At 37.0% G+C, this 72,089-nt stretch overlaps 1 protein-coding gene across 6 annotated transcripts; it reads right to left on the minus strand.

Annotated features, from left to right (window-relative positions):
* Positions 1–20,679: 20,679 nt before the first annotated feature.
* LOC149571706 (uncharacterized) lies at positions 20,680–55,228 on the minus strand. 6 transcript variants are annotated; one of them, XR_016359851.1, is made up of 10 exons: positions 54,481–55,060; positions 39,113–39,832; positions 38,624–38,868; positions 38,349–38,394; positions 36,240–36,281; positions 36,031–36,111; positions 22,712–22,831; positions 22,173–22,271; positions 21,413–21,903; positions 20,680–21,251 (listed from the first exon to the last, which is right to left on the minus strand). XR_016359851.1 is itself a non-coding variant. In XM_089813125.1 (9 exons), the coding sequence occupies exons 1-9, from the start codon at positions 54,880–54,882 to the stop codon at positions 21,853–21,855; spliced, it is 1,806 nt and encodes a 601-aa protein (XP_089669251.1). In that variant the 5' UTR covers positions 54,883–55,060; the 3' UTR covers positions 20,680–21,852. The 6 variants fall into 6 exon arrangements, 3 of the variants coding, with proteins under 3 accessions (XP_089669251.1, XP_089669252.1, XP_089669253.1); XR_016359852.1 differs by lacking the exon at positions 38,349–38,394 and having other exon boundaries at positions 38,692–38,868; XM_089813125.1 differs by having other exon boundaries at positions 20,680–21,903.
* Positions 55,229–72,089: the final 16,861 nt, after the last annotated feature.

Below are 72,089 nucleotides of genomic sequence, written 5' to 3' on the forward strand. Positions count from 1 at the left end.
GAGATGTTGTAAAAAGAAGGATTGGTAGCCAAAATCGTGAGCCACATGCGAAACATTTTTTGGACACAACTCAGACACAATTTTTTGCAAAATTTATTGGTATGTATCCTCAAATTCGAATAAGTCAAAGATTTTTTGAGATGGGTAAACCTTTTTATGTGAAGATAAATCACACACACACAACTTGTTGTTGTAGGATACATATTGAATTTTCTAACCATTTTGATGTTTTTAGGCATATATGCGTAATTTTGCATTCTCAGTTTGTTTTGCAGGATTGTGACATAAATGAGCCACCAAGATCTTCAAGGAAATTCATATCCAACATTTTATGTGAAATAAGGGATGACCAACAATTTTACAAGACATCATGCTTGGATGGTACATGCTTATTTTGTGATTCTTTGCAACTTTTATCAACTTGTCAACATATGGATAGTATACATGCAATTAGAAATGAAATAGTAGATTACGAAAAATTTAAGACAGTGACATATGCTCTAAAAGATGGGAAACATGGTAAAAGATGTGATTTAGTCATTGAAAAGATTCCAGTGTATGAGTTCATGAAGATTTTTCGTGAAAATGTTATTTACAAGTATGCAAGGCATACCCATAGAGCTCAATGGTTGGATTTGCAATTCAAGTTGTGCAAGGATACATTTTCACTGGATACCATTGTTTCAGTTGTAGATTTCGCAAAGAACTACACACTACAACCACAAAATGAGGTGCAAGCAAAGTATTATACTTCTCAACAAGTTTCCATATTTGTTCACATAACATTCATGCATTCACCTACAAGTACAGAGGATGATAGGAAGATTTTGAGGGAGTACCATTTTTACATCATCGATGATCGATCACATTCTACAGAGTTCGTACATGGTTGTTTTCAACTATTTTATGGAGATTTGGCTAATAGGGGCATCACATATCGTCAGCACATTATTTGGTCAGATAATTGTGCATCTCAATTCAAGAATGCATGGATGTTCTATTGGTTGAGCAGGATGCACAAGTTGTGTAGAATTCAATATATGTGGAATTTCACAGAGGTTGGTCATGGAAAGGGAGAGCACGATGGTGCAGGCGCATGCATCAAAAGAGTTTTAGCTCGTGAAGAACTAAAGTACAAAGATGGAGCAATATTGACAGATGCAAAATCCATCGTCCAATGGTGTAATGCTACAATGGGTCTAGGTAAGGAAGGTGAGTCTACGGTTCATAGATTTTTTTGGTTGATAGATAATACTAACATTGCACCATATCAGGATTGTTGCACACTAACAGGATCCAGTGAGTTGCACTCTTTTAGAAGCTCTGATGCAAGTTCATGGAGTATCCACACACGAAAAATGGCATGTTATTGTCCATCATGTGCAGAGGAAAATTGGGATGACTGTGAGTCAACTAAATGGGTGGACAAATGGGATCACACTCCATTTTTGTTTTACAATGCCATCTCGGGTGATGCTGAAACTTGCAGTGTGGGCCAGTACAAAGTTGCCAACTGCCAAATCTCTCTCACCTTTCGTCGTGGGATCGAACTGTCTGCTCTGTTATCTCCAAGTGGCCGGGTAAACCCTATCCCCAACCTCGTCCTATCCCCTTCAGTGCTCGAACGTTCTCAGGCATGCCAATTCGGAATGTCCCCAAGGGTCACTAAATGCCATAGGGTTGTGATCTTTGACGGGGTATATCTCAGAGCTCGTGCGAGGTATGGATGCGATTCTAGTTCCTACAAGACCGTGTTGCGAAGACCTACAATAACCTCTCTCACTTTTTGGAGATCACATTCTATTTTCATTTTACAACGCCATCTCGGGTGATGCTGAAACTTGTAGTGTTGGCCAGTACAAAGTTGCCAACTGCCAAATCTCTCTCATCTTTTGTCGTGGGATCAAACTGTCTGCTCCATTAGCTCCGGGTGGCCGGGTAAACCCTATCCCCAACCTTGTCTTGTCCCCTTCAATGCTTGAACGTTCTCAGGCACGCCGAACCCAAATGTCCCTAAGGGTCACTAAATGCCACAGGGCTGCGATCTTTGATGGGGCATATCTCGAAGCTCATGCGAGATATGGATGAGATTCTAATTCCTATAGGACTGCGTTGCAGAGACCTACAATAACCTCTCTCTCTTTTTGGAGATCACATTCTGTTTTCATTCTACAATGCCATCTCGGGTGATGCTGAAACTTGTAGTGTTGGCTGGTACAAAGTTGCCAACTGCCAAATCTCTCTCATCTTTTGTCGTGGGATCAAACTATTTGCTCCATTAGCTCTGGGTGGATGGCTAAACCCTATCCCCAACTTCTTCTTGTCCCCTTCAGTGCTCGAATGTTCTCAGGCACGCTGAACCAGAATGTCCCTAAGGGTCACTAAATGCCATAGGGCTGCGATCTTTTATGGGGCATATCTCGAAGCTTGTGCGAGGTATGGATGCGATTCTAGTTCCTACAAGACCATGTTGCAGAGACCTACAATAACCTCTCTCTCTTTTTGGAGATCACATTTCGTTTTCATTTTACAATGCCATCTAGGGTGATGCTGAAACTTGTAGTGTTGGCTAGTACAAAGTTGCCAACTGCCAAATCTCTCTCATCTTTCGTCGTGGGATCAAACTGTTTGCTCCATTAGCTCTGGGTGGCCGGGTAAACCCTATCCCCAACCTTTTCTTGTCCCCTTCAGTGCTCGAACGTTCTCAGGCATGCCAAACCATAATATCCCTAAGGGTCACTAAATGCCACAGGGCTGCGATCTTTGACGGGGCATATCTTGGAGCTCGTGTGAGATATGGATGAGATTCCAATTCCTACAGGACTGTGTTGCAGAGACCTACAATAAACTCTCTCACTTTTTGGAGATCACATTCCATTTTCATTCTACAATGCCATCTCGGGTGATGCTGAAACTTGTAGTGTTGGCTAGTACAAAGTTGCCAACTGCCAAATCTCTCTCATCTTTCATCGTGGGATCAAACTATATGATCCATTAGCTCCAAGTGGCCGGGTAAACCTTATCCCCAACCTCTTCCTGTCCCCTTTAGTGCTCGAACATTCTCAAGCACGCTGAACCAGAATGTCCCTAAGGGTCACTAAATGCCACAGGGTTGTGATCTTCGGTAGGGCATATCTATGGGCTGTCAATACTTTGACTATACTTTAAGTCAACGATTATCAATATGTGAAAAAATGGAACTCGTTGTATTTTGAAGTACTGAAAAGATGGCCTTGCCCTTCCCCAGGAGTTTCAGAAATGGGAGATATTAGGTAAGAGAGTGAAAATGTTACTATCGCTTCAACGCACATGACGCAATTGGAAATGCAAATTTTGATGGTAATCATTTTGTGATAAGGGAGAGACTAGGGATGATCATTGTTACTATCTCTTTAGTAGTGGAATTTTGTTTTCTCTTGAATTTGGTGGTGGGGGATCAGTGGTAAGTCTCCTTGGATATTCCTTCTTATGATGTTAGTGACAAGTGTTGCTCTTTGAAAACACTTGTACAATCTTTTTTAAATTGTAAGTATTAAACATGATTAGCCTTTAGTTCCTAGAAGATCTTTATTTCCCCATCAATGCATTTAGAAAGTTAAGTTTTAAGAAGATCATAAATAGAAAAAATTAGAGAAGCGATTTAAACATTTATATTGATTGGGAACATGTGAGTCTTGAGTTTCCTCTACCTTTTAAAGAACGTTCCTTAGCTAGCAGACCTAATTCCACATTCCATAAGACTGTCATTGCGCTAAAGATTTAGGAAACCAACTGCTCTAAGATAAAGCTTCCCGGTCAATAATAATCTAGCCTATTGAGGTACATAATACTTCTCAATTAAACTTGTGTTAATTCAGTATTAAATTTGTAATCAACTACAATTTCAGTATCTGTGTACAGGGGGTGACTGAGAAAACTATTTGAGGTCCAATTTGAAAATATATTTGTAAGGATCTCGACCAAGGTTCACAACTTCGTTGATTAATACATTCATTCAGGCCAGAACCTCACTACAAAAAAATAATATATATAAAAGGTAGTGAATAATGTCATGTCTAGACCCAAATCAACCAATGAAAGTCAAATTAGCATAATGTGGAACAACAATATATGCATTGAGTGGGTTGTCATAAAAAAGCTTCATAATAAAATTCATGTCTAGAATTAAAAGACCTTAAAGAACATTTATGCTTGTAACACAAATGGCCATTCAAAACTGAATATGATTACAATATGTGAAATAGCATTACAAGAACTTGTAATGCTCTTGTGAACATCGTGTTAATTCTTGTAAGAATCCCTAAGATGCTTGTTATACTCAAAATTTTGTTGAAATTGAATTAATTTTTATCCTGTCGGTTAATTGGCTTAGGGTGATATATGCTTCTTGGATGGAATAATGAGTTCGTGATTAACTCTGTATTAAGATTCATAGCATCTTCTAGTTATTTGCAAAGGAAATTTATAAATTACTTGCTAATGTCATATGGCTTGCTTGAGAAATATGTTTGTGTTCTTATTGATGGGTACTAATGACTATCCACATTTAGTTCTTCAATATCCTATTTGACAAGCTTTCCATAGACATTTCTTTGCCATACTAAGTATTTTTGAAAACATATTTGAGTAGAAGGACTACAGTAGATACTACATGATGTTTTAACAAATAAAGTAATGGGTTAAAGACTATTATTTCCAAGGTATTATGTCATAGTATTTTAATTTTAATGATCTTAGACTAATGATATTCTTGAAGGTAACTTTGACATGCAGCAAGAAAGACAACCTACAACCAAGGCTATATTGTGCCTACAACCAAAGCCATAAATGCTCACAGCCAAAGCCACTAGTGCACATAGCCAAAGCCATGGATGCTTATAGCCAAAGTTACAAGTGTTCGCAGCCAAAGCCATGAGTACATGAAGTCGATGATCACAATTGTTTACAACTATTCACCAGAAACAACTTCTTTGCAATTTTTGAGAAATACTAATAAAGCAAAAAAGAACATCTACTAGTTGGTAGACATAATGACAACTCTCTAGCAATTGAATTTAATTTCATACATGCACATATCTAATTTAATGTCATACACGAACATATCTAATTTAATGTCATACATGAACAAACATATAATATAAAATGATAACCAATAATGTCATATACATTAACAAACACATAATATATTATGACAACCAATAATGTCGTATATGAACAAACATATCATATATTAACCAATAATGTCATACATCAAATATAGAATGTCATATGTACATCAAATGTGTATCGAATATGTCTCTCAGATGCCTATATATATACATGGGGAAGGAAACAAGTCTCTATATATATGTATCAAATATCTCAACTACATCTTTTCCTTCCCACAAGGGGAAGGAAACAAGTCTCTCAACCTCCTCTGGCGTCGTGTGGAGGGAGACAGTGGAGATGACGGGGCCCTCCTAACACGCTCACTTGACCTCTTGTTGAGGCTCTTCTCCACGTCCAACTGATACAAAGAAAGTAGATATGAATCAATATTTATTATACGTTGAAATCAAATATATGTACTCACAAAATCAATTATTTTCTTACCGCCAACAAATAGTCACTCTGTAAGTCCACCTCAAATGCTCGTGGACGATCAGGCGTGACAAGACCCTACAACAATTCAATAAATATAATCACTTATAAATAACATTAGAAATTTTGAGATTAACTATTATAAACAACAACTAAAATGAAGAAAATTCTTTCAAACCTTCGTCAGTGGCTGTGAGCTAGCCACAGCTACGGCCCCTCCACTATCAACAGACTGTCGCAGATGAGGAGGTGTGTCCGACATCATGAGCTGCATGTCATACAATACAAGTTATATCTAACATGAAACATGGAATAAATATAATCAAATGAATTAAATTAACATGAAACAACTGTACCTGTGTGAAGCTCGTATGATGTCTCTGCTCTGCGTCTATGGTAAAGGTTGAGGGTCCTGTGGAGAACTGATGCACATGCATATTTTTTTTGGTCAATCCTTAATATGATTACGTAATAAATATATGTATTAATTAAAATGATTAAATTGATACATACCTCAAGTCTCGTCGAAGGGACAAAAAATGGGCCTGGAGGATCGCTGCTAGGCCCAAGAACACTTTGACCTTAAATTTTGAACAATGTCAATAAATCCTAATTAATTAATCATTCACTATATGTATGAAATGTGATCAAATTAGTAATTTACCTGTGTGTCAATGCCAAATGTCTCGTTCAGGAACTGATCGGTGACAAGCCCATCATCTGCACCATCTCTGACATGAGTGCCAAATGTGCATAGGGATCTGCATGAAGTGCACATGTGACCACGACGTATAGAAGGCTCCCCCTCAACTAATGGGCTCATGGAATGGATGAGGGTTTGCGTCAAAGCATTAATGGTCCCTAGAGTGCTGGCCTCTACATGTTCCTTCACAACTGAAGGAATAATCACATGCTCGCGTTGTGGATGGACCACGGCTACCCTAACTACATTAGGGTCACAACGTGCTCCTGGCCTCTCAAATGATGACCCCCCACCTCTACCCTAGGATTCTAACATATCAAAATAATTGGAGATCTCCCCAAGGACAAACTCATAATATAATTTCTTCAAAAAATTAATGGGGACCTCGTGATTGTTGCAAGGAGGGGCATCAAAAACCATCCACCATCTATCCCAAAAATTATTTCTAATAGCATCATGTATGCACCAATGGATGGGGAATCGTTTAGTACCCTCTCTAACAGTATTTTTCTCACCGAGTTTTCTAAATAATGCACATATACTACCTTTTGGTATTTCCTTTTTTCTAACATCTTCATATGACAATTTATTTGCATAAAATCTTTTTTGTTCATCCCTCTTAGCCCGCCAAATATCTAACTGACCACTAATTGAGGCTATCTGAGTGTTAATGGATTCGAGGGATGATGCCAATTAAGCCCTCATTGGATTGGTTTGTCTGGATTCTTTCAACTGAGCAATGATTCCTTCTAATTCAGTTTTGCCTCTCTCTATTTTGTTTCTTATATTTTCTTGTGTGCCTGGTGGAGGTCTTGCAATTGGTTCGGGTTGTGGAATTTGTTCTTCTTCTTGAGGAGGGTTTTGGTTTTGGGGTTCTTGAGAGTTTTGATGTTCTTGTGGATTTTCTGGTTGATTATGAACATTTCCTGATAAAAAATCAATTGAAATTCAAATAAATAAACAAATCTAAATGAAATTTGTAAAAACCCTACAAAAGAATATAAAAAACTTACAAAACAATATGAAAAATATATCAAACAATGCAAAGTTAGGTTTATATCACTTACGGCGTCGTCATGGGTGCGCTTGTGGTCTTGGATTTCGTTGACGAGGAGGCATTTTGGCAAATGGTGGTGCAAATGTTGAGTCTTCAACTCGCATACGCACTGCTCACTGTAGGAGTAGAAGAAAATGCTGATGAAAATGATGGGCTACGGGTTTGCAGCCCATCATATATAATTTTTATTTTTTTAAAGTGCGTACGCGCTTTTTAAAATAGGAAAAAAAAAATTCCTTGTCACCTTTTTGGCACCACAACTCGATGCATATGCCCAATATTATTATGTTAATTAACAGATATCCAATAAGGCTCAGCCTTACTTTCCAATTTTGGTACCTGGATAGGTGAAAAAAAGTTAGAGCATATTTTGAAGCACTTTCAAACGTCTTCAAATTCTATTTTTTTCACATCGCCACTTTTTGGCACACCATGATCCTGCACATACCCATGTGCGTTATTGATAATGTTGTCTGTGCATTCTTTGTTGGTTCGGAGGATAAATGGAAGGTCATTGGAAAGAGTCATTGTAATTTTGGCCATTTAATATCTGCAACACTAAACATGAAGAAAAGAGTAGGGGTTTCTAGCTGGTTGATCATATTTGGAAGTTGACTGTGATGTTTACTCTAATATGCACGAGTTCCCCTCAAGGAAGACCCAAAGTGCATAAATGCTTCATCCAATTGAGTGTAAATTGTTGTATGTGCAAGCGAAGGTTTTCAATGGTGGTTGGGATGTAGTCATCTACATCTTTTTTTAAAAATACAAAAGAGTCCCATACTTTGATGTCTTATCATTAGATTCAATACAAAATAGTGGAACCTTGGGTGGCTCCCAAACTACTATCATGGCATCTCATTAAGTGAGATACATATTAATGCATCTTAACTTGTTGATAGAAAAGTTGCATTGGTAATGAATACTTCTTGGGAAAAATGTTGGAAAAGCCATATCCAGAAGTCCCTCGGTATTGTATTCATCTATTGGAGAAGGATCAAGCTCTGGCCAACGAATAAGGTTGGCATTTGCATATGAAATTTGCATTTTTTATTTGATGATACCTATCTCACATCATCTATTTGGTAATTTATCCATAAATGATCATGAGTATGTTATGTCATTTTCATTTTTAGCCTTGCCACACATACGTTAAAATTCAGTTGAGAGATCATGTTCATTGTCAACATCAATAGTATGAAGCATGCCTGAAACATCTATACTTGTATCTGAGAGTTGTAGTAGAGATTCAACGACTATTAGAATATCCTAATAGTATGGGTCATATTTGATCTTTTATTGTAATGCAGCCCAAACACGACTCCTACTTACATAGCAATCATACTAATTTCCATGGGTGTTGAGTCTTCGAACTATTAACAAATCCAAATTTTTAATTCTGTAAGTGAGGTATTTCACTATTGATTTAATGCCTTTTAGAAAGCTAATTGTGTGACCACAATATTTGTATTGTCCACCATGAGCATGAGTTACTTGCACTATTGGATTTACTCATTCTATGAGCATCTCTTCAACTTGGGTTAGATTTTTTAATTCGTCTTGTTGTTTTCCTAGGTCCATATTATTAGACGTTGTGAATCGATGTCTCTCTTTTTCATGAGCACATCTAGTGCAAACTAGGACACAATTTGTTGAAGAGGCGTGCAGGCCAAAGTAACATCCATTTGCATGTACGCATGTTTGACAATGCATTATCCTAGTGCATAATTGCTTAAAGAAACTATTGCAAAGTCTATATCCCTTTGGGGTATGAGATGACTTGAATGAATAGCTAGCATCTCAGTATTCATTCCTATATCTATGTCACAATTTTTCTTCTTCTTCTTTTGTTGCAAATGATAATGAATATTGATTTCTCCTATGTGGTGAGCATAATACTCGAGATCTCTTTTATGTTGTTGATTTCTTTTATTTCCAATTTCTACATCACTTTTTTTTACAGTTTGACTCACCAAGAAAATGCTTTGGCATTCGTAATGAGATATAAAGACATATATGTAGTGTGCATAGATGAACATAATAATAAACATACTATGATGTGTAGTATTTATATCTATATGATACAAAGTAATAACATACATTTTCAAGAAGGGTGACCAAAATCAAGATGATTTTCAAGATAATGATGGTATTGACAAAATAGATCACATTGTGGAACACAAACGAGGTGGTTAATATCAAGATGTATTTCAAGATGATATAAATAATGACATTGACAAAACTAATCAAATTGTGCTAAAAAAATGAAATAAAGACAATCAAAGGCTTCAATGATAATGAAAAAGATATTGGAAGATTTTTTACACCATCAATAATGGTATTGATGCAGGAGCACCCAGAGGTATAAGGGCAATCCTGTGTCACCCAAAAAAATGTACTTAGACTTAGTTTCTGTTTCATGTCTTTACATTTTTGGATACCCATTTGGGTCAAATAAAGGTTCCAACTCTCACAGTTCCACTATCAGTGTGTTTGAAAATCTCAAAAAAAATAGGAGCATGCAATTTGGCCATCATTTTGGTGACCTAGAAGGTGTGAATTGGCCAGATGAATATAATTGTGATTTAGAGCATTCCAGAAAAAGAATCAGGTCAAAAGGCCCCACGGTTTGAAAGTTATTGCAGTTTTTCGAGTTTTGGAGACCTCCTAAGAATGCTTTGAAGTCAGGTTAGGGGCATTAAATGACCTCGAAAAGGGTTGAAAATGGGGGAAAAGCAAAGCTTGTCCATAGGGTTATAGAGCGCTTCGAGAGCTTTCCAAAAATGTAAACGGTTCATCAATCGGAGCTACGGTTCAAAAGTTATGCCTCCCGAAAGTTCGGTTACCGTTTCTGAATTCTTCTAGATTTGCACCGACTTCTAACGCAACTTTTGGAACCTTCTATTTCGTCGGTGGATGCCTACTAGCACTTTCTAGAATGTACTCCTAGTCCTTAACCCTCCGAGGTCTATTTAAGGAGATTTCTGGCATTGTAAAAGGAGTTCGGAGTGGAGTTTGAGAGGAGGTACTAAAAGGAGAAATTATCTCCAGATTTATGCTATTGTAAGCCCTTAGGGCATGTTTTGAAGTTTATTTTCTCTGCACTGTTTGTACTAGCTTATTTTTTCAGTTAATAAAATTTTTCCTTTCTGTTGTGTCCATTTTGTTCTTGGGTTGTGTCCCCATCAAGTGGTATCAGAGCTGGTTTTCCTGAGTGTGTAGACAGAGCGCCGACTGTGAGGCAGTTTGCACCAGGACTGTGTGGTTGTGGGTTTGAGTTAAGAAGATGCCTCCATGAAGAGAGCGTGGTGGAAGGGCCAGAGCTATTAATCCTGAGGAGGTTAGATCCCTCCAAAAGCAGGTGCAAGCATTGCAAGAGGTGCTTCGTAGAGGAGCAAATGTTGCCGCAGGTGACAATAGTGAGGATGACAATGAAGAAGAAGCAATGGGACCAGAAGAGGAATTTGACGGGGAAATTTTGAATCCTGTAGAGGAAAGGCTTTTTAGGGTCATTACTAAGTTTGGGAAAAGACCTACAATTAAAGTGGGTGTATTTTCAGGAAATCTAAAACCAGATGAGTTGATCGATTGGATCAATGAACTGAAAGAATACTTTGAGTATGAGGATATCAGGGACCCAGATAGGGTTAAGTTTGCAAAGGCCAAACTGAAAGCCCATGCCAAAATCTGGTGGCAAGAGGTTCAATTGGAAAGAAACAGAAGAGGAAAGGAGAAGATCACAAGATGGGATCGCATGGTGGACAAATTGAAGAAGCAGTTCATTCCTGTGGACTACGAGCTTGATCTGTTTAAGAAGATGCATGGGTTAAAGCAAGCAGGAAGATCAGTCCAAGAATATACAGAGGAGTTTTACCGACTCTTGATTAGAGCAGGGCATGCAGAAGGAAATAAGGAGAAGGTTGCTCGTTATATCAATGGGTTGCGACCTAGCATCCAGGAGGAATTAAGTCTGGTAAGAATGACCAGCGTTGAAGAGGCATACCAGTTTGCCCTACGAGTTGAAGAGAAGTTGAATAAAAGGTTTGAAGGAAGACAAAGAGGGCGCGGTCAAGGAGGAAGGGGAAGTGGTAGATCATTTGGAGGCCGCAATGAAACCCAAGAGAAAAATGAAGATGTGGGTACTAGCAGGAACCAGAGGAATGAGGGTTTCAACCGCTCCCATGATCAAGACTTTGGAAATCAAAGAGGAAGAGGTAGAGGACGTGGACAAGGAAGAGGAGGCTTCCGTGGTACCTGTTTCCATTGCAATGAAGAAGGTCATCGTGCCTTTGAATGCCCTCAACAACAAGGAAGGACAGATAGGAGAGCTGAGGGCCAAGCTAGGGTTGCTCATGTGGATGAGGATGCACAATCATCACATTCAGAGGATGCAGAAAGAGGAGAGACCTTGGTAAATGAAAGAGTCCTACTAAGTGGTGAGATTGAACCAGGACAACGGAGGAGTTTGTTCTGTACCAGATGCAAGTGTGAGGATAAATGTTGTGACGTGATCATTGATGGTGGTAGCACTGATAACTTGGTATCAGAAGAGATGGTCTCTAAGCTGAAGCTCAAGAGGGAGAAACATCCCCAGCCCTATCGGATTGCTTGGGTAAAAGATGATCATAAGGTCCTGGTAAGTGAACAATGTTTAGTAAAATTCAAAATTGGGAGTTACCATGATGAAGTTCTCTATGATGTTATTTCGATGGATGTTTTCCATCTATTGTTGGGTAGACCATGGCAGTTTGATAGACATGCAGTGCATGATGGACATGCAAACACATACTCTCTCACAAAGGATGGAGTTCGCCATAAATTGAAGCCCATGAAAAAGGAAGATGAAAAGGTATGTAGCAGTGCTAGGATTTGTCTTGTTGATGGAAGGAAGTTTTTAGATGGCATGAAACATCATCATATGTGTTATGCTTTGATTCCTACGAAAGATAAAGAAGGTAGTCGTGAAATACCATTTGAAGTTTCAGATTTACTAGGGGAGTTTGGAGATATTATCTCTGATAATGTTCCAGATGGATTGCCACCAGTAAGGCAAATCAGTCATCAGATAGATCTGATTCCAGGAGCTAGTTTTCCTAACAAGGCTGCTCACAGGATGACTCCTACTGAAACAGAGGAGCTAAATAGACAGGTTCAGGAGCTGTTGAGGAAGGGCTTGATTCGAGAGAGCCTAAGTCCATGTGCAGTACCTACAGTATTTGCACCAAAGAAGGATGGAGAGTGGAGGATGTGTACAGATTCTCGAGCTATAAATAGGATAACCATCAAGTACCGATTTCCTTTACCAAGGATGGATGATCTTATGGACTGCTTGAGTGGAGCTCAGTACTTCACAAAGATAGATCTGAAGAGTGGCTATCATTAGATACGGATTCAAGAAGGAGATGAGTGGAAAACAGCCTTCAAGACCAAGGAGGGTCTTTATGAGTGGTTAGTCATGCCCTTTGGATTGACGAACGCCCCAAGCACCTTCATGCGGCTCATGAATGAGGTACTTAAGAAGTTCTTGGGAAAATTTGTTATTGTCTATTTGGATGATATTTTAATTTTCAGCAAGACTTTGGAAGAACATTTACTGCATATTCGTAGTGTCCTTGAAAGGCTAAGGGAAGAGAAACTGTTAATTAATCTAAAGAAGTGTGTCTTTGCAAAAAGGGAGTTAATCTATTTGGGATTTGTTATATCACCTGAAGGTCTCAAAATGGATCCAGAGAAGGTAAAAGCCATCTTGGAATGGCCTACTCCAAGGACTGCTACTGAGGTAAGATCATTTCATGGTCTGGTTAGTTTTTACAGGAAGTTTATTAAGAATTTCAGTGGCATATGTGCACCCCTAACTGATACAATAAGAGGGGATAGAAAAGAGTTCAAATGGACTGCAGCAGCTGTGAGAAGTTTTGAATTGCTGAAGAAGAAGGTGACTGAATAGCGTGTGTTGGCACTTCCAGATTTTAGAAAAGTGTTCCAGGTGGATTGTGATGCTAGTGGTAGTGCTATTGGGGCTGTATTAAGCCAAGAAGGTAAGCCTATTGCATATTTTAGTGAAAAATTGAATGATGCAAAAAAGAAGTATTATGTTTATGATCAAGAATTCTATGCAATAGTTCAGGCCTTAAAGAAATGGAGGCATTATTTATTGCCAAAGGAATTTGTTTTGTATACTGATCATCAGGCATTACAGTACCTAAATAGCCAAGGTAAATTGAATCAGAGGCATATGAAGTGGGTAGAACTCTTGCAGAGTTATACATTTGTGTTGAAGCATAGAAGTGAAAAATCTAACAGGGTTACAGATGCACTAAGTAGGAGACAGTCACTGCTTACAGTAATGCAGGTTGAAGTAGTTGGGTTTGATGAACTCAAGAATTTGTACCCCGAGGATCCTGATTTTGCTGAAGCATGGAAAGCTTGTAAAGAACCTGTTGCTGTAGATAGAACCAAGTGGTTAGACTATTTGATTCAGGATGGCATGTTGTTCAAAGGTAGTCAATTGTGCATTCCAAGGAGTTCCATGAGGGAAAATCTGATTAAGGAGAAACACAATGGAGGAATGGCAGGACATTTTGGTCGAGATAAGACCATTTCCATTCTTAGAGAACATTATTTTTGGCCTCAAATTTCACAGGATGTGAAGAAGTTCGTACAAAGTTGCCAGGTTTGTCAAGTTGCCAAGGGGTTTAGTCACAATACTGGTCTATATCAGCCGTTGCCTGTTCCATCAAGGCCATGGGAGGACATAAGTATGGATTTTGTTCTTGGATTGCCAAGGACACAAAGGGGTAATGACTCAGTATTCGTGGTGGTTGATAGGTTCTCCAAAATGGCACATTTCATTCCATGCCACAAAACTCATGATGCTGTCCATATTGCAAACTTATTTTTCAAAGAGGTGGTAAGACTACATGGTCTTCCAAGGAGTATAGTTTCTGATAGAGATACTAAATTTGTGGAGTATTTCTGGAGGACATTGTGGAAGAAGTTGAGAACAGACTTGAAATTCAGTTCCACGCATCACCCACAGACTGATGGCCAAACAGAAGTGGTAAATAGAAGTTTGGGCAATTTGCTGAGATGTTTAGTTGGAGATAAGCCCAAGGGATGGGATTTGATTCTACCACAGGCAGAGTTTGCTTATAATAACTCTGTAAATAGAAGTACTGGAAAATCACCATTTCAAATTGTATATGGGAATAGCCCAAGGACTGCACCAAAATTGAGGAAGATAGAACAAAGGGAAAGGACAAGTGCTGAAGCTGAGAAATTTGCTGAACATATCAAGCGTCTACATGAGGAGGTTCAAGCACACATTATCAAGATGAATCAAGAGTATAAAGCTAGGGCTGATCAAAGGAGAAGACATAAGGAATTCCAAGTAGGGGATCTAGTCATGGTGCACTTACGAAAAGAAAGATTTCCAGTTGGTACTTACAACAAGCTGAAAATGAAGAAATTTGGCCCCTGCAAAGTTTTGAAGAAACATGACTCAGGAAATGCATATGAGGTGGAGTTGCCAGATGGTATTCACATTTCTCCCATTTTCGACATTGCAGATTTAACAGAGTATCATGATGATGGTGCAGATGAGGAGCTGGTGTTAGAGCCATGTTCAATTTCTGCTTCTAAGAAGGAGGAGATAGAAGACATTCTAGATCATCGTGTGGATAGGAGTACCAGAAATAGGCAGTATGAAGAGTATTTGGTCAAATGGAAAGGGCGGCCGATCGAGGACTCAACTTGGATTTCAACAGCTGAGGTTTCCCATTTGGGATTTCCTCTACCATCCATAAAGTGACAGGGTCACTTTTCAATCTACCCTGGGTGTCTGATGCAGGAGCATCCAGAGGTATAAGGGCAATCCTATGTCACCCAAAAAAATGTACTTAGACTTAGTTTCTGTTTCATGTCTTTACATTTTTGGATACCCATTTGGGTCAAATAAAGGTTCCAACTCTCACAGTTCCACTATCAGTGTGTTTGAAAATCTTGAAAAAATAAGAGCATGCAATTTGGCCATCATTTTGGTGACCTAGAAGGTGTGAATTGGCCAGATGAATATAATTGTGATTTAGAGCATTCCAGAAAAAGAATCAGGTCAAAAGGCCCCACGGTTTGAAAGTTATTGCAGTTTTTCGAGTTTTGGAGACCTCCTAAGAATGCTTCGAAGTCAGGTTAGGGGCATTAAATGACTTCTAAAAGGGTCAAAAAATGGGGGATGAGTGAAGCTGGTCCATAGGGCTATAGAGCGCTTCGAGAGCTTTCCAAAAATGTAAACGGTTCGTCAATCAGAGCTACGGTTCAAAAGTTATGCCTCCCGAAAGTTCGGTTACCATTTTTGGATTCTTCTAGATTTGCACCGACTTCTAACGCAGCGTCTGGAACCTTCTATTTTGTCAGTGGATGCCTACTAGCACTTTCTAGAATGTACTCCTAGTCCTTAACCCTCCGAGGTCTATTTAATGAGATTTCTGACATTTTAAAAAGAGTTCGGAGTGGAGTTTGAGAGGAGGTACTAAAAGGAGAAATTATCTCCAGATTTATGCTATTGTAAGCCCTTAGGGCATGTTTGGAAGTTTATTTTCTCTGCACTGTTTGTACTAGCTTATTTTCTCAGTTAATATAATTTTCCCTTTCTGTTGGTTCCATTCTATTGTTGGGTCGTGTCCCCATCAGGTATAAAATAGGAAGCAAAATAAGTTAAAACACAAAATGTGTGGTTCTGTGAATGGTCATATAGCTTAAACATAGGTTGCACCAATGAATGAAGTGTAAAGGTGCAAATTATTTTTAAAATTTAGAAATTGATAAATAGTAAAGATTTTAAGACGTTTCTAAAATTTATTATGTTTTTCTATTTTATTATGTTTCTATATTTTATCAATTATATAATGTTTCCAAAATGTAATTAGTTAAAGTAGAATCACGAATGTTTATATATTTAATTAGAAAAAATTAATACTTGTGTTTAAAAAATTCATATTGTAAAATATCAATGTAATATTAAAACTATATTTTCTAAAATATCTTACATTCAATTCTCAATTCATGTTTTTTTATACTAATATGAAGATACTCAATTCATGTTGTTTATATTAATATGAAGATACTAATAAATTATTATTAGGAAAAGCTTTATAAATTATTTTTAAAGAATAAATGCTCACATTTAATCATAAACAATGTTGCAGATAAAATATCATATACCTCCTTAAAAAAACTAATGTACTAGAGTACAATTATGAAGTCTACAAAATCACTAATAGATTGCTAATAACTAATGTACTAGAGTATAATTATGAAGTCTACAAAATCACTAATAGATTGCTAATAGCTATGCTAATTGTTAATTTTTTAATTAAAAATATTGTCCAACATATACTAATTTATCCCAATCAAGTAAAAATTGGCTTTAAAATCTTCTTTTTAAATATCAATATAAGTAAATTGAAGTGTCCCAAACTACCATGTTTTATCTTCAGCATGCAACTACAGAAAGTCCAAACTGACTTAGTAACCAGTATCCTTGTAATGTAGGTATTCAAATCTTTCCATAATTCAAGTAGCGCTTTAGAAAGGTAAATATAGAAACAAGAACAAAGATGTAGGGTTGCTGGACTGTTTTTTTCCTGAAAGAAAAGCCATACTAGATAAAGCATGGGCTTAGAGAAGTCGTGAAGTGCATGAACATAAGATGGGGACACGGAAAATGAGAATTGTTGCAAAATCATTGCTAGAACTACCTTAGCTTCAATCATAGCAAAATTCTGGCCTAAACAAGTTCTAGGTCCCAGTCCGAATGGCATGAATGCCAATGAATGTTTAGAAGCCTGAGCAGCACCGTCAACAAAACGATGAGGCCCGAACTCCTTTGCACCATTTCCCCATAGCTGCGAGTCCCCTGATGAATTGAAAAAAATTCTCATCTTCGACCCCTGTTCAATTCTTCCTCTTATATCTCTCAAGCCAAAAGGACAGGATCCTTTGGGAGTAGTGAACTTACTTCCTTGTTTGTGCATTATATAAAGAGCAAAGTACCCCTGCAAGAAAACCATTCTCCATTCAAAATTTATAGAATACATTAAAAAAAATGGTGCTTAGCGAAATCAGCCACCTTTCAGATGAAGGAGTTGATTCTTTGTTTGCCTCCCGTTATCTTCAGAATTCTCTACCAAAGTATGTATGCATTGTTAAACTCTGTCTAATTTTCATTCTTTTCTTTCATAAAATATCTCATGCCTGGTTTAAGTTCAGTTTATTTTAAGATCTTGATGTATTGAATTGATTTGCAGGTTTGGTCTTCCTGAGAAATCAATTCCAAAGGAGGTTGCATATCAGATAATCAGTGATGAGCTTATGCTTGATAGCAATCCAAAGCTTGATTTGGCCTCCTTTGTGACAAAATGGATGGAACCTTAGTGTAATAAGCTGATAATGGAAGCCATCAATAAGAACTATGCTGATATGGATGAGTACCCTGTCACAGTGAGCTTCAGGTTATTGTTTGGTGTTTTCAATATAAGAAGGATATATTTTGCTTGATTATCAATTTACATCTGCCAATTAAGTTCTGATGACAATGGTTTCATCAATTGCTTGTGAAAACTCATTTGAAATTTGAGATTGATAGATCTTTTTAAACATTGTCCTATTTTCAGAAAAGAAATGCTCTACTTTATTGTATGTATCTTATGTAGAAATGTGAGATCAAATCGTTAGATTGAGTGCATGAAGATATAGTTTTTGTGGAGATGTAATGGTGTTTAAATTGTTTTTTTGCATTGGGAATTTCATAACCGGTTGTGAATATTAATTTAATTCTCAACAATACTGAGCATTTTTCAAAGTCAAAATGCATAAAATTGTTAAGAGGACATATGTCCAAGTTTTCTAATGTTGAAAGTAAGAACTTTGCTATTATGATTATAATGACGAGCATGATACTAGGCTGTGGGGCACGACTGCAGGTGAAATGGTGGCATCACAGGTTGTCTCCGAATCAAGCGTAATTGTGGGAGCTTGAGTTTTCAAACTCAGGCAGGAGAACGAGTATCCCAAGCCATTCATAAGGGGAGGGTCAGTGCCAACTAAATGCCCCGCCACCAATGGCTTCAAGAAGGTTCTTTGCCCTTCAATTAAGCTCCATACCTTTACCGGCCAGAACAAGCCATAGATGGAAGCCTGGAATAATAAGGTTGAGCAAGAAGAAACCTACATGTTCTAAGGCAATGCACAAAAAAATCTTGTACTCCGCAAAACCCAGCCCCAAATATATTTATAGATGGCAGAGGCGGAGGCAGCAGAGAATTGAATGCTACAGTTGGCGAATTAATTACTCACAAATATACGCATAAACACAATCTATGGGAAGATTACAAAGATTATCCAAAGATTGCAGAGATCTATCCACCTTTCTAAGATTGCAGAGATCTATCTGCTTATGACATTGCAAATATCCTCCAAAAACAATTAATGTGGTAGATGTTGTATAAGACTGAACACGCGGATTTAAGTTTGAGATGTGTTGAAAAGTTAAATAATTCCAAAATAACTTGCCAAACCACCAAATGACTTACCATCTAGATTTCAGGCCACGGACAGGTTTTGGTTGAGATGTCCACTTATAATAGCCTATCAGCTAGTTATTATCCGTCAATCTGATATAGTTTATATTTTGAAATTCCATTTTACATTTTAGTAATTCAATGTATGATTTTATTTACAAAGTTAACATAGATTAATGAGTGAGTATTTAATGTTTATCTTTGACATTTAGCATTGAGCAATAATCAAATAACATTGATATATTCATACTATGAAATGACTTCAAAAGTTAGTTTGCCCAAATGGAAAAATAAAAATTTGCCCAAACCCACAAACCCGAACCCCAAACCCAAATCCGTCCCCGAACCTGAATCGGCAACTTAGATTTAAGGGGTTCAACTACAAAAAAGGCCATGGATGATTCACAAGGCTTTTATATAGATCATATTATACCATGAGATTATCAACAACCCACATAATTAATTGCAAAACAAAAGAGACACACACAAAATTAGAGGAGATATTTACTAAATACATCACCTTAAGGTAGAGATTCATCTATTGGACCAAAAACCTCCTGTTTCTCAAGATTATCTTCATGAAGAAATTTATCTAAAGCTGTGAACCCCATGAAAGCATCGATCTTATGCCAAAACTTAAGATGCTAGACCCTTCTCCAAAGTTTACAGCACTTTCAGGTTTTTTTCTGACAGCTTTATAACCAAATTGCACCTCGTAAAGCTGAAAAGCCTTTGAAAAATGGGATAAACAATCAATGGGGAAGAGGGAACTGTTGACCTGGCCAAAGATTTCTATATTTCAATTTCTAAATCAAAAGCATAACAACCAACTTCAATACGTTTTTAATTTTATTTCTAGAGATCAAGGAATTCCACAAAGAGAGGGCTAATGTTGATCCCATGCACCACCCCCATAAAAAACATAAGGTCACCCTTACCTACAATCCAACAAAAATTGAGTTTGATCAGACTATTAGCCAACTGCATAGTTTTACATATCTAAGAAGCCCTGCTGAGATCAACATGCTAGGGATGAGAGAATCATTCTCTGGATTGATGTGCTTTAACTTTACCTCATGAAGCTCATTTGTCTACACACCATCTCCAATATAATTTGACAAAAACAACTATATTATTAAGGAAAGTATCATAACCAAAACCAACGTTTTAAACTGACAATTTTTGGCACAATAAACAAAATGTCATTTCTTTTTCTCTAAATCCCCTTCCCACGGAAACTTTCTCATCTTCCAATCCAGATCATGAATGATGCCCTTCGAAGCTGCAAGAGCCATAAATCTATATACTGGGAGAATATGAATCATCGCTTTAAAAGAACTCCACTACCAACCAAAGAAAGGCAACATAAGCTTTCACAAAATCAAGTATTTCTAAGTAGAACTGAAAAATATTGAGAAGAAACAAACGGTACAAATATTAGGTGCAAACACATTGCCATAACTTGCTACTGGGCCTCATGAGATCGTTCCAATGCAAACAAACTCTAGGACTATTGAGATGGAAATAGTGACATGTCACAGTAAAGAACAAAAAAAAATTGTAATATGTTTGCAACTTTGCTGTTATTATAAGAAAAATATTGTCATGATAAGCTATTTATTACCTTCAATGTCAGCATGGCTAATGATAATAATAAGCAAAAGGTGGGTTTACTAAATAGCTCCACTGCCTCAAATAGAAGATACTATTCACTATATTGAAACAAATTGTAATTTACTCAAGCGCTTAGAGAGGCAGCAATATACTAAAATACGAGAGGATATATATTTTTATAAAATTTTCCATTCAGTAAATTATAGGATGTCTTAAAATAGCATTCAAGAGATTCAGTATCCCATGGGGTAGAATGCCCTTTAAAAGTTATCCCTATTAATGTCCAACTAATCTGGAAATGTATTCAATTCCATCACTACAGTTGTATTACAAATTTTCTTTTCTATGTTTATCGGTGGTCCACCTCTGCCCATTAGCTTTGTGGATTGTTCATTATTTCAGGTCCATCATTCTGATATTTGTCATCATGTTTTACAGTCTGACCCATATCTCCTTTTATTTATCTGTATGGCCCTTAGTTCCTCTCTTATCCTTGCACTCTTGATCATATATATATCTGGCCATTCTTCTGATTTTACATAACTGCATGACAATGATCCACTACTACAGTGTAATTACTAGGGTACACCAAATGAGGAACAAAAACACGAGGTACTCTTGTCTAAGTTACACACTGAATGCTTCAATAAATATCCTCAACACCTCGGCTTCTAGTAATCAGCCAACCATCGGATATGGTTTTCTTAATATCTTCAAAAACCTGTCAAGTTTTAGAAATAAATGAAAAGTAATTGCATTTGTGCAAGCAGAGAATATTGATTGGAAAATAAGAATGGAAGAAAGGAAAGGACTCTATAATCATACACAGCCCTCAAGGTGCCTATCATATTTCTCAATACATTTTTTCAGAACCATACAGACCTATAAACTGTATACTGAAGCAAACATCACTAATCAATAGCCTGAGGCAAACCCTCCAGTGGCATGATTCCTGCACCTCTATCTTCAGAGACCTAGATTATTATCAGATCTGTCAAATGCACCAATCCCCATATCAGCGGCAGAAGGATGTAGCTTGCCAGAGCTTTTCCAGAATAGTCTAGTCACCATATCTTCTAAAGATTATTGTGGAATTTGACTCTTCGCATCTAAAGCTTGTATAGTGCTTTCTTAAATTAATCCCATAATCAAATCTTCCTATAAGTTGTTTCACCTCGTGTAATTCCATATCAGAAAATTGTTATTTTCTCAAACATGAAACCAGATAATATTTTCGCCACATGCATCTGGCTATGTTATGCATGAAATAAGTCACTCGCAAGTTGAAATAATTTATGTATCACATCAGCCTTCTTCAATCACTATGGCTTTAAATTTCCGGCTACTGCAATTAACATTTTCCTTCCAAACACCTGCATCATAGAACCAACAGAACTAGATCAACAAGGTCTTAGCCAATTCCTGTCCGCTAGAGATGATGACAATGATTGTCTCGCAAACCAGATGCAGCCAATATAATATGGGACCTAAAACTTAGTTGGCAAGATGCAAGACTAAATTGAAAAATAAATTATTATTTCCAAACCAAGTAGCATTAGCATGCATGGAAAGACGGATATTTTGTCATTTTCCTTCAATCCACCAATTATAATCAATCACAGAAGTAAGTTATAATCTCTACCTCTTCAAAATGCTTAAATTCAGATTGTGCTGCCCACACCTCAAGGGATACATCTCGTTGAACCCCAGTCAGTGGATCCATTAATGATGGCGTGACAACCTTATAGGCAATGAGAAGTTAGTTGCATTAAAGCTTTCATTCTATTGCTAAATAAAATCCAGCAAGCAAGTGTCAAATACTTTTCTGAAGCATACAATTAATATGAGTGCTGTAACTCAGCTTGCAGATGCTCATGGAAAACATATTTAGCATTTTCCATACTTTAAGGAAACTTCTACCAGACCATTGATTGAGATTCGAGACCCCCACCTACAGTCTTTCCTTGTAAACTTGAAAATGTTTATATCATATAGAACACAATCCTCTCTAGATAGGCCATACATGTGTTTATTCTAAATCACAAAACAAGGTATCCTATTTCTAAAATGGCAAACTGAGGTTCACCATGATAGTCTCAATTAGAACTGAACTATCAAATCTTCAAAAAATTGGCCATCCCAAAAATGAACAGAGATGAATATCACTCAACAAACACTTACAATTGTATATGCCCCATTGTCATACATGACATTGACCTGCTGAATTGCACTAAAGTTACTACGTTCTAATGCAACGGCAATGCGAATGATAGCCGTAAGTGCTTTAACTTTCTTTTGTGCCTGTTCAGGATGAAAAGAAAAGAAAAGCATCCAGTCAGTAAAATGCATATTAAACAGACCTTCCCTACAATAATTGGCAGAAAAACCCTTTTCTGAGTGAACACTTGAATAAAAACTGCAGTAGTGGACTTGTGATATAAAATCATGATTCGAATACTGGAAACAAATGATAAGCAGAATCAGTTAAAAGTTTATTTTTTGACCACCTAGACACCTAAGCAGATGAGCTAATGCAACAAGAAATCTCAACTTATGACGCAAGTTTAACCCTGTAGTCTAGACTCTATAATATAGTAGAAATGCTGACAATTTAGAAATGTTGATAATAAAACAAGAAGCTTTCTTGCAAAAAAAGATCTAATATATCTATTCCAAAACAGCCAAAAGAGATTTTTTTTTTTTTGTTTGTACCAATATTCAAAATCACACCCACCAAGACAACCTTCAACGTGTGCAACAATCAAAACTATAGATGACAAACTTGAAGTGTATATCTTGCAGCCTGCTGTGCATCAAAGAAAGTAAAAAGTAAAACAATACAAAAGAAAAGCACTTTAGTTTTACAATTGGCATCATTGAAAATTGATATTTTTTAACATTATCATAGTTATCAAATACAAGGGCAGGAGTATGACCACTAGCACACCATTTTCATTGATTCAACCATGCAAGACATGGAATTGCAGATAATTTAATTTTAGTTACCTTGCTAACACCCTCATACTTGCATTCCATTTCTTCTAAAAAGCCCATACAACTTAGTTTGCATCAGAATCACCTTGGAGAAAATTATTCAGAAGGATGTGCTTCCCACCCAAAATACACAAGCCAATTTTTCTATTCTAGAAATTAGACCCATAATTGCACCAAGTTAAATTCACTTCAATTTGGAATTTAAGCCATAATATTTAGTCATCAATGAGATGAAGCTGAATTTGTTGCTTAAAATGGTTACATAGATTCAAGACTCCAATGTGGATGGAGATTGCATTAGTTAACAAGTTCACTTAATGAGCTGTAAGATTTAAATAGATCCCATGGAGAGAAATAATTGTATTTAAACAATATACACATGTATGTAGTGACATATGGACTAGAAAATATTACTCAATCACAGGTACACTTTTAAAACTCAGACCTTTTGAAATAATAAGTGCTTTCATTCTATCATATTGAAAGTCAATGGGTTCAAAACTCAGCTATTTGGTAGCATAGAATAGTTCATTCACTCTGCCATATGCTCACATAAAAAGAGATTATTAATGTTGAATAAAATTCGATTGTAATATTGCTATCAGGATTTAACTGTGTAGTTTTTGAGTCCAACACATTAACTCATATTTCATGAGTAGTCACTCACACGAATCCATCTCTCGTGCCAATAAATGGAACACTTAGCACTCATTGGATCTAGGTGATGCTCACAGAGGTGAAACACTGGGACTTCACCCAGTCCAGTACTGCTCTAGCTCAAGCACACTTAACTATGGAGTTTCCTCCATGATTAAACCCACTCCATTTGCAAAACCTTCACCAAGTGTTGTGCCTTATGAACTGTTGCCCCACTTTTCATCCTGTACCCATTATGCAAAGTGAAAAATAGTCTTGTGTCTCAATTAGGTTTAGGTATGTCTGAGTTGGTTTCTTTTCCCAATTGAAAAGTCTCTCCATCGGATTTTCACATTCTTTCTTCTCCCGCATTACATAACCGGGTGGGTGTTCCTTGTTGTCATGAGTTTGTGAGTAGTCTAAGATCCTTTTCGATGAAGATTCTTAGTTTGTATGATGATCTTCACAAAGTCATTTCCAAGAAAGAACTTGCTCACAACTCATTATAGTTTACACACAAAGAAAATGTAGCCTGCGGAAAACCTAGCATCAGCTTCTCCTTGGCAGATTTTTGCACTGCGTAGGTGATTTTCCGCAGAGGCCAACAAAAGAGGAATACAAGCTAGAACAAGGAGGAAATGAGTCGTTTTATGGATGGATTGTTCTTATGTTGCAATATTTTACATCGGGAGTTACTCAGAAATCATTAGAATGATTAGAATAGCATCTGGAGGAAAATTCTAAAGCAGCCTCTCCACTGCAGATTTTCGACCGCGGAAGTCAGTTTTCCGATAAAGGTGTTTGTAAGAGAGAAAAGCAAGTGGTCTCCTTTTTTTATTTTCATAGCTCTGTTGAGACTTTCCAAAGTCTAGAGACATATTAACTTAAAAGGCTAAGTGACAATAAGAACAAGGGCAGAAAAACACAAGTTGCCTTCTCCGCGGCGGGTTTTCAACCCCTTGAAACGACTTCTGCAAACATGTTGAGCTCACAGATCAATCGCAGGATGCTTAAAAAAGATAATGGAAGCTAGTTGATCACATTTAGGAAGGAATCTTGAGTAAAATCTGGCTGGGCGAATTTTTCCCCACGGAGTACTCCGTTCTTAATTCTCTGCAACTTGGTGAAAAATGGCAAACTAAGTCTGTAATAAAGGAAAGTAACCATTGGGCCAACGGGAACAGTGAAATGACATGCAAAAATCCGTTAGAAACCCCCACAATTAATGATCTAACAGATTTATCCTTTAATTCACTCGTTGGTGCGGATCTTGAAGATTAACGGGTGGATTGATATTTCTATATAGAGATGAACATAACTAATTTTTAAACTACCACTTTCTTATTTGAACTGTTATGATATGGAATTCTAAAGTGATTTCAGAATTCTCACAGTTACAAAGCCCTACTCTGTACTAGTTTCAATTTTAAAATTTGCCGTCCATCTCTATCTCAGTTAAGATGGCAACAAGATTCGCTGGTTTTGATGGACTCGGTGGGATTAAGTCAACATTGCAAAATGCTACAGATACTTCACTCCGTTTCTTCGACATGCAAGATTTCCAAAGGAGGTTGAAGATGGAGCCAATCCACCCAATAACAAAGAAACTCCGAGAAAGCGGGTTAGTGGAAGCAGCCGGATTTCCAATAGCAATTCAAGCCCCTGAGCTGATCACTGAATGCATTAACCATTACAATCCGGATACTAAACAAATTCTATTGCCAGATCATACAGTTTTAATCTCAATTGACTGACAAACTGTAGTCAATTGCCTCTGGATTCCAGAACGGGAAGAATTTTCCGAATTGACCATGGGAGGAGCCATCTCCGAGTTTTCCTTGAAGAAGATGGTGTGGCGGAAGGAAATCATGAGGTCTTGGTTCCAAAAACCATGAGGACCTAAGAGTAAGGTTCCTATAACTCTTTTCGACACTAATCTTAAGCCCGAAATTGTGGACATCCTAGTTCTTTTACATCAGTTGAAAGGTGAGGTAGAAGCACTCAATTTTGTGGAACAATATTTCTTTTTAGTGCAAATCATCTGTTCAGACACATATTATGTTGATTGGGCGTCTGAGGTTAGTGAACATCTGTCCAGAGCTTTGAGTGCTGCAAAATTCTACAATACCTTCTACATGTCCTCTTTCCTAATTTATATGATGGCTTCTTTACAATTGTGGCCGGGCCTCCCCAAAATAGAGGATTTTCTTGATGATGTAAAAAGTTATGAATTTTATCCGTGCTTGCAGTTATAGAATAGTTATGCAAAGTACGTCAAGGTTAATGACTCTTTTACAATGAGAATTTGCAGGGAGCTACAAGGATGCCCGGAGAGAACGTTTAGCCCAAAAGCGATGGCAGCCATCAACCAATTTTGGTAGCTATTTCATTCAATTCTCATCCTTTTCATATTTGCGTCTTGTAGCTTTCGACGGATTTCCTCTCAAGCTGCTTAGATACCCAAGCAACATGATCGTGCTCATAGAGATCATAAGACAAGCTATCCAAGTGAATGTGTTGAGCGCCAGTCTAAGGAAGAAGGGATAAGAGTTCCCCATGAAGGTTGGGGCTTATAGTTGTGATTCTCGGTTTGAGGCTAAAAACATGCTCAAAGCATTTGAGAGAAAGTACAAATTGGAGGAATATGAAGTTATGAGGCCTATGTTCGAACCAAATGGATATGCAAGGGAGGTGCTTCATATTGGGAGTGTGATCAAACATGTCACCACTCTAGAAGATTATTGGGCAAATTGCAGAGATGAGTTGGAGAGTCGTGATCGTGCATTTGCCAAACTCACAGTGGAACAAATAAAGACATATGGTGTTGATTTGAACGTAGAGGGATTAGAGGATGATGGTCAAAATATGTATAGCAATACATATCTTACTAAATTAAGAGTTCCTATCAATTCTGAGCCATATGTGGACGTAGAGGAGAGTCTCCATATTATGATGGCAAGGATAATCAAAAGAACTAGGAAGTGGGTTGAGTGGACAGCCAGAAAGAACCGGAGTAAGGGTGCAACCACTCAAGCCTCTCCAGTAGTTGCAACGCCTACTTCATCTCAGAGTGTTACAACGGTTGTGACCATAGCTTCCACCCAAGCACCAGCTCAACCTGTGGGCGGAGGTGATCAACCCCTAGACAAGAATGTTCCTATAGCCCCAACATGTCATAATGGATCCTTGCTAGTTATAGGAACCCAAACTAGCACTAAAGAGAAGAAAGCAGAAGAACCAAAGGGCAATGCTCCTTTCCTAGTACCTTCCCCACATATTACTCTCGTTCCATCTCCTCACACTACCCCTGTTCCTTCTCTGCGTACCACTCTAATCCCATCCCCTCATCATAGCCCCGTGCCATCAGCAAGTGCTCCTCTTTTGAAACTAGGTGGTTCCCCCATACAGATAGTGGACTTAAGGGATGGAAAAAGTAGCACCAGTGAGTCAACGGAATCGGATGAAGAGACGAGGAAGACTTTGGAGGTGGAGAAAGGCCAGGCTGCTTCCAAACTCATCTCCAAGGATTCAAAGAATCCTTTCTCTTCAACTACTATGGCCATGACTCCAGTGAAGAAGAAGATGTTCAGCATCGAATCACTCGGAACAGCTTCCAAGGTGATAGGAACTGACTCTTGGCTAGAAGATACTTTGGAGAGGAAAAGAAAGAGAAAAGATGAGGGCGTTTCTGCAAAAGACACTGTGTCCCTCGCGGTTTGTTCCAGGATTGCATTGACAAAGGTTAAGAAGTAGAAGACTTTGTCTATACTTGGACAAGATCCAGAAACAGGGCACCTGACAATGGAGATAGCAAGGCCGAACAAAGGAGGGAGAATTGAGGATATGACTCTTGAGGATTTTACTTTGCATTCAATAGACCTTGGGGAAGCTAGACATGATACAAAGGTTGGCTTGTGGAGATCGAGCAATGAAGTGATAGAAGGACAATTAGAGAGTCTCAAATTGTCCAAGATCAAGATAAAGGCAGAAATAGAAGAATTGAATAAGTTCATTAGATAGCTAGTCACTCCACTGGCAACTATTTCTGGAATGTTTGTGACTCAGACTCCTAGTGCAAGCTCTCATTTCCCAGCTCTAGGAAGATAGGCACTATGGCCAAATCGGGAGAGAGTGGATTGAGAAACTAATGTCAGAGGGAGTTTCTCATAGATCAAATTGGGAATGTTATCCTCAGATTGGAAACAAAAAAAGATAACATATTATCTAATAGTAACACTCTGGCCGGAGAAAGAGTTAGGTGTGATGAATGTCTCTCCCTCTTTAAGATGATCATGCAGATGAAGGCCAAGGAAGCAATCGAAGCTAAGATTCTAAAAAAGGGGAATGAACCTTTGTTTGAATGGTTCCAAAGCATGCAGTTTAAGCTTGAAATGATTCAAGAAGCTAAGAAAGGGCTCAGAGAGACAGAAGATAAGATAAAAAAGACCCAAGACAGTGGATTTGAATTGATGAGAGGGCTACACACTGACTCTCAAACCAGTGGTCAAGGAAAAGACCTCATTAGAGTAGAAGTGATGAAAAGCAACTTCTCAACCTATTTGGATAATTTGTCTATAGTGGCGTCCAGTAGCCAAAGCTGAACTGAAGAACTCCAAGCGCTCAGCGGATGGATACATGTGGCTGCGATGGAGTTGCCAGATCAGTTGAATAGCGTAAAAGAGTTGGCAAGGGAACATGCAAAATGGCTTTTGAGATTCACCAATATACATGTGCCCAATCATGAGGTACTAATCCCAGTAATGGTTGCCGCCGAGTCACATAAAGTGAAAACAAAAAAGGGAAAGAAGCCTAAATGATTCATATGATGCCCTCTTTTTGTTTTCTTTCGTAATTTTGTAATATGACAAACTAGCATCTTGCCATTTGTCACCCTCAGAAGATGAACCGATTAAACTTCCATTGTAACGGTCATCTCAAAAAAATCTATATGTATGAATCGCAAAGATTAATGAAAGGTCGACAAATTTTTGGTGTGAAGTACTCTTTGTAGCAGAGACAATTGAATGGTATTTTATGTCAATTATTTTTTGTTCCAGTAGGTATTGTATTTAGTTCATGTTTCTCTTTCTGTTTTACTAGGAATAAAGGAAGAACAGAGCTTCCCCCTTTGTTTCGAGGCAACGGATGAGTGTGATAAGTATTGTTACAGTTTCATTCGACGAAAAGATTCTATTAGTATTTCCGATTTATTAGTTATAGTTTAGGTTTGAATTTTCTTAGTTCAGCATCAATTGATTATGTGGATGAGATTTGCAGACTCATAAGATGTGTGGGTACATGAATTTGTTCGAGTGTTGAGAAGTTTAATTTTGCCTGAGTTGGATTTTATTTAGGTCTAGCTCGGTTATCCCTCTACTGTTCTCGGGTTAAGAACACACCCCAAAGTAGTTTAGGAGGAAAACAAAATTCGTTGCAAATTCATTTTAGGGTGTTGTACCTACCAATTCAGAGGAAAGCTAGTACATTCACAGAGAGCTTTCCAACTATTTGTGATCAGATATTGTTCCGAATTGGGCATTAAAGAGTGATAATCTGAAAGAACAAATCTGTTTACCAACATGAACCTTTCATTAGAAAACCCTTTAAGCACATCAATTGATAAGTAGGCGATATTTTTCCATAGCAAGTCAAATTGCGATATTGCTAACAAGATTTAACTGTGTAGTTTTTGAGTCAAACTCATTGACTCATATTTCATGAGTAGTGACTCATGCAAATCCATCTCTCATGACAATAAATGGAACACTTAGCACAAGTTGGAGTAGTATTGGAATGGGTGACTCCCAGGAAGTCCCAGTGCTTCACCTCTATGAGCATTACTTAGATCTGATGAGTGCTAAGTGTTCCAATTATTGTCATGAGAGATGGATTCATGTGAGTCGCTCCTCATGAAATATGAATCAATGAGTTTGGCTCAAAAACTACACAGTTAAATCCTGATAGCAATATCACAATTTGACTTGTTGTGGACAAATATCTCCTACTTATCAATTGATGAACTTAAGGGGCTTTCTAATGAAGGGTTCATAAGGCACAACACTTGGTGAAGGTTTTGCAAATGGGGTTGCAAGCAGAGTGGGTTTAACCATGGAGGAAACTCTGTAGTTAACTGCACTTGAGCTGGAGTAGTATTGGGATGGATGAACACTCAAGAAGTCCCAATGCTTCACCTCTCTAAGCATCACCTAGATCCAAGTGCTAAGTGTTCCATTTGTTTTCATGAGAGATGGATTCGTGAGTTACTACTCATGAAATATGAGTCAATGAGTTTGGCTCAAAAACTATACAGTTAAATCCTGATAGCAATATCACAATGTAACTTGCTGTTGAAAAGTATTTCCTACTCATCAAAATTCCATTGTAACAAGGATGTATTCAATCATCTATTAGATCATTGTAGCACATATTCCATAATACAATAACCTGGTGAAAGATGTGATGTAGCCATTACAATTCTCTGTGAAACTAGGGCTGTGCCAGCTCAGAGATGTGTGGAGGATTCCAAGAGTTTGAGTGGAAGAAAGATGGTGAAAAAAACACGTTTCTGCTGTAAGGAAAAGGTGTTGGTACATTCGCAAGTGGACAGATCATTGTTATTGGTGGAGACTTGCAGAACAAGAGCCCTCGGGTTTGGTAGTGTCAGTATTTTTCACTAAACAGTCAAAAGCATGGGCATACTTGGGCACAAGCAGTAAGGGAAAGTCGTTCTGTAGTGCACAAGAGAAAAGAGGGCAGCTCTATTGGGCCTCCATGTCTTTCAGCCAAGACCTCGAAAGGGCTTCTGATTCAGGAAACAGAAAACGACTCTGAAATTCTTCTCCTAACCAGCTCTATCTCTGTGGATTTAGCAGACGAGGCTGAGAAAGAAGTGTCTCGCAATGTCAAAGTTTGAAAGATGTGATGTAGCCATTCCAATTCTCTGCAAAAACTAGGGTTGTGCAAGCTCAGACGTGTGGAGGATTCACAGAGTTTGAGTGGAGGAAAGATGGTGAGAAAAACATGTTTCTGCTGCAAGGAAAAGGTGTTGGTAAATTCGCAAGTGGAGGGATCATTGTTTGTTGGTGGAGACTTGCAGAGCAAGAGCCCTAGGGTTTGGTAGTGGCAGCATTTTTCACTAAACAGTCAAAAGCATGGGCATACTTGGCCACAAGCAGTGAGGGAAAGTCGTTCTGTGTGGATCACAAATATCCCTGTGCACAAGAGCAAAGAGGGCAACTCTATTAGGCCTCCATGTCTTTCAGCCAAGACCTCGAAAGGGCTTCTGATTCAGGAAACAGAAAATGACTGAAATTCTTCTCCTAACCAGCTCTATCTCTGTAGATTTAGCAGACGAGGCTGAGAAAGAAGTGTCTTACAATGTCAAAGTTTGCTCAGAGCCTGTGGAGTAATAGGGAGATTTAGATGACTCTGACCAAGTTTGGACTATCTCCACAAGTGGATTTTGAGAACAAGGAGCCAATTTTGGATGGGATTGTTCATATATATCCTATTACAGAGGAGTTTTAGTTGTTTTTGAAAACGTTAAGGATAGGAAGAAGATCCTCTGCGATAATCATTGGAACTGGGAGGGTCAATATGTATTGATGTTGAAGCCTTGGCACCCAGCCTTCAACCCAACAACAATAGTCTTTGACAAGATACTTCTGTGGATGAGACTTCCTAACCTTGCTTTACATTTTTGGTTTGAATCTTCTTTTGAGGCTGTAGGGAATTCCTTGGTGGTGGACAAGGGCTCATTAAAACCTTGCTTTGATGTTGAAGCCTTGGCACCCAGCCTTAACCCAACAACCATAGTATTTGACAAGGTACCTCTGCGGGTGAAACTCCCGAACCTTCCTTAAGATTTTTGGTTTGAATCTTGTTTTGAGGCTGTAAGGAACTCCTTAGGAAATTTCTGATGGTGGGTGAGGCTCGCTAAACCTTCTTCATTAGACCTTTTCTCAGATTTTGGTAGAGATGGATGTATCTAATGAACTAACAGCAGGTATTTCAATGAAAACTTCAGAAGGATGTTGGGTGCAGCTCTTGGATTGCGAATGGGTACCCCTTAGATGTAGGTGTTTCCAGACAAGGCACATTGCTGCTCAATGTGCTAGGCAGAAAATACATAAATTAGCAACATTGTGGAAGGATGTTTCTCCCTATCATTATTTGTTGGAGAAGATAGATGAGCAGAAAAAGAGCTAAGCAGAAAATTCATAAATCAGCAACATTGTGGAAGGATGTTTCTCCCCATCATTATTTGGTGGAGAAGATAGATAAGCAGAATAAGAGTTATTCTCAGGTTCTGTGGGGGGAAGAGCCACAACAATCACCTGAGGTCCTGGCTCTGATGGGCATCCTGGAACCTGCTGTGAATACATCTTGAGCGATGCTATTTCTGTTAATACCGGTGGAGAAAAGGAGTAGAAGTACGAGAATGAAGCAGCAACTTGTCATGTCCCCTCTCTAGATTGACTATTAGAGTCATGAGAGTTGGCCTATTATTCTAGTCTCGTAGCCTAGCAATGGTGGATAGAGACTCATATTGGATACTCAGTTACCAGAGTTGGTTCTACAGTCAGTTTGAGAGCCAGTCAGGGCAGTTCCTTAATTTTAGGGATTTTCCTAAAATTTTGGAGGTAGTGGCAGCGATCAGATTTGAGGCTCCTCGAGACTAGTATACAGTTTCAGTTTCAGAGTGACAAGGTATATTCCTAGTTCTAGGAGCATCCCTAGTTTTTTAGGTATGGGATTGCCAGTTGGCCCACATTGCCCAACATCAGTTACAGGCAGGTGACAGGACCCGTTCACTGATTATTTGGTTGGTATGGCTTTCCAGTTGAATAAAAGGAAATCTAAGTTTGCGTTTAAATAAATTAAACTAAAGCTATTTATATAGCTAATTGGAGTAATAAGGAGATTTTGGCTTCATCTGGTCAAGCAGACCTATGTTTTATAGCTCGTTGGAAAGGTCTTGAATATTATAACTTATTTTCATCATCCGGAGACCTTTGGGCACCCAGAGTTATGTTATTTGAGGAAAGGGTGTTTTCCCTATGCATAAAGACCTTTTAATTGAGAAGATGCCATTTTATAATAAAGGGAAAGGCATATTCTCCCTTTAGGGTTCGATTAGCTTTGAGAGAGAGATAAAGAGATGTTAGCTCATTCTTTCATTATCTTTTACATCTTCATTCTTGGTATTTGCGATTTTACTCTGAGGAGCGATTCTAGAGGTCTGGGATGCAAACCCTAGAGCCTGGCTATTGGGACGCAAACCCCAATAGGTGGTTTCAGCAGCATCCTATAGTATTGTTTCAGCATTTGACAAAGATTGTTAAGTTCAACGTTGAGGGTGCTTGTGCATTGCATGTTGGGGGTCTTGTTTGGCATGTTGGGATCTTCTTGCTACCATGGTGTGACTATAGCAGGGATACGACTGCCTTTCAGCTGACACATGGTTTGTTGGTTGGATTACGTCAGCCATCTCTGCCCTTTTGGTGCATGGCTGGTCCATTCTTGCAGCTGGTGTCATCATTCTTTGTTTGTAAACGCCTTTGCTGGCATACTGATTACATATTTTGCATGATACAATTTGTAGCTATTCTGGTTGACTGAATATTATATTATTTGCTGTTGTTTTTAATTATTGTTTAACTTATCTAGAAAATACAAAAAAGAAGAAACAATCTTTCTGCAACTTCTGTCCAATTCTCTAAGACCACAAGGAAAGCACAGGAAAATCTATTATTTTAATTAAAATTTACAGAAGTTCAGTGAAAGAATCCTTTTGGGATCTTTCACAACTCTAGAGCATATGGAAAAAAAGGACCCATGAGGCTGGAAGAAAAGGGGAAGGAGATATTACATTCAAGAGGTCAGGATTCACAAGTTGTGTGTGGCATACATGGAGAGGAGAAGATAAGTGGCAAAAGGAAGCTGCAAGATTGGAAGAGGGTTTGTAAGTAGTCAAGGGAAATAAAGATAAGAAAGCAATGAAGGAATTCTTTGATATGATCCTCTGGTCATGAACTAAGGGAGGAGCAAATAAAAACTGCAGAGTTTGACTAGTTAACAAGTCTTTGCTTAAGGTTACTTGGTTCAGTCCTATTACTAGGTAATTCTTTGGTGCCCTGTCTCTTTGGGGAGGTGATTCCCTGAACAGGCCGGATAAAAACCCAATTCGATAACAAGAATCTAGAACCTTTTACTGATCAAAAAACAAATTGCATTGTAAGAATATGTCATTGTATTATACCACTTATAAAACACCGAATATATCATTAATAAGAAAACCAAGGAGCTTGGCTTATTGAATCACCAAGGAATTGAAATTTCAAGCTTTGGAGTCTGCAGTGCTGTGCTTGTAGTTTCTCACACTTTTGCAACTGATCTGCCCCCTAAAAGTTCACAAATTGGCACTACTAATGGATTGCAAGTCTTTATGCTAGCATCTATATAAACATGATAGTTAAGGTCAAGGAAACTGACAACTAAGGGATGCATTCTGGGAGTGCATAGACAAAAACATGTATAGCTCATAAACCCATCCTCGTTATGCTCTCTTGATCGTCACTAGTTGAGGCAGCATGTTGTGTACAGTACATGTACCAATCTATAATTAAACATGGAAACAACCCTTGAATAGACTATAGAAACCCTAGCCTAAGTTTTCTGAATTCCAGCAATATCAAGTTCAGGAGATCTCATTTTCCAAACACTAATAAACATTAGAGTGCCATATACAATAACCTATTGTCCAGTTTCTAGTTTATAATGATCCAACCTTTAATAGCCCTGCCATTTTCAATCACGATCCAAAGAACATATAGATTTGTAATAGAACAACTTTTTAAACCATTTATAGGATAGCACTTACTCTTTAACACGTCCTCTTTCCATTCTTTGAGTCAAATAGCACATATATCTTATTAGGGCACTTTATATAAAGCAGTGGCAGCCAAATGACATGGAGAATAAGGGTGAATTTCCTGATACAGGATGAAGATCACGGTTGCAGAACACCCGTGTCTGCAATCCATTGTTGCCCTAATTTTAGAAAGGGCTCACTTACAGAATTGTGTATGTTAAGGAAATTCATTCCTTGAAAGAAAATGCTTCTATTACTATCTTCTGCACCTTGCAACATCAAGAATATGTATCTTAAACGTAAATACCTCTTCCAAGAAGTAAATAGATTCCAAAGTACCTCATCTAGCCTAGCTTAAGTTTTCTGAATTCCAGCAATATCAAGTTCTGGTGATCTTGTTTTCCAAGCACTAATAAACGTTAGAGTGCCATATACAATAACCCATTGTCCAGCTTCTAGTTCATGATCCAACCTCTAATAGTCCTGCAAATTTCAATCATGATCCAAAGAGCATACAGATTTGTAACAAAACTACTTCTTAACCATTTATAGGATAGCACTTAATCTTCCTCTTTCCATTGTTTGAGTCAAATAGCAGAAATATATTATTAGAGCACTTTATATAAAGCGATGGCAGCCAAATGACATGGAGAATAAGGGTGAATTTCCTGATACAGGATGAAGATCATGGTTGCAGAACACCTGGTGTCTGTGATCCATTGCTGCCCTAATTTTAGAAAGGGCTCACTTACAGATTTGTGTATGTTAAGGAAATTCATTTCTCGAGAGAAAATGCTTCCATTTTCCTCAGTATTTAATTCTTTTGAGAGAAATTAGCAAAATTACTCTGGTTATATGATTTCCTCAGTATTTAATTCTTTTGAGAGAAATTTTCAATATTACTAAGGTTATACTATCTTCTGCATCTAACAAGATCAAGAAGATATATCTTAAACATAAAATACCTCTTCCAAGAAGTAAATAGATTCCAAATTACCTCGTGTGGAAGCTTGGCAAAAGAATCATGCTTGTGACAAGGGAACTTCTTTCTGTGATATCTTGCAAGCAAAGCAATAATCTGTTTGTGTACGGTACAAAGCAAAGTTTAAAGTGAAAACAATAATTTTAGGTTGATAAGCATTTTGTGAACACAAAATAGATACCATAAGTAGAACAATTTTATATCATAATGTCTTTGCAACATACCTCTATCTCTGAAGTACTGTAGCCATGAAGGTGTGCATTGTTCTGTAATGCAAATTTCCAAACAACAACAAAGTAATGTGTTAAAAGTTTTGAGAGTACTCCACCAATAAACAGCAGCGTTAAAACTCGATCTTAGATATATACAATGATGCTAACGAGGTGTCAATAATACATAACAAAATCTTTTATGGATGCTTTTGGTAGCTACAAGTTTAACAATTAATTTGCTCCCAATTCAAAAACCTACTCAAATTTTATTTTTTCAGAACCTTCAAAATAATTATCGAAATTACATAAACCAAAAGACACTTCCCCTCAAATGCATTCCAAAAATTTAACATTTTCGTCCCTCTATTTTCAAGAGGTAACTTTCTGGTTATCAAAAGTAATTTCATTATTTAATATTATGCAGCACATTTTTCCAGTTAAATGTATCATATGTTGCTGTTCTATTTCAAAATATGTTCGTAAGTTATTTCTATTTTACTAGGTTCTTGTTTCCATGCCACTTCCAGACAGATTGGGTTCGGGTCTTAAAACACAAACTGATCTATGTCCTGGCTGCAACTATGTCATGCCTGGTCATGCCCAAGGGAACCCTCAGTTTGAAATTACATTTTCTAGTTAAGAAATGACAATTCAACCCCTTTTTGAGAATTAAAATGCATTTCCCAACCCTAATATATGATCAACAATCTAAAAGTACTACAAAAGATTAGCTAATGGTTTATTTAACAAACATAAGCCCCCACACAAATATCCAATATAATTGAAAATGGATCAAAACATACAATTTCCAATTGGCAAACGATCATATTTTATAGCTATATTTTGAAAACTATGATTATTTTTCCAAAAAGTTATGTGCTTTTAAGGTGCCAAGTTTTTCTGAAGTTCTCCGCGAGTCAAAAAACTTGGCTTGACAGTTGCTCTCCACAAAGAGTTTGTCAACTATAAATTCACTGTTCTTTTGTGGACCCCAACACTGCTGTCACCATTAAAATGAGACATTTTGGTTTACAAAAAGAAGAGATTTTACAGCTCCTTTATGGTGTACAATAGTCACATGTTGTTAGGGTTGACTTCGCCAGATTTGAAAGCAGTTTCCTGCCATTGCAGTTGATAAAATAGCAGGATTTTCAAGGTAAAAAGAGGTAAATGCCTAGCATTTCAAACTCCCTATGTACCCTGTACCCCTCAATGATGTGCTTAAAATTTCAATAACTAAAACAATATTTCATTAGTTCTTTTTCAATCACAAGATTGTAGATATGCAACATTAACAGCAATGTTTCCAATCTTACTGAGCCAGCCTCCTCTCCAATCTCAATACAAAGTCAGGAACTTGTACCTTATGTCAACCAGTGCGTTACTGAGACAAGGTTATTAGGTTCATTGACTGCACGAGTTCTTTGCAAGTTAAAAGGTAGTAGCATATTTTCTATATTTTTTGTCATTTCGCAGTTAAAGGCTGTAGTTGTTGGGCATTTTGTTGTAAATGTTATGCATCAAGGATATATATTGTATATGATAAATGCCTTACCAATTTTGTTATATGAATATTTGAAAGATCCCAAAATTTATGATCAAGAATCTGGCAAAAGATGCAAGTATTTGGTTGTTTAATGTGCAGTGCGTTTTGCACAACCTGTATTGCCCACTTGAATTTCAATTTCTTTCAGTATTGGAGAAAATTGAACACAAAATAAATTACTTATTTGGCCTGCCTAAAACAGCCTTTGTAGCCACAAGGCTGCAAACTTCCCTAAATGTTGGCCAAACGTTTCTGGGAGGACCAAAATGAATGGGCAAGCCCAAAAGCTCACTATATATATGGCAGTAGAGCTCAATCAAATTCTAAATTTTGAAGCAATCAGACAAAGAAAGTATATCCACAGACACAAGGGCATCTCCCATGGCAGGAACACTGTGTTCAAGATCAAGGAAATGGAAAAAAAGGAAATTTCTAAAGATTTCCAATGCAGGAACCTTCACAACTATCCTAAACCTAAAATATAATAATGACCTTGCACAACCCTGACCAATGAAATGTCTAGCTAGAGAGAGCTTGCAGGACTATTACACAGTTCCAAACCAAAATTTTCCTACCTCCATGGTCACCATGCTTTCTCCTCCAAAGCAACGCAAAAAAAAGCTGCATTTCGTAGGAATTGGAGCATTTAAATGAATCGTATATAGGGTAAGACACATAGGAAAATGAAATTATTTGAAATATCAGATAATAGGAAGAGCAAATTCTTGCCATCCACACTTTACAATTAAGATGTATATATATATATATTAAAAAGAATGGACTTCACATCTTTTGCCAATAGGACATTGACAATTTATTTGTCCTTTTCAACTTTATTTTGAAATCATACCTACAACATTGTGTTAGCACCATCAAAAAATAGCATTTTGGCCCTTTATGTATGAAAGGAAAAGAAACCTTGACAAGATAATATGAATGCTTATGATAGCCTTTATGATTGATACGCAAGCCAATGCCATGCAAAAGAATTGCAGATTCCATCAATTCAATATCATTCTCATCTATTGATAACCCTGCCAAACTAAAGCAGTCTTCACCATCTTTCTTGCATCTTTGTAAGCCTTCTAGAAGCTCCTGTCAATTGCAGCGCCAAAAGATTAAAAACTAGAGTTTGTTTGTATCACTTCATACAAACATTTAAGTGGTGTACAAAAAATTCAAGTGAGCTTCCATTTCCTGTTTTGAGAGTAAAAAAGGAAAAGTATTGGTCCATAATTTATTCTCTGGAGTCCTTTGGAAGCTAGAATTTTATGATACACCAGCATGAAGAAAAATAAATGAAATACAAGTCAGCAAATTGCCAAATTGAGATGCCCACCTTTGCTAATTGCACAGAATGCATGTCAGATTTCATCTTTTTCTTCTTGTTAAATCTCCGTGCAAAACTGGTGACGGAACTCCACCTGATGTTAGGAGCATAAACGTACTCATCACATGTTTTCTCTAAAGTATCAGCAATCACCCCCTCACGCAATGCATAAGATGAAACTGTCATTCTATCGATACCGAAAATTTCAAATATTTCCTGCAATAAAATTGCTCCAGCAACTATTGAATCTAAACGATTTTCAGCAAACCCAAAAAGCTCGAGACACTCTTCTTTATTCTTTGTTTGGCACAGCTTTGTCACTATCACATTGAGCTCAACATTGGTAAATTCACAACCCCTGAAAGCTTGGCAAAAATCAGGCAGCGACTCATATCCATCTCCTGGTTCAACAGCATGCCCTTGATTTATTGCCTTCTGAATGGATTCAATGGTACCAGAGGTGCCAATGGCCATCTCAAACCCTATCTCTCGAACCTTTTCTGCCAGATTAGAATCTGCCAATGTAGACCGCACATATCTTCTTAGTTGTTCTATATGACCCTCCTGCAGCTTGTCATCCTTATTTCGCAAAAAGGACTCTGTTAAGCGAATATGACCAAGTTTTAGGGAAGTTGCATGAATCACTTCTCCACATAATCCAAGAACAAATTCAGTAGATCCTCCTCCTATATCCACAGTCAATACAGCCTTATTGAAGACTGGAAGTGCCTGCAAGAAAGAAATTACTTAGTGCAATTCTTACAATGTTCACATTTGAAGTGCTTTGTCAGACAATTAGTTTAGGAAAGAAATGTGTTGCACTAAAGTAAAGGAGCAAACTAGAGAGCAATTAATGAGACACATGAGCAATGCTTGGTCTAACTAACAATAAAAAGGATTCTGTATGGTATGTCCATCTGGCTATTAACCATGCAATAATTGAAATATAAAAGAAACTTCTAGATCTATACTTTGCTGACCACGAAAGAGTTATCGCATTATGCCATAAAATGTATGCATCCATGAAATTAGTTTTGCAGTATCCTTAAAGTTATTTCATCCAGGGTGTTAACATCCAAGAACATTGTATTCTTTGGCATCAATCTGATGTAGTTACCATGCAAAAAAATTAAGCTGTCACTAGCAATTACATGCATAAAACTTTCATTTGTTTGATACATTGAATCACTATCGCAATGTTACCAGGAAAATTGAGAAATTGATGTTTCTTAAGTTTTTTAAGGCTTGTGACAAACTAATGCTAAATTCAGAAGGATGTATTAAAAAAATAGAAAACTAATTCTTGTTAATTATCCAGTAACGAACTGAGCATCTTTGCATAATAATTTTCTACTTTGGTTTGTCAATTATGGTCCCATCTTTTAATATGCCACCCTAAGCTCTAATCTACATTTATTTCTGTTCAATATGTCTCCTTGTTGGGTGTTTTATAGGTCTTTGTCAGTACATTTTATAATGAAAATAACCAAGTGATATGAAAGTGTTGCCCTGTGTGAACATGATTTGTTGTTTCAATTATTGTCTGTGAGTCTGAATTTTTCAATTTAAAATTTCGTTGAATAATAAAGCCAAAATTATTCCTGTCAATGGAAGGGGATAATCTTAAATGATCTTCACAGTTAATTGGAAATTTCTTTAGCAAGAAGCTATCCACTGGGAAAGGCGATGTTAAAGTAGAAGTTTCAGTAGATTGAGAAAAAAAAATATTTTAAGAATCATTCTTCCATGTGTCCAGGGAAGCAAATCAAGTGGTACATTAGCTTGCAAATGTGACACTTGACAAATAAGGCCAGCGAACTCATTGAAGAGGGGTAGGATTGGCATGCTAATCTCCAGTCTACTATAACAAGATAAGAGTCAAAAGTTCGAACAACGGATGAGGTGGCCATAAATTAAAGGTTATATAAATTATATCTAAGGGCTATTCATCACCTGGAGAGCTGAAAAAGCAATGGAAGAGACTATTCACAGGTAAATGGGAATATCTTTAGAAAAGAACAGGTCAATATCCACTGGGAGTGCCAATGTTAGTGCAGTTGTTTCAGTAAAGTGAAAGATAAATTTAGAGAATTATTTCTGCTATGTGTCCAGGGAAGTAAATCAAGTGGCAGATTGGCTTGCCAATGTGTCAGTTGACAGACAAAATGGCAAACTGAATGAAGAGAGGCCTGCACTAGGAATTGTTAGAATTTCATACCAGAATTAAAGATAAACAGCAAACAAAATAAATGAACAATTAGACACAAAGATTTATCTTGGGAGAAAAAAATGGCAAACTGAATGAAGAGAGGCTACAATAGGAATTGTTAGAATTTCATACCAGAATTAAAGATAAACAGAAAACAAAATAAATGAACAATTAGACACAGATTTATCTTGGGAAAATCTTCCAGCTTGAGGGAGAAAAACCCAGCCACACAATAATATTATTTTATTGAATAATGATATCTGAAGTACAATTCCCCCAAGCTCAGAGCTCAAAAAGTTAACAATGATCAGCACACTAGATGTATATATGCTTATCTTGACCCTTCATCGTCTTGGTTATAAAGGGTCAGTTGCAACAAAGAATGACCTTTCAGATTTAAAATTGAAATGAAGAGACACCCATGAAAAGATAACTCTAGACGCTATAACATCAACACTTCCTCTTAGCTAGGGAGATCTATATCCATATCATGGAATTTCTCAACATGACAACCATAATGGCTACACCCATTTGTGAAGAAAACAATAAATTTATCACGGGGTCTCTCGACATGATAGCATCATGGAGTCACTCACATGATGTTTGCCATGACTACACCCATGTGTAAAATAAATGCAAACAAAAGCTCACATCTTAAGAGTCACTCAACGTATGTTGTCATGGAATCTCTCAACATGACATCCACTATGGCTACTCCCTCACTAGAAAGAGTGACAAGGGCTTTCACCTCAAATTTCTCCGACTTAGAGAAAAATGCATCACAAAGGGGCTTCCACCACAACTTTCTCCCTCTTAGAGAAAAATGCATTACAAGGGCTTCCACCTCAAATTTCTCCCTCTTAAAGAAAAATGCACTACAAGGGCTTCCACCTCGAATTTCTCCCTCTTAGAGAAAAATGCATTACAAGGGCTTCCACCTCAAATTTCTCTCTCAAAGAATAATGCATTACAAGGGCTTTCACCTCAAATTTCTCCCTTTCAGTGAAAAATGCAATACAAGGGTTTTCACGTCAAATTCCTCCCTCTCAAAGAAAAAATGCAATACAAGGGCTTCCACCTCAAATTTCTCCCTCAAAAATGCATTATAGCACATAACAAGAGCAACTATGTAGTACATAATAAAGTGCTTAGCATTAGTTAAGCTTTGTTGGGTCGGGTAGTTAAAAAGCGAGGGGATGCATCTATTGGTTTTCCCAACCAATGGACCATTGTATAAGAACTTTGAATTATAAATTATGTACTCGTGTTTGAATAATCAATAAAAGAAAGAACATTTCCTTGCCATTTGGTATGCTAGTACGAATAATAAATGTTCTGTTAGTATTATTGAATCTATGTCTTATTACTCTGTGTATCTTGTGAGAATAACCATTCTACATTTTGGCATCGTTGCCTAAGTTTGAACCTGGAGGTCGTCGGCAAGGCAAGATGGACTAATGGGAAGACCCTTCCTACCACGTATACAAGTCACGAACAATGATGATGAAGAGGAGGATACCTAGAGAAAGATCAGTTGACACATGGTCTGGTGACGGCCTGGGAAGTTTATGTCGACTAGTATGTGCAAAGGGAAGCCTGTGGGAGAGCGGTTCTAGAGAGCACGGTATGGGACAAACTTTCGGTACCACCAGCGGTGGGTGATCTACTTGGACTAATTCCTCGACTGTTGGCAAGAAACTTGATACACGTGGAGGAAGAAAGAGCAGAAACATAAAGAGAACGAAGAAGGCAACAAGTGCTCTAGCAGTTCGCCAAAAGGACACAGGAACGAGAACTGGAGGTGCGTGATAATTCATAGAAGATAAATAGGCACTAAACCAATTCATGCCCTTGATTCCAAACAAATATTTGAGGCGGGTGCCAGAGGAAGAAACTGAGGACGAAGTCGTCCTTAGGAAGTTACGCCTCCAACAACATGAGGAAAGACATCGTTACCTAAGGGGACGAGGGGACTACTTCCGAATCCAAGAAGGGTTGATTGAACACACAATAGAAGGAATAACCAATTTGGCTATCTCTTGGACACCAGGGAGAAAGGCAAGGCACAGAAATCCTGAAACCTTTGCACACAAAGAGCATTGATAGAAACAAAACTCCAGCCTAGGAGAAGGAGATAATGTTGGGACAAGCACACAAGAATCTAGCCCAGCACGAGGGAGTGACCTAGCAGGAGGGAGCGTCCCAGCAGGAGGGAATGTCCCATCAAGAGGGAGTGTGCCGACCGGTGGGAAAAATAGTAGAAGAATGGCAATGGACAAATAAAAACTTTCTAGATTCACGAGGGATGGTTCGGAGGACCCCACACATCATTGTAAACATGCATAACCATATGGCAAGCAAATGGAGAGAATGAGGCAAATGAATAGCTAAAAGCATTTTCAGCCACATTAAGAGGTACAACCATTGACTGGTATACATACTTGGAGGGAGGCAAGAGGAATACATGAAATAATATCTACACAGCCTTTGAAGAAGAATTCAAACTCCTTCGGGACGATGAAATAGTGTCAAAGATCTATAATACAAGACAAGGGAAGAATGAATCGGTCAGAGCATATAATAGAAGGCTGAAAGAATTGATAGGAAAGCTTGACAACAAGCCTATGGATGGACTGACGAAAAGATGGTTTATTGAAAGGTTGACATAGTCCCTAAGGAAAAGGATGACAATAGTTCCAACATCAACCTTTGTGGATGCGTGTACACATGCAATGGACATAGAAAGTGAGAATTAAACCTCTAAGGCCAAAAGGCATGGAAGCGGAAGTGAAAGGTTAGAAGAAAGTGAGTATGAATCCAAGACCATCCAAGCTTTGAGGAAGGATATAATGTGATTAATGAAGGAGGTAACAGGAAGTAAGGAAGAGACAAGAGAAGGGAGGGAACTATGGTGCATAGATTGTGAAAAGGAGGGCCATACAAAAGGGACATGCTCGTGAAAAACATTCTATGAGATCTTTTAGGTGTTGGGACACGCAATCAAAGACTGTCCTTACAATCTAAAAGCACGGAACATGCAAGTATTCTTCACCCAGGGAGAACAATCCACACCACCTTCCACCCCTCCATGAAATGCAAATCAGAAGCCTCACCTGGAGGATATAGAAATAGCAAGCAGGGGAGCAATAATAATAGAAATAACACACCCAAGAGAGCAATCTAGCACGACTCTAAAGGAAGACCTATGATCCAATGTCGATGGTGCAAAGAATGGGGGCATTTTGCACGTGATTGTCAGAATGGAGGAATGTTGTATAAATGGTGCAGACCAAGTAACCATGAGGATACCAATTGCCCTAGACAAAAAGGGGTGAACGTGCTCGAGATTGCAAAACCTAAGAATAAAGTATAAGCCATCACAAGAATGCAGGACAAGAAACTAGAATATCTCAATGCAACTACAGAAAAAGAAAGATTTTAGGAAGCTAGAAGGAACATTAGAGATAATATGATAAAAGAAGGAAAAGCAAGTATGGTTAAACCCACAAACACCCAACTGGTAACAAACATCATGAAACAAGTACCTAAAGGCCACCATTCTGTGAAGATTGTGGATCTACTAGAAAATCTACCTTAGTTGCGAGTAGCAATAACACAATAGGCAAGTAAAGGAGTACCCTCCAAGGAAGACAAGGAAGAGGAAGTGCAAATAGGCAAAGAAACCAACACCCTGTTCACCATAGGAATGGGGAGGATACGAGTAGTAGTGGAAATGAAAATATTGGGATGTAAACTATCTAATACTATTGTCGATGGGGCTCTGGGGTGAACATCTTATATGAGGAAACTTGGAAGGTGATAGGGAAGCCTACACTTGGGCCATCTACATTCCAATTGGTGGATGTAGACCATCACGGAATTAAGCCAATAGGAACCTTGATGGGGCAAAAGGTAGTAATTGGTTTACAACACTTTATATTGGACTTTGTAACAATCACCCTGGAGAAGAAAGGGTATGATGCACTGTTGGGAAGAGGATGGCTAGTAGCAGCGAAGGCTACCCATGATTGGAAAAGGAACAACCTGTCCATGGAAGTTGACAGTAGGAAGTATAAAATAGATTTAAGGAACTAATCGGTAAGTGAGGTCCTAGCATCTGATTCAGAGGAGGGAGAAAGTGGAGGAGTAGAACCAGACGAGGAAGGAGTACTCCGTCTTGGGGAGTGCTTAGAGGACAAAACAAACTCTCTCAATGGCTTGTTTCACTAGTAGATGGGGGACTATGAAGTATTCCAGCAAGAATGTAACATGTTACAGATTGAAGATGCGTAGCCAAAAGAAGGGTACCTTGAAGGCTATAAAGTAAAAGAAAATGGGGCCATAAATTATCAACCTTGGAGACTCTGATAAAAGATCTCGTTAATGGATCTAAATTAAAACCATATAAGGAAAGAAAGGAACCTGCTCCTGCCTACTTCGTAAAATATGACAAGGAGGAAGTCAAGAGGAAGGTTATAAAAAGTGAAAAAAAAAAGACCACCACCCAAAAAAGAAATAATGGAGGCACGGAATGGTCATACCATGTGCAAGCAAACCCTTCAGGGACTAAAATAAATAGAGGAGGATAACGGATCAAAAGAAACAACTACTCCCAAGCAACCATACCAAAGCTAAGTTACGCAATACAAAAAGAACATAGTTGTATGGAAGGAGACAGAGCATGTACAAGTGGCCATACATCCAAATTGGGAGGAGGTCGTATGTCCAGTTTGGGAAGAGAACGTGCATCGGATTGGAAATGAGGTCGCACATCCAACCGGAGAGGAGGTCATATGTCAAGAGGAAGAGGTCGTATGTCGGAAGAAGAGGGCCATATGTTGGAGGAAGAGGATATTACGAGGTAATTGGTAAATACTTGCTTATTAATAACAGAGACCGAAAGGTCAATTTATACAAAAGGAAGAGACGATGTTTCCTTAGGAAACGATCGTAAAGAATAGAAACATTCTATTCCAGAGAAAGCAAAAAATGAAAGCAAACTAAAGCTAAAGATATTTACAAGATAACCATTAACTATTAATAGACGTCTTATCTATTATTGTAATACCCTCCCTTTATGGTTAATCTATCTAACACACCAAGCTGTCCTCTGAATTTGACAAACTTATCAGGACCAAGAGGCTTGGTGAGAATGTCTGCAGTCTGATCTGAGGTAGGAACATACTACAGATCTATAGTCCCGTCTTCAACCAGCTGTCGTATGTAATGACAATGAACATCCACATGCTTGGTTCGTTCATGGAAGACTGGATTCCGTGCTAACTTGATAACGCCTTCGTTATCAACAAACAGAGTAGTCGGTCCTGCTGGTGACATCTGCATATCCCTAAGCATCCGACGAAGCCAGACAGCTTCACATCCTGCCTTAACAGTCCCTCTATATTCAGCCTTTGTAGAAGGGAGAGAAACTGCCTGCTGCTTCTTGCTGGTCCATGTGACTACACCGGATCCCAAACTGAACACATATCCAGATGTTGACTTTTTATCATCAACAGAGCCTGCCCAATCTGAATCTATGAACCCACTGAGTTTAGGATTAGAACTCCGAGAATACAGAAGTCCATAATCAGAAGTGCCCTTCACATAACGAAGCACACGCTTTGCTGCCATCCAATGATCAGCCTTAGGAGCTGTCATAAAGCGTGAAATATAGCTGACTGCGAAGCTGATATCAGGCCTAGTAGCAGATAGGTAGATGAGGCGGCCTACTAGTTGCCTATACGTAGTATCATCAACGGAAGGAGAATCAGACTTGGCTGATAACTTGAGACCTTTCTCCATATGTGTAGATGCAGGTTTGCAATCCTGCATTCGGAATTTGTCTAACAAGGCTCTGGCATATTTGGACTGAGAGATGAATATACCAGAAGACTGTTGCCAAACTTCAACACCTAAGCAATAATGCATGAGCCCAAGGTCAGTCATATCAAAAGACTGGCATAAGTGTTGTTTGATTCCCTGAATCAAAGATGCCGAACTGCTAGTGATGATCAGATCATCCACATAGATAACCAGAAGGATGATGTCACTGTCAGTAGTCTTGATGTATAGATTTGAGTCTGAAGAACTCCTCTTGAAGCCTTGATCACTGAGGTACGTATCAATCTTGATGTACCATGCCCGAGGGGCCTGCTTCAAACCATAGAGAGCTTTTACCAATCTGAGAACCTGATGGTCTTTACCAGCAACCTTGAAACCAGGAGGCTGCGTCATGTAGACCTCTTCATGGAGATCACCATTCAGGAAAGCACTCGTTACATCCATCTGATGGACCTTCCAGCCAAACTGTGCTGCCATGGCTAGGACTAATCTGATGGTGCTCATCTTTGCAGTAGGAGCAAAGGTCTCCTCATAATCAATGCCATGACGCCGAGAAAAGCCCTTTGCCACTAAACGAGCTTTGTACTTATCCAAAGTACCATCTGATTTGTATTTGATTTTGTAGACCCATTTGCAGCTAATGGGTTTCTTCCCTGGGGGAAGATCAGAAAGGACCCAAGTGTTGTTCTTCAGCAGGCTCTAGTGTTCAGATTGCATGGCCTGTTCCCACTCTGGAATTCCTTTAGCCTCGGAATATGTTTGAGGTTCAAACACACTGTGAATGTTGGCCATAAGAGCAAAGTTAACAGAATCTATAGTTTTGCTCTTTTTCCGAGTAGTTCTCCCATCAATGAGCTCATCATCATGAAGATCAGCAAGTGTCTTAGCCCACCACTTAGGCCGGAGAGGAGAATGACCAACAGTAGTACTAGGAGATGCTTGATCAGCAGGATCCTGATCAGAAGAATCTGGATCAAACTCAGGTGAAGCATCTTCAAAACAAGGTGATCCTGCAGGAGAAGCCGGAGGTGGCTGTATAGGTATCACTGGCAGGACTGGAGCTGTAGGAGCTACTGGAGCCCTCCCATCAGGTGGACCTAATGGAAGCCGAACTCCCAAATCATGAACCTGCATAGGCTGGACTGCTGGATCAGGAACAGGAGAAACAGGCATGAATGGTCCTCGCTGCTCATCAAAGACTACATCGCGGCTGTATATGAGACGAGATGTCTCAACATCAATAAGGCGGTAGGCTTTGTGAAGACTGCTATATCCAGCAAGCATCAGTTTCTGACTCTTGGCATCCAACTTGGTGCGTAAAGCATCAGGGATCCAAACAAAAGCAAGAGAGCCTAAAACCTTCAGGTGACTGATTCTGGGCTTGCGACCTGACCAAGCCTCTTCCGGAGTTTTACCTTTGACCGCCACTGTGGGTGACCGGTTCAACAGATAAACCACAGTGTTAACTGCTTCTGCCCAAAAATGCTTCGGAACATGTTTGTGTTCGAGCATGGAACGAGCCATCTCGGTGATTGTCCTGTTCCGACGTTCAACTACACTGTTCTGTTGTGGCATGTGGGGTGTGGTGAACTGGCGTTGGATGCCATGTGTATCCAAGAAGCTGGAGAAAACATTAGAACAAAATTCCCCCCCATTGTCTGATCTAAGAGTAATAATAGATTTCCCAGACTCTTTTTCAACTAAGGGTTTAAACTTCTGAAATACAATGAATGCATCAGATTTCTTTTTAAGGAAATACACCCACATTTTTCTACTGAAATCATCTACAAACAACAGAAAATACTTGTACCCAAGAACAGAAGGAGTGGCCATAGGGCCGCAGATATCAGCATGAACAAGCTGAAGTACTTGAGAAGCTCGCCAAGAATCGCCACTGGGGAAAGGTGTGCAATATTCCTTCCCAGCCTGACATGCGTCACAAACTCCAAGGTGTTGGGTTTGAATCTCTGGCAAACCAAGAACAAGCTCATCCCGAGCAAGTTGTGAGAGATAATGCACATTTAAGTGCCCATATCGCTGATGCCAAAGTGTGCTGATGGAAGATTGTCGAGCAGCCATAGCTAAGTCCTGAGAATCACCAGAATCAGTAAGTCTGAAAAGACCATGATCCTCAAGACCAACTGCAACAATAGACTTAGTCGCCCGATCAGTGATGGTGCACTGATATGAACTGAAGGTGACTGCCAAGTGTGGAGAATGTCGTAGCAACTAACTGACCGAGAGTAGATTTAGTTCCATCCCTGGAACGTAGTACACATCAAGGAATATGAGCTTCCTCCCAACAGATTGAATTTGAATGTTGCCTTTACCAACAACAGTGTACTCTTCTCCACCACCAAAGATAACAGAATCTGAATAAGGCTGGTAGTCAGTAAACCAGTCTCTGCGGTGAGTGAAATGTCGAGAGGCACCTGAATCAATGTACCAGGCAGATGACTGTACATGATCTGCGGGTCTTTTAGCCATGAAGGCATAAAAGGCAAATTCCACCTGCTCAGTGTGCTTTGCACTGTTCGCTTTGGGTTGCGAACATGATTGCTTAGACTGGGCAGCTAAGCGTTTCCGACATGCAACCTTCATGTGACCATACTTGTGGCAATAGTTGCATTGAATGTTCTTCTTTTTGGTACCATCGGATGCTGGAGCAGAAGACTTCTGCTGAGATGGTTGCTGAAACTTGCCCTTATCCTTCTGAAAGGATTTTGCAGCAAAGGCTTGCTCAGTGGAGGTGGAACTGGAGCTGTTACCGAACTATTGTTTCCACCGATCTTGCTGAAGTAGCAAGGTGCAGAGATCAGTGAACTTTAGATCAACAACAATAGATGTGATGTTGAGAGTCTCGATAAAATGCTCATAGGAATTTGGTAAACTCCGAAAAGTGATTACCACAATATCCTCTTCCTCCATCTTGTGACCGATGGCAAGTAACTGATCACGGATTTCCTGAATCCGATTCAGGTGTGCCTGGAGCGAGGTGCGCTCATCCATGACAATAGAAAACAGAGTGTTTTTCAGAAAGAAGGCTCTGCTCTTGTCGGAAGTCTCATGAAGACCTTTTAGATGTGTCCAGATTTCGGCCGCTGTCTTGCCGGATGGAATCTGAGAAAGCTGGTCATCAACTACGGATAGTTTGAGAAGCATTACTGCCTCTCAATTGTTCAGATCCCATGTATCTTGATCAGGACCCGGAGAAGTCGAACGCTGCTTAACACCCAAAACAAGTTGATCGGTGTTTTGATATTCGAAGATTGCGATGATGCGCTGCTTCCAGGTTCCATAATTGCGACCATTGAATTTGGAATTATGCTCGAGCAGAATATTTGTCAGAGATGCCATGGCACGTTTTTCAATGAAAATTTGTGAAAATCTGTGAAGGCACGTTCTTCGAGGCAAAAATACGGAAGACCCAGAAGAATCAGAGAATGACCCAAAAGAGAGCTCGAAAAACCCAAAAGGAATCTGCTGTCGTTTTCTGAATCCGCTGGCTCGAAAATCGAGTCACAAAAATCGAGGCACCCAGAAAAAACAAACGATAACCCAGTTGAGCTCTCGAAAAACCCACCAAGAATTTGTAAACAAAAAAATTTTTGGACCCCAAAAATTTAGGGTTTCGAAAAAAAAGGCCCTAGCTGAAAAAAGCTTGAAAAAACTTCAGATTTCTTGATGAAAAATGGTCGAATCTGCTTCCCAGAGCACGATGACAGACTGAGACGGCTAAGAACATGAAGATTTGATACAGAAACATGGAGATTTCCACCCCAAAAATGCGAGTCTCCAAAAAATGGCCACGATTTCCACGCGATTTGCAGACCCGTAATTCGGGAATTTCTCCAAGCAGAAAAACCCTAGGTGGGTTTTGGAGAAATTAGCTGAAATAATTTTGGAAAGATTTAAACAAATAATTTCAAGAAGAAATTATAAATTTTTCCGAAAAAATTTAAGTATTTAGCTCTGATACCATATTACGAGGTAATTGGTAAATACTTGCTTATTAATAACAAAGACCGAAAGGTCAATTTATACAAAAGGAAGAGACGATGTTTCCTTAGGAAACGATCGTAAAGAATAGAAACATTCTATTCCAGAGAAAGCAAAAAATGAAAGCAAACTAAAGCTAAAGATATTTACAAGATAATAATTAACTATTAATAGACGTCTTATCTATTATTGTAATAGAGGAGATGTACAAGAGCAGACAGAGTAAGTGACGGAGGAGGGAAGTTTGGCACCATACGGGCACAAAGAGCCAAGGGGGAGGTTGGAGACAAAGCTTGTACGCAAGGGGACAGTAGAGTACAAGGAGAAAAGGTCGAGAGTGGAGCTAAAACTCGTATGCAAGGGTACAATGGAATATGAGCAAAGGAGGTCAGCCACCAACATGTCTTACGTGTACGTGCACATCCAACCATACACAAGTCACACACATTCCGCCGTATGCAAGGAAGGAGGGGAAGTGTATGCAGTACAGGTTGTTTCCACAACTACCGTACACCATAGACTATACAAAAGTCGAAGGGAGGTGGATAGTATACAATTAATAGAACAAGAATGTGGCCTATGGCAATACGAACGAAAGGAAACCACAGTTGGAGGTAGCAAAGGAACCATCTACTGCCGTGTAGAAGAGGGTAGAAACAGTTAGGGGGAAATAGCTGTAGAGTGGACAAAATGCTATACCATATCTCTAGCTCAGGAGCAACTACCTCTCATACAAACATTGGCAAACATGGAAGTTGCATTCCAAAGGAAATACTTAGAACTCCAGCAAGGAAAAGACTTGGCAACGCGGTTGGTTAAGGAGTGGGAGATCGAAAACGCTGCTCTCATAGACAAGTGCAAGGTAGAAAAGGCTCCCCTGGAAGAATCTTGGAAGATAGAAAAGGCTGCTTGGAAGACAAAATCACAACAATAGAGGCAAAAAAGATGGACGTTTTGTGTGTTCTACAAGGAATTCATGCCAAACAAAAGGTAGTTGAACGAGATCTTTAGCGACTTTGAGGGGCCCCAAGTACAGGGATGTCTTCGCAACCCTCTTCTTGAAATCTAGGTTTTTTGTTTTGTTGGGTAGTCGTCTGAAGATGACTTCTTTTTTGGGGGGGATAAATGTCGTATGTAATAAAGTACTTTGCATTAGTCAAGCTTTTTTGGGTAGGGTAGTTAGGAAGCGAGGGGATGCGTCCATTGGTTTTCTCATCCAACGGACCATTATATAAGAACTTTGAATTATGAATGATGTACTCATGTTGGATAGTCAATAAAAGAAAGAACATTTCCTCGCCATTTAATATTCTAGTACAAATAATAAATGTTTTGTTAGTACTATTGAATCTATGTTGTATTACTCTGTGCATCTTGTGAGAATAACCATTCTACAAACTGATGTTGAGAATCCTCAACATAGACTCCCTCTCATTGAAGGCACCATTTTCACAGCTTAGATTATCACAATAAATTACAATTAACTTGAATGTTTGACCACCCAAGGAGCTTCGAAGCCACACTGCCCCACAAGCTTGTTGATCCTTTGTAAAGGACTTGGCACTCTCCATCTGTTGCTCAAGCTCCCTCTAAACCTCTAACCAAATATGAAGGAAGAGTCACTGCAAAGTATTTGCACACTCAAACCAGGCAATATCTCGAAATGCTTTACCCAATGCAAAGAAAGAACCCACAGATTGTAGTCACATCCAGAGACAAGCCCACTGCTTGTAAATTCTTGCTCAGAACTCAGCCCTATGACAGCAAGCTATGTCTTCATTCTTCAGCTTATGTGACTCACAAGATGCATCAAACTCGTCCTCATTAGAAGAAATTTCTCACCATCCTTATGCTCTTCGATCTGTTCTAGAAGCATTTTAGAGAGATTATTAACAGTTCATCGGATCAACCTATTTTGAAGAGAAATATCATGCTAGAAGCATACATGATATGCTATTCTAATGAATGAATTAATAACTACATATAAAATCCTTAAAAATTACTCAAGGATATGAAATACTCATCTCTTTATCGCCTAATCTTCCTCAAGATAGATCTCAGCATGCAAACAAATAAAGTTCAATATACAGCTATCTCTTTTAACAATATTGAACAAAAACCATTGACCAGCATTCATATAATAATCATTGTATTGGATGCATACTATCTCACACTATGAATACCAACGAACATCTCCTTGAAGAACAACTCCTGTAAACATAGAATATGAACAATCCTCAAATCTGGAATGATCATAACTGAACCAATAAGACTTGTCCATAACTTGTGATGGTCCAAGAATATTCATTGTAACATGGAAAGTAACTGGGTGGTCTTGAGTCTTATTTTATGTTATACATCTTTCAGTAATATGGCAATCAGAGTTCTTGAGGATAATACAGGAGCTTACAAAAAATTGAAGGTTTAATGCAGGTATTAAACTTTAGTTTACGTCGAGATTTTCTCTGGTAAAGTTCTTATGATTTCTGGTTGAAGCTCGGCTGCATATATGTTTTAGAAACATACATACCATGGTAATGCGGGGACGCATCCCCCACCCGTTTTGCTCCGAGTCCCAAAGACGGGGATGTGGGGACCTGGGGACTCCGTTCCCCATCCCAGTGACACCACCAGATTCTGCAATCTCCGCCGAGGATGAGGGAATGTTCGATATTTTAATGCAATGCAATGTTCAAGTATTTACTCTTTTACATCTTTATATCTTATATTGCAATACATATTTTCACATCTAGCATTTTAACTACACACAATTCCAAGTCTATACTCGACTCTCAGACTCTGCGAGTTCAACAACCAAAACTAACAAATCTGAAGAAACTGGCCGGTCATTTTAAATTGAAATTTTAAACAACCATTACTTTAATATTACCGAGTTTTGGCAAAAATTCTACACCAAGTCAAAAACCAACTTGCCAATGCCAAGGCCGCGTCTCAAAACTATGATTCCAGTATAGTGCAAAGTGTAATGCAATGTAAACTAATGAATTCTTCCCCTCTACTAATCCAAAAACAAAAAAGAGACATTCTTTTGTTGTGAAAAAAATGGAGGAAACACTTGAATATAATGTGAATTACGATGCATTATGCTTCCTACCATCTGAAAACAACGGAAGCGTTAGGGGTTTGTCTTCCCCCACGCTGCTCCCGCCAACAATTCCCCACAATTTATTAAAACAATTAAAGAGCGTGAAGAAAGATAGAAATCCAGGAAGGCGAGAATAACAAAGGACTTTCACTATGAATTCAAGAGCCTGGAGAAGAATTGAACTACGTATAAAACTATATAAAAGTCTAAATTGGAGAGAACCTGAAGAATTCCGAGGTAAATTAAACGAGCCTCTTCCTTTCCCGAGAGCACCTCGACATTTGCCCCCGCTACCTCAGAAATGCGCGCGATAAATTTGGCCCTATTTTTGGCCTCTCTCACGGCCGACGTTGCCACGATTCTCATCTTCGATTTGTGCGACTCCGCTAAACTCCTGAAGCGCTTCATGGCCTCCAGAGCTCTGTGCTCCTCCTCCGCTCCAATTATGCCGCTACTTGTTAGAGTTCCGCTTCCCAGCCTCACGTATTCTTTGAGTGAATCCACTTTACAGAACCTGCCGTTGGGCTGCACTTTGACTATAATCATGTGGAACGAATTCGTCCCCATGTCTACTGCCGCGAGCATTTTCTGAGCACCGAGAGGGTTCAAGGTGCTGCTTTTCATGAATATCTCTCTAGAGTACTGAATAAGTTTAGAGGAGTTTCGAACCAGGAACCTCTGGTAGAGGATTTTGCGTCCTCGGGAAACCTAAGAAGTTTTTAACTCCCGACCTTGCAAGAGTGAAAATAAAGAATGCACACGAAACGTGAGGACCGAGACGAGGACATTCGTTGGGTCGAGAACTCTTTGAGAGAATACTTGTGTATTGATGGGATAACAAAGTCCAAATCCAAGTTTTTTTTCCACATCTTTGGGTCAATTTCTTTTAAAACTCCTCTAAATTTTATTGTCCTACAATCTAAAGTAGAGAGTAGAAATCAACTACTCTTTTATGACAATGCTGCCATCTATTATCAAAGCTATGTCAAACCTAGTCTTATAAGCTATGATTGTAAGGTTCCTTTGCGAAAACCTCTTACTAGGGTTGATGGGCTGATAAAGCTCTACATGACCCTGTAAATGTGAACGATAACTTGATACCCTTTAGGGAGGTACCCTTGTAAAGGCCATTTGCTCAAGATATTTCTTGGGCATATCTCATTCAACAAGGGGTATGGGAGTTGATGATGACTACTACTTGAGGTGAGGTGGGAAGAGTATAATATTATCCCTCAAATGATGGCATGCAGAGGTGGAGAGAAGGGATTGAAAATCATAATTGGAAAAAATATTAATGGTGTCACCGTTGTATTGGGTTACCCCTTTAGGTGGTTGAGGATACCTACAAAGAAAAAGGGGAAGGTGTTAATTGTGCAATGAGCTCAACCATGGAGGTAGAGGGCCCTCTTTTTAGGAATTTGCCTATTGAATCATTGAAAATCATTTGAGGGACTTTAAGCACAACATAAAGTTAATCCGCCCTTCTTCATCCCAAAAATATTAACCTACTTTGTTTGGTGGAAGAGAAAAAGATTGATCAAAAAAGGTCAATGAATATGAATCTAGAGTTTGGAGGGACAAGCGATAGAGATAAGAGGGTTTTTAGCGAGATTGTCTAAACATAAGGAAATTGTTATATGAGGACACTTATCCTTGAAGGTAACTACATAAGTAAGAAATGGGAATATTCTTTTGGAACATGATAGGGTTAAGTAGCCCTCTATAACAATATGACTTGAGATGTTGCATACTAGAGAAAAAGGTTGGCATGCTCCTCCTACAAGAGGCGCAAATGACCCAATAACATTTCAACGATGTTGCATACTACTTTTGGTTAGGCTCCCCTATCTCATTAGTAATGCTCATGGGGCCTTTAGTGGACTTGTTATTATGTGGGATCCCAGGAAGACACTAGCAAACTAATATGCTTCACATCCAACTTCTTGACTTCTTGTTATGTGGGATTCTAGGGAGATCAACGGAAAACTAATAAGCTTCACATCTAACTTCCTAGCAGTTACCATGACAATTAGTGATGTTGTGTGGATCTTGCTTAATATAAAAGCACCAAAGACTCATTTGGGTAGACAAGTTGTTTGGGAGAAATTTTAGAGATGATCACAAAAAAATTTCTTGATCATTAGATAGTGCCTAGTGACTTCAACACACCATTATATCTCTTAGAAAAATATGGAGGTGTGATGGACCATTTAGAAAGTATGGCCAAGATTCCATCACCAACAAAAGCTAGCTCGATATAAATTTATATCGACATAAGCATACCTAGTTGGACAATAGGAAAGAAAGTAGCCTTATTTAGGTAAGGTCATATAGGTTTCTAGTGTAGACAAACTAGGAAATGGGATTTAGTGCTATTCTAGCATCCCTCCCAAGAACTTCTTTAGATCATAGTGCAATTCACTTCTATTGGAACAAGAAACTTTTCTAAGGACTAGTCCCTTTGAGGCATGAAATAATGTGGTCTCTACGTGCTAACTTTGCTAAATACATTAAAGAGTGGTAGAGAAGAAAACTAAATTTTATAAGGATGAATGTGAAGGGGTGGAAAAAAATGGGCCTTTGGGAACATCTTCACCCAAAAGAAGAATATTTACATGAGCTTGAAGACCATACAAGAAATAATGAAAAATGGAGAAGGTTCCCAGGAATTATGCAAAATGAAGAATTTCTACATAAAAATAGAAGGATATCTTTAAGAAGGAATATATCTTTTTGTTGGAAATATGAGAGGAGTAACTGAGATGGGAGGGGTGAATCAGTTACTACAAAAAAAAAATCCTAGATCCCTTAGATGTCAATACAAATCAAAACCAAACTCTATTAAAATTGAAATAATGTTGTAACTCGATTAGTATAGGAATCACTCGGTTAACACTAAGAATTACTGTCACTTGACAAGCACTAGAATATTTACTTATTTATATGTTTAGTGTGATTAACCATGATTAACTTAGTTGTAGAAATATAAAGCAAATAACATGAACACAAGAGACACTAAGACTTAACGTGGAAACCCAATTTGGGAAAACCACCAATTGCAACTAGTTATTATTTTTCACTCTTTTGAAGTGAGCCCTGTTAGGAGCCAACCTTGTTAAAGGTTACAAAACACATTGTTATGTGTGACCCTGTTAAAGGATTTAGATCACCTTGTTAGGAGTGGCCTTGTTAGAGGTGAAACTTCAATCTAGAAATGCCACCTTGTTAGAGGATTTACAAAATAATTGTTAGGCTAACTCTGTTAAGAGATTTTATTCATTGCTACAATTGTTAACAAGTAAAAGTAATATGACCTAATTGTTGATGCAAACTATCTTTGTTGATTTTAGATCTCAGTTATGGCTCGAATACTTGATCCTTCTTGATCAAATTAATCTTTGTAGCTCGGTCAACTCAAGATATTTTGTTATCCTTCAAGTTCACTTTCTTTCTTAATTGTCTTCTCTTCCTTACTTCATACACTCAATCCCATAGCTTGACCTTATACTTATATCGTTTACCTTGTCAAGTTGGCTTGAATACACTTACAAATAATCAATATTCATCCCTTAAGTCAACTAGACTTAACAAATAAATTCATCAAATTAAATATGCTATCTCAAAAAACCCTTTGTTAGCCAACCCAACTCAGTCAACACTAACACAAAAAAGACTTTTTTCTGCAGACTTCCTTTGGTAACCGAGTGAGCTCAGTGGACATTGTCTTCCTACCAACTCCTTTTGGTAACCGAGTGAGCTTGATTAACACTCGAACTTCCTTTGACTCTTGAGTGAGCTCCACATACTCTAATTTGCTTGGCATATACTTGACATTTGTGTAACACTAGCTTATATATATATATATATATATATATATATATATATATATATATATATATATATATATATATATATATATATATATATATATATATATATATATATATATATATATATATATATATATATATATATATATATTGATGCAGAGCCCTCTGTATTTATCTTCAAGGAATATTAGTTCAACTCAAGGGATTCACAATATTCTGGTATACCCTCAAGGAACCAAGAACATCTCAAAGATTACAACAAAGAACCCTGACATTATACACCGATAAAGACAACATCTTCACTCACACAATCAGATTGGGATGTCTGATTGCATTGTTCATAACTTCAATTCTAAATATCTTCTTGAAAAAATATTTGGAGGAATTGTTCCAAATTAGTAATTCTAAAACATATCCAAATTTGAGACCAATCCAATAAGCAGATTATGAATTATGTACTCTGAACCAAGACCCATATTTTTTGTCATAAACCAGAGACAAAACTGGTAACCCTGCCTAGGACATCAAATATATTTCACAATTTTTTTTAAAAATAATCTCAAGCCAATTACACATTATCCATCTATGATTCTAGTTTCCAAATCTGTAAGCCATTTATTTTTCCCATTCATATATAATTTTTCAATCACAAATCCCTGCCTTCATCTTGAATGGATATCTTTAAAAACCAGCTTCCACTAAAATGCTCATAACTTTCACAAATTAAAATTAAAATGATCCAAACCAGTTGGAAATGAAAGTTAGTTCACATATCTTTCCAATGAATATTATTAGAGGTCCCGAGTCTCCAAAATATGTCCGCATCACACGCTGTAACATGACTATATTCAGCGAATCTCAAATCTGCAAACATCCACTTTCACCAAAATACCCATAACTTATTCATTTCTTCATAAAATTGAACCAAACCAAAAGCATGAGAAGAAGGATTCATCGTACTATATATCCATTACTATATTATATGGTTTCCAGGCTGTACATTTCCATACAAGGCCTGGAAACTACTCTAAAACTATAAAAAACCAATCAAAACCATAACAATAAAATGCACCAAAAATGTATCAAAGTATTTCCTCTCCTCCAAAATTGATTTGGTTCAACCATACAATGGTTTTTATATCCATTTGACAGTTATAAACCTTCCTAACTACCCCCAAGACCAACCATATACCTCTTTACATCATTTTTCTATTATTAACAACTTTCTCAAAGTTGCATTTTACAACTTTTTACGCAACTTTTACATTTTTGACAAAAAAATGGCTTCATAGCCTTTACAACTTGACCCAAATACAATACAAATGACTCAAATGAATTTAGATGGATGTCAATAGATCCATTCACCAATTAAATAAACATTTTTACATTATTTATCATATTAAGACCTCCTTTGACAACTTATTACAAATGGCTTCTCTAGCTTTTATATCTTTGTCTTCCTGAAATTTAGGTGCCTCTGCACCATATGTGTGTGTGTGTGTGTGTGTGTGTGTGTGTGTGTGTGTGTGTGTGTGTGTGTGTGTGGAGAGTCATCCTTCTCGAGGCACTTATCTTAATTCCAATCCTATGACTTTTTTTCATAGGTTATGATTTAAATAAAATAGATGCCTCAAGAAGGATGACTCTTAGCATATTATATATATATATATATAAGCTAGTAGCAATTCTTGCGCAACATGGAAGACATTTTTTAAGAAATTTGGATGGTTATGTTAGGAGCAAGCAATATAGTGTTTTAATTTTAAATCATTTTCACTTTGAAGAAATTTGGATGATAATATATAACTATTTTCATAAAGTTGGTATTGAATTATTTCTTTATTTCTTAATTTTTTAATATAGTTGTATAAAGTTACTATAAAATTGTAGTTTTATAAAGTTGCATTAAATTATTAAAAATTAATTTTGTTTTATTTATAGTTTTATAAAGTTACTATAACATTATTCTTCAACATTTTATATTTTAATTCTATGTATGGTGGTTTTTTGCATAACTTTAATTTGTTTTTTTATTTTAAGGATATTGTTACATAAAATGTTATACTAATGAGTACAATTATAGTTAGGGTTACAGTTACAGTTAGAGATAGGGTTACATTATGATTAAAATTAGGGTTAGGGATAGGGATAGGGTTAGGGTTAGAGTTACAGTTAGGTTAGGGTTAGAGTTAGAGTTAGAGTTAGAGTTAGGGTTACAGTTATGGTTAGAGTTGGAGATAGAGTCAGAGTTAGGGCTAGGGTTAGAAGAAGAGATAGAGTTAGGGTTAGGATAAGGATTAGGGTTAGAGTTAGAGTTAGAGTTAGGGTTAGGGTTATAATTAGGGTTAGGGTTAGAGTTAGAGTTAGAGTTAGGGTTAGGGTTATAATTAGAGTTAGAGTTAGAGTTAGAATTAGAGTTAGGGTTACAGTTAGAATTAAAGCTAGGGTTAAGGTTAGAATTAGAGGTAGGGTTAGAGTTAGAGTTAGGGTGAGAGTTAAGGTTAGAATTAGGGTTAGGGTTAGAGTTAGGGTTAGAATTAGGGTTAGGGTTAGGATTAGATTTAGTGTTAGAGTTAGATTTAGGGTTAGGCATAGGATTAGGTTTAGACTTAGAGTGAAGGTCAGGTTTAGGGCTAGGGTTAGGGTTAGGGTTAAGGTGAGTTAGGGTTAGAATTGGGGTAAGAATTAGAGTTGGAATTTGAGTTAGAGTTAGGGTTAGTGTTAGAGTTAGGGTTAGGGTTAGAATTAGGATTAGAGTTAGGGTTATGTATAGGGTTAGGGTTAGGGTTAGAGTTAGAGTTAGAGTTAGAGTTAGGTTCAAGCTTAGCATAAGGGTTAGGGTTACAATTAGAGATAGAGTTAAGGTTAGGATTAGAGTTAGAGTTAGGGTTTTTGTTATTATTGTGGTTAAGGTTATTTTTGGATAACTATTAGGTTAATTTTTTTACGTGGGATAGTCCTATTAAAATGCTCATGATTAGTGCTATTATGACACATATTTGTATATTTTTAAAAATGTACTCACTCCTTATCCCATCCCTTCCCACTTTGTCTAGAGATAGAGTTATCATTAGGAATATGGTTTGCAAGTATAGTTAGACTTAAGTTTATGGAAAGACTATATGGTTAGAATTAGAATTAGAGTTAGGGTTACGATTAGAATTAAAGCTAGGGTTAAGGTTAGAATTAGAGGTAGGGTTAGAGTTAGAGTTAGGGTGAGAGTTAAGGTTAGGGTTAGAGTTAGGGTTAGAATTAGGGTCAGGGTTAGGATTAGATTTAGTGTTATAATTATAGTTAGGGTTAGGCATAGGATTAGGGTTAGACTTAGAGTGAAGGTCAAGGTTAGGGCTAGGGTTAGGGTTAGGATTAGGGTTAGGGTCAGGGTGAGATAAGGTTAGAATTGGGGTAAGAATTAGAGTTAGAATTTGAGTTAGAGTTAGAGTTAGGGTTAGCGTTAGACTTAGGGTTAGGGTTATAATTAGGATTAGAGTTAGGGTTATGTATAGGGTTAGGGTTAGAGTTAGAGTTAGGGTCAGGATTAGCATAAAGGTTAGGGTTACAATTAGAGATAGAGTTAAGGTTAGGATTAGAGTTAGAGTTAGGGTTTTTGTTATTATTGTGGTTAAGGTTATTTTTGGTTAATTGTTAGGTTAATTTTTTCTAGTGTGGGATAGCCCTATGAAAATACTCATGATTATTTCTATTATGACACATATTCGTATATTTTTAAAAATGTACTCATTCCTTATCTCATACCTTCCCACTTTGTCTAGAGATAGAGTTATCATTAGGAATATGGTTATCGGTATAGTTAGACTTAAGTTTATGGAAATACTGTATGGTTAGAATTAGGGTTAATGTTTGACTTAGGCTTAGGTTTAGACATATGGTGAGAAGTAAAATTTGACTTAGAATTGCAATTACAGTTAGACTTATCTTATGAATATGGTTAGGGGTATAGATAGACTTAATTTTATCGAAAAACTATATGTTAGACTTAGGGTAAGAGTTTGAGTTAGGATTAGGTTTACACTTAGGTTTAGGCTTGGAGTTTGATGTAGACTTAGGATTAGAGTTGTAGGTACATTTATGATGATATTGTGTTTACCTAGCACATGCCTCTTAGCATAATACTATGGAAATTAAGTATTGTGATGTTCCTTAAGTTGTATTTTTATCTTGTAATTATATTTATAATTAGAGCATTGGTTAGTGAGAATTAGTCTTAGCATGCATTCCTATAGCATGTATAGTTAGTTAATGTTTTTGACATAATGGTTACACATAAAATAATTATAAGATGAATATAGGTTTAGTGTTATGATTTGCATTAAAATTTGTAATGAAATATTGTCTATGGAAAAATGGCATTATAATGATCATTCATAGACATTAAATAATAAGTAAACATAATTTTGAAACATCTAGTACAAGCACATTGTTTCAAAGTAATAAAGCACAAATTTGACATAAAATAGAAGCATAATTAATGATGCATTTTGTAAAGTTAGTCATAATTACATTATTTGAGTACAACATTGATGTTCAAGGCTTCTCAATCTCATTTGGTCTTTCTTCCTATTTAAAAGTTTATATCAATGGCTTAAAATTAGAACCATCGAGTACAAGGTTACATATTGACAATATTTTAAAGTACAGTTGAAATAAACATGAACTTTGTTCTCAAAATGGATGTTATTATTCTTATACGTATATCAAAGGAGAAGTATATCTCAGAGGTTCAAATAAAGATAGGTGAAAATTGGAAGATATCAATTCACTACATGGAGAACATTTCTCCATAATGATGTAAGTACATCATATATTCCCTAGAGATCAAAATTGTATTATGACCTTTGTTTTTTAAATGATCATTGTAGATTTCTTTCATCATGGATGGAAATGTGTCTACTTCTGTAGATGCATTACACACAAATCTCGCAACATCTTCCATCTCTATTATCTCTACTTCTTGTACATCATCAATTGCCAAAATTGCATTTTCAAGAGCTATGAGAATTGTTATACACGACTCTTTAATTACTTGTTTGCACTTGTCAAACTTTGTCTCATAAAAATGATTTGAGCTCATGGAAGTTGTTGGGCTCATGTCAATGATCCTTGAATCTCTATAAGAAGCTGCCATAGCTAAAACAAAATATAAAAAATAATTAAATTTTTAAAAGTTCCATAAAGAAATAGTTTATAAGAACAAAAGTATACTTAATTGGACATATAAATTTAAAATCAATAATGTGTTACAAAAAATAATACGTGAAGTAACATAATGAAGTGTAGAGTATATCAATGTAAAAATTATAGTGCATTGAAAATTGCAATAAAATTTTGTGTATGGAAACATGGTATTATAATGACCATTCATAGAAATTAAAGAGTAAGTAAACATAATTTTCAAACATCTAGTAGTAGTGCATTGTTTGAAAGTAATAAAGCACAAATTTGACATAAAATAGAAGAATAATTAATTATGTAAATTTGTAAAAGCTAATCATAATTACATCATTGATGTTCAAGGCTTCTCAATCTCATTCCTCTACCTTTCTATTTGAAAGTTGCTTCCCAATTTTCATTTTTTCATAGTGGTCATATGTAAATGGTGGCATTATTCTCAATCCTTCTATTGACTTTACTCGAGAAATAGCCACAAATGTTAATCCAACTCTTTCCTTTGGACCTATATTAATTGTTGCTTTTGGAAGAGTTAGTCCCTGTGATTTGTGAATTGTCAATGCCCATGCCAATCTTAATGGTAGTTGGAAGGTTCTTCCCCTTTGTAATGGGGCTATAGGAACTACTTTTGGATGGTGGTCATCAAATGGTAATCCAAAATAATTATCAAATTCAACAGTGACATAGGTTGGTGGTTCAGGAGGATTGGTTCCTGGTTTGTACACAATACTTCATATATATCCCAAAGCTCCATTGACAAGGCCAACTTCTATCCAAAGATTTGTATTCAACATAACCTTGGAATCTTTACTAACTAATAACTCTAGTTTAAGTTCATCACTTGAACCGTCTTCAACTATGTTACTCTTCCTTGTCTTACTTGCAAGAATACATGCAACAAAATAGCTTAAAGAGTACAACATTCTTTTGTTATGATTGTGGACATTATCATTGGTTGAGAAAAAATTTACTTCTTTGTCAAAGTCATCATTGGTTGGAGCATCGAGCTGTATAGGGATCCTCATCATAAGAAAATTCCAATTATCTATCTTAGGATTTGCATCTCTCAAATTTGTTAGAAGCTCATGGAATCTTTGTTGATTATTGTCTTGACCATCTTGCCTAAATATTTTATCTAATGTAACCATTGTTTTGAATTCTCACCATAACAATTTAGCTTGCCTTTGGCTAGCATATGCTGGTTTATCATTGACTAGAGGTAATTGACCAAGATCACTAACCAAAATAATAGATAGACCCGAAAGAAAAAGAAAAAAAAGAGGTTGAAAAAATATATTAGGAATACTACATATGTATTGTAATATTAAATATTAGTTGACACAAACAATACACTTAAGAACAACAACAGTTTACCTGCAAACCTTCTGTCAACATTTTGTGGGAATGCTTGTTTGAGACGGGAATCTATATTTTCTAGCAAGTTTTGATCAATGAAACTCATTTCATCAATCAAAATATATTTTATGTGAGCCATTTCTTCTTGAAAATTTGTAAGTCATGTCCCCTCCAGTTGAGTAAAATATTTTATTAGTATTCGTAGCTTTGAATGAATCGTTGAAGCTCCTATATTGAAAGCTGCTACTCCAATCAGTGTGAGTAATAGAAGTGGAGAAGGATTTGGCATTGCATCCATATGAAGAGATTGACGAATGACACCAATTAGATAAGACTTTCATGTTTTTGCAGTTCCTTGAATTATCATACATTGAGGGTTCCCCACCTAATTGCTATGGTAATGTGTTGTAATAATGTCAATGACATTTTGCTGCTTTTCACTAAGAGTTGAAAAGTTGATGCATTTTGGAATGTCATCATACATGAGACATTCATGTTTCTTCATTTCAACAATGAAGTTTATAGCTGCAACAACATTATCTTCACATTGATATTCAGCAGTCGAGTTTTTATTCCTATCAATAACTCTTCTTCCCAACATGTCCATTTCAGAAATTTGCATGTGTTGACCATGATGCAATCTGGATATGATTTCCCATTCATGCTCTATAATATGTTCTTGAGAACACATAATATCTTCTACATCTGAGTCACTTGTAGCTTGATCATGTTATGTTAGATTGGCTCATTGAACATGCCAAGGAGTATAATGGAGTGACTCCCAATTGGCCACTATAGTATTATTACTATTACCAATGTTCCTCTCAATGTCACAAAAAGGTTTGTAGAGCAACAAATCAAATGAACAAAATTCAACCCATTTGTTGGAGTCCTATGGAGGAATCAATATAAACCTCAAGAAAACTCAAACTATAGCTTCTTTTTCTCTTGGCCCCCATTTGTTATCTCCTCATTTTTTAGGATTGTATATCCAAGATCTTGTTGCATCAATTAATGTTATACCTTCCATACAAAGGGGTCTTGTTTTATAACCCAGTATAAAAAATTGTTACTAGTTTGAAAACTTTGCGTGAAACATTGAGATTAACAAACTTTCTGCTACTCTCCATCAATGAAAGCTCTAACAACATATGGCATGTTTTCTGAGCTCTAATGTCTCTTTCTATATTTGTTTTTGTGAGTAGCTTTTTGTATGCCCTTGTTGCAAGATCATTAGGATTTTCCAAGTTTGATAAATGCATCAACATTTGTTGATATGTTTCATAACTTCTTTCAGCTTTGGAAGCATACTTTGCAATATATTTAATAATTGCATGTCTAGAAAGTATGGGTTGCCAATATACATTTGCCCTCCAAAGTTGCAAGATGTACTGATTATGTGTGTTAACTCTATCATTATTTCTTGCTGGCTCAATTTTTTTATCACCCATTTCTACATCCTCATATAATCTAGACCCACCCAAATTCACTGGCCAAGGAGCATTATACCTAAAAGGAATAAAATTATAAGTTTCTATTGATGTACCTAAATAGTTGATGTATTAGATGGACATAAATCTCTAAATTACTACAAAAATAACCTACAAACCATTTTCCCCCTCTTTTTATGTAAGCATGCACCCTCCTTATAGATAGTGTATCTTTCAACACAATTCAATATCTCTTCATAGTCTTGATCAATTTCCATTTGTGCTAGTTGTGTAGTATTTTTGAGACATGGATGTTAACCAAAATGTTGAAAAGCCTAAAAAATAGTTGTAGAGATTATAGTTATTTATTAATGAAATTTGTACTTAAATAAATCTTTAAGAATTATATCATAGTGACATGTGGGATCATATCATTCAAAACATACTTGTATATTTCTTTGGTGTGCATCATGTCTAGGATCCATGCATGAATAATGGAATGAAAATATTTTTCAGTGCTTTTCCTCTCTTGCCTATTCAACCAATCAATAGTGTCCATGTTTGGTGCTCCTTCCAACCATAGGAATCCATGCACATGAGGTGAACCCTAGCGTTGCCACTCATATCTACACCAAAAGTCTTTGACTGTCATACCCTTTTGAAGTATTTCTTTTCTAAATATTGTATGTCTAAGATGCATGCAATGTGAGGATAGTCAATGATATTTTGTCTTCTCCATTTTTGAGCTTCTCATGGATCACTTGGTGGTGTCCCAGGCATTAATGCATGTAAATTAGGCCATTGCATGTCTGTTGCACTTAATGTGAAATTTTTTGTAGGAGTTCCTAGTTGGTTAAGCAAGTCTATCAATTCACCTTTACATTTAGCCCAATATGACCTTGTGCCTCTTAAGTTTGTTCCAAACCTCATCAACCTATCAACCAAATTACTACATGGCATACTTTCCATATGTTCACGTAACTCATTGATTATAATTAGAAAATCTTGTAAATCCCTTTTTACAAATATAGCTGATGAACTTTGTGTACAATGTCGCATTATTATGTTTGTCATAAAATACTCGAACCTTGGATGTTTACCAAAATGATGATCCCTATATAGAACCAGATGCTTAGCAAATTCATGAAGATAAACTTGCTTCATTCTTGGTTCTAACCAGTCACATGTTGCATCAGGAAACAATGTTGGAAAAGCCATATCCAACAATCCTGACATAACATATTCATTGATAGGAGATGCACCTATAGCTGGCCATTCAATTAACTCAGATGAAACTGAATCGGGATTGTTAACCCATGCATGAATCAATTCCATTTCTCTTTGAGAATTGGGTGGTCTAGAGGCCATAGATGTAGTATGATCAAGTATATTACTTTCATTCACCTCCATGAGTGGACCGATGAAAATGACCTCATTTGCATTAGAATCAAACTCCATCTGCATTGTCTTCAACCTATTAAAAATATTCTCATCAGAATTTTGGGTCAAGTCATTGAGACCACCTTCATCAATTCTAACATCTATGTAAAAGGGGTCATTTTTTACTTTGTACCTCAATGCTCTGTATGCACACTCCCTATTTATTGTAAAGTTATAACTAGTGCCATGTTGATCCTGTCTACGGACTATAATTATGGGAAACTTGTCAATGATATGTGGCAAAACTTTGAATACTTCTTCTACATGGGGGAAAATATATAATGTGTCCCTTGTACTTATATTGGCCACCAGTTGCATGTGTAACTTGAAGTATAGGACTAACATGCGCAATCAACATCTCTTCAACTTGGGTCAAATGTGCAAGCACTTGTGGTTGAGACCTAGGATCCATATGGTTTAGAGAAGAAAATCTATGAATAACTCTTTCTTGTCGACACCTATTACATATAGGACCTTTAGAAGTATGGTTAACTTTCATAAAAAGATAGGATTCCTGACAAACATGGCACATATTTGGAGTCTTCAAACTATCTATTTGATGTCTAAATTGCATGTAAAATATTCTAAAGTGATAATCAAGAGGACAATTTGGGTTTGCAATATTTTCATAGTTTCTTCAACATCATCATTCATTCTCAAAACATTTTCATGTTGTCGGGTTACAAAAACTCGTTGTACTGAGCTAGAATTTTCATGTTGAGCATCCAACTGAATATTTGCACTAGGTTGTTGGTTGTACCTTTCCATTGGTTGGGATCATTTACCTAATGCTCATGTCTTACTTCATTTTGATGAAGGATTTCTGGACTATTTTGACCTCGTCTATTTCTTCCATCTCTATGTTGAATTTCCAATTCTTCCACTATTTCTTGAGGCCTTCTTCTAACACATTTCTCTCTATCAACTTGGTCGTCTATTGTCTTTTGTTCCTCTCTTTGATTTTTTGTCATTTGTTCTCTTTGACACCTATGATAGTCTCTCTAGTATCGTCTATTACATTCTCGTTGGTATTATATTCTCTCTTCCTCTGATTGAAAGTTCAACCTCAGTCTCACCATAGCTAATTATATGAAAATAGAGTGAAGTTAGAAAAATAAATGAAGAATATAGTTTTTTGTGAACTACTGCATTATATTATTTAAAGTAAACATTTTTATTAAATAAATGTGTGTATGCATGTGGTGCATTGATATTAAACACATAATTAAAAAAAATACTAAAAATGTAATATGTAGTTAAATATGATTATTCTATTTGTATTTATTTGTTGACAATAACACAAATTTATGGAAAAATAATAATAACAATGAGATAAAGAAAATTTACAAACAAACTCATTATGCACAAAAAAAATAGTGGTACAAATTTATATCAACATTAAAGAGACCTTTTATTTGTAGAGAACATTTACATATTGGTAAGATCAAAAAATCCTTCTCTTATTTACAATACAAAAATAATGATACCCTCAGAATGATATCATCCTCAATAAGGACATACAATAGAAAATAGAAAGCTCAAACGAAAAATCAATTCCATTGTCGAGGCCTTCATTCGCCTTCTACCCAGTCCAACCTTGGACGCAAGTTTGAACGTGAATATGGTTTCAAAGTTATAGTGTCAGGAAAATACACTTCACATTAATTTTCACAGCTAAGTGGGGTTCAAAATGTAGCTTGGATAATCCCTCGCCACCAACAATTATTTTCTCTCACTTTAATGGAGTCCCCACATTTGTATAGCTTGGTAATGGAATGACAGTGGCAGTGGTCTAGTATAGTGTATATCAACATGCTCCACAAGTGGTTCTTTAGTCCACTCATCTATAACAAAATGATTGTGCTAGAAATAAAACATTGGATCATCTCTAGTTGGAACAATTCCTATTATTTTTCCCTCAAACCAAGCACCCTAATAGCCCTCTTCAAAGGAGCACATTTCAACCTTCATGCCAATTAGATTATCCATTTTATCTTCCTTAAACATGATTATAATAAAATTGAAATTTTAATTAATTATTGTAAATAGTTCTAAAACAACTTCTTGTAAAATAACTTGTATAATGATATAAAAAATCTAATGTTTAATCTAACATAAACCTAAAGTTATATTAAAATAAAAACTAACATAAACCTAAAGTAAAAATAAAATAAGTTAGCATAACAGAAACCTAAAGTAAAAATAAGACAATAGCTAACATTTCAATTTAAAAACAATATATTAACATTAATATATTATATTTGATATGGCGGCATTGCCTTCCATATATAAAATTAAAAAAACTTAAACTAACTTTAATATATACACATTATATTCTAAGCAAGTTGAAAAGTTGTGAACTATTAAAACTTCCTCACCAAAGTATCATGATATTGTGGAGCCTAAATTTTAAGTCACCTTGAATAATGAAAGAAATATAAAATTTTAATTTATTTTGTAAGAAAATTAATATATTTTAGAAAGATTATAATGGTGAATGAGACATATAGAATTATTTTAAAGACAAAATGAAAAAAACAAACAAACATAAAGTGAAGCTATGCTACGCATTGAAAAAGCAAAACAAAGAAATGAAGCTATGCTACTCGTTGAACATTAACAATAATGATGGCCCCATAAGGAAAGTTTTGATTTACGTGTAGATGTCACTACTGCTATGATTTTATACTTTCCTAATAAAAAAGCATTGACATGTTTGGCAATGAGTCTTGAAAACATGATTGAAAGATACATTTGCTGAAAAAGATAAAGTGTCATAACAACAAATTATTACTCACGTCTAAAATTTGTTAGCAAATATTTGGGTTTCAATATCATCTTTGAATGACAAGCTTTATTTAATAAAACTTTCCCAAACCATATATAATGCCTTGGGAGCAATTTTGGTGCTTTTAAAATTGTTTTGAGGAAGTTTGGAAGCTAAAAAATTGCACAACTATATTAAAAACGGGTTGAACAAAATGTGAAGAAAAATCAATGTTAATTCATTAAAAAAAGAAAAAAAGAAACTGAATTATAAAACGTGATTAATGAGATCATTTCAGCTTTCATCAATTTGAATATCTAGCTATTTAAAATAAATATTCTATACCGATATTTCTATGAATTAAAACAAATATTCTTTATCTAGTATTTTGTAATGTCTATTTTATAGTTTTAGGTATATTTCGTATCTATGGCTTTGCTTTGTATTAATTTATATATCAGGCAGTCATGTTCCACATTTTTCCAGTAGACGACATATCTATTTTTCTAATACCAAAAATTGATACAATGTCCCATATGTTTTTAAAAAATTGAGGATTTTTTTTTCTTATAAGATGAAATTAAATTTTAGTTCTTAGAGCATAAAACTAAGAAACTAATAGGATAGAAAGGGATAGTTACATGTAATCTTTCTAGAGAGCTCGACAGGTATGTACGACTACTTACATAAACCTTTGAACATAAATTTTAAACTAAAAAAATCATTCCTTAAATATTAGATCTTATCTTAAATTATTAAATATTGCATTGGCAGAAGTTTTAAAACACTAGAAAAATTAAAAGCAAAATTAAAAGGGATAGCTGCATACAGGCATGGGAAGATTGAAGCTATGACAATCGATTAACTCTAGAAAGAAAAATAAGAAATAACTCTTCATATCCGATTTCAAGATTAGAGAAACAGTTGCTTGAGGCTTCCAAAAATGACCTAGCCTAGTTTTGGTTATGTAGATTGATGACCAAGATGTTTGCCTTGCCTATTCTTCAAATGATAACTATTTCCTTCTTTCTTCACCTAATTTAGCCAAAACAAAAAACAAGAGCAAATGGGATTTCAATATGATAGATAGTTCCACAAAATGAAAACAACATCAAAATGAAAATACATAAACAAAATTACTTTATCACAGTGGAAGATATTGTTCGATCAGTTGTTCAGTGGAAAGGAGCTCTCCGCACTTATAAATAAAAGATTTTGCGATGGTTCCACTTCATAAAATTGAAATGCATGATGGACTGGCCTTTAATTTTTGCATGCCATATGTTACATATAGCTTGTGCCATGATATTTTTTGCATGGCCAGGTGCTGACATGTAATGCAAATATGAAACGATTCTAATGCCGCATCAATTGCAAATTAAACTCTATGTGGTAGGTGGTGATGAATTTTAATTTTAATTTCTATTTCCAATCCATTCAATTTGTTTGTAACACTCATGCAATCTTTTTTCCTTACACGGGAATATTCATTGGCATATTCTCATGCTGGCTCCTCTTGCTCCCATTGTATATGCCTCTTGGCATAATTGAAGACAACATACAATTGAATGATTGTATCCAACAATCTCCCTCTTTGGTATTGATGGAAACACATGTCATGATACATAGAAATTTTGGAGCAATAATAGAAGTAAGGATAATATCCTTAGTTTCATTATGATTCTCATCCAAGAGAACTCCCTCTATCAGTGTGAACTCCCTCTGACATCAATTTCTGGTTTCTCTTGACTGCAATATCTCCTTCTGACGATAAACTCTCCAAATTTTTTTAGTATAAACTCTCCTTCTTTGATATCT

This window comes from Cupressus sempervirens, chromosome 2 (genome assembly GCF_028749045.1).
Source record: "Cupressus sempervirens isolate cs-2001-9-10 chromosome 2, ASM2874904v1, whole genome shotgun sequence".
Classification (NCBI taxonomy): Eukaryota; Viridiplantae; Streptophyta; class Pinopsida; order Cupressales; family Cupressaceae; genus Cupressus; species Cupressus sempervirens.

Excerpts from the sequence above, each read along its gene's own strand:
- LOC149571706 (XM_089813125.1), bottom strand. The coding sequence starts at position 54,882 with ATGAAAAGCAGCACCTTGAACCCTCTCGGTGCTCAGAAAATGCTCGCG. Across the intron at positions 36,282-38,348 it reads AAAGCATGGTGACCATGGAG|AACAATGCACACCTTCATGG; the intron begins GTAGGAAAATTT and ends TTTGCATTACAG. Across the intron at positions 21,904-22,172 it reads AATTTAAGCATTTTGAAGAG|GTGTTTGGAAGGAAAATGTT; the intron begins GTAGAGATTATA and ends TCTATGATGCAG.